At 41.3% G+C, this 60,948-nt stretch overlaps 1 protein-coding gene across 4 annotated transcripts; it reads right to left on the bottom strand.

Moving 5' to 3' along the window:
• Positions 1 to 611: 611 nt before the first annotated feature.
• On the bottom strand, positions 612 to 56,297 carry LOC121279245 (frizzled-6-like). Of its 4 annotated transcripts, none has more exons than XR_005943343.1 (8): positions 56,082 to 56,297; positions 54,561 to 54,960; positions 30,872 to 31,068; positions 26,433 to 27,447; positions 23,604 to 23,752; positions 22,602 to 23,030; positions 11,133 to 11,402; positions 612 to 726 (listed from the first exon to the last, which is right to left on the bottom strand). XR_005943343.1 is itself a non-coding variant. In XM_041190310.1 (7 exons), the coding sequence occupies exons 2-7, from the start codon at positions 54,747 to 54,749 to the stop codon at positions 11,231 to 11,233; spliced, it is 2,151 nt and encodes a 716-aa protein (XP_041046244.1). In that variant the 5' UTR covers positions 54,750 to 54,960; positions 56,082 to 56,297; the 3' UTR covers positions 10,996 to 11,230. The 4 variants fall into 4 exon arrangements, 2 of the variants coding, with proteins under 2 accessions (XP_041046244.1, XP_041046245.1); XR_005943344.1 differs by lacking the exon at positions 612 to 726 and adding an exon at positions 3,263 to 4,439; XM_041190310.1 differs by lacking the exon at positions 612 to 726 and having other exon boundaries at positions 10,996 to 11,402.
• Positions 56,298 to 60,948: the final 4,651 nt, after the last annotated feature.

Raw genomic sequence — 60,948 nt, 5'->3', positions numbered from 1 at the left:
GAGTCGTGGACACTCCCTGGAAATCGTGCACAGAACTGCAGGATTTGTTTCTGGTAGTCGCATACCAGCAGTACATTCAGCAAATAGAAGCCTTTGCAGTTGACATAGTTGACTGTTTGTTGCCACGGAGATCTGAGCATCATGTGAATGCAATCAATTGTACCCTGCACCTGTGGGAAACCGGAGATCTGGGCAAATCTAATTGCTTTTGCATGCTGGCTGTCCTGGTGAAATGCACAAAGTTGTGTGTCTTCATGAAGATGTCATCTGTGACCTCATGGATGCATTTGTGGGTGGAGGCTTGTGATATCCCACAGAGGTCACCTGTGGAGCCCTGAAAAGGAGCATGGGCATAAAGATTGAGCACCGCAGTCACTTTCACAGCTCCTGGCAGTGGATGCCTCTATGTCACATGGCACCAAATCCTGCAGCAGCTGGCAGTTGTGACAGACCAGTTGCCTAGACATGCGCAGTCTTTGGCGACACTGGTTCTCGGGTCATCTGCAAAAATGAAAGGCGGCATCCAGAGACCCTGGGCCTAGCTAGGCGCCAATCAGTGACAGCTCGCTGTGGCTCTTCAGCCGTGTGCGGAGCCCCAGCCGCCCCTTCTTCCTCCCTCTGCACAGCCAGGTGCCTCCGTCGTTCTCTTCTCTGTTGTCTTCTCTCTCTGTATGCCATGAAGCGTACAGCTAGTTCAGCAGACTCCATGCTCCTGATGTACTCTGCCTGCAGGATGAATGAGACATACAAGTGGGTTAGCATGGGTGTTCTAAGAACCTCTCTTGGTAAGTCTGAAGGCCCCTTAAAGCATCCTGGAGAGTGCTGGCCACCATTTAGATGGCCAGAGTTTAGTGTACTGCATGGCTGCCCAAAACCCCACCCACCTCCATCCTCTCCACCTGACCGATTGGCAACAGATTTGCCCATTGGACTGAGTGCTTTGCTCTCAGCTCACATGCAGACATTCTCCTAACCTGCACTGCTAGCTTGAACCATGGGGGAAATTGGTCCAGAACGGGATGATGACATTGCAAGGAACTCTGAGCGCCTCCACCAGTGAGTGCTCCACAGCCAGCTTTAGCAAGGAGATTGTACAACATGCCCAGTTGTCCAACTGTTCTGCAGTCCACTAAAACGCTCATTAGTTTGCAGTCTGTGCCTGAGGGATGAAAAACTCTGATGGCATTTTCATGCCGTTGTGTTGCTTGAGTGGGCGGATAAGCTAGGGATCCAAATCCATGCAAGTCAATGTGGCTGCATCTGAACTGTCTCAGCTGCAGAGGAATAGTCACTTTATACAAGGTTTCCCTAATGTGTGGCCACTTCCCTACACCCCAGCTGTCATGAAACTATTAATGTATATGACGTTATTTAAAAAAAAATAATTTCCAATAGAGGGTTAGTCTGTGTGTATCTTATTAAGCCAGTTTAATTAAAGGATTAAAGCCAGCTAGTCTGGGTGCTTTAATGCATACTAGTTCTGAGATGTAAGAGAGGTAGAGTGCATTTGCAATTTTTTGAATAGAGTATTCAAGAAGTGGGGTGAAGTCTGGCCCCTAGCTAGCAGAGACCAAGCATGTTTATATTACTAAAAATTGGTACAATGAAAGAGGTTTTGTTAGAAGAGGTAGAGTTCAAAGGGGCTGGTGATACAATGAGCATTTACATTCAACGAGCTGTGCGAGTACAACAGACAACAATTTTGTGTTTGCAGGGCAGAGGCAATGTAAGATCAAAGCAGTTGTAAACCTACAACTGTCCCCACAGGAACCAAAGTGAAAGGAACCTCATTTTGAATTTGTAAGGTGAAAATGCTTTGCCTGGTGTCTGCTGAAAGTCTATAGATTGCTGTTGCCTTAGTGGAGATTAGTCTGGGAATTTGTTAAAAGTTACAATAGTAGTAATTTGTAGCCATGTGTATGTGTTTAATGTATTGTAACTTAATAAAATGTTTCATTTTAGTTTAATATAAAACCTCGACAACTAGTGGTCTGATTCCTGACTTTAGAACTGCATCTCAAACATACCACTTAAAATATAGGTTATGACAGTTGCTTAAAATTTCCCCTCTGGGATTTTAAATCAGCTTTGCCAACAGCTGGGTTATAACACCCCCCTACATGCTTGTACACTACCTTCAACCGCAGGGCAGCCCTTGCCAACTTGCCCCATGTGCCTCAACCGCAGGGCAGCCTTGATCCCCACCCCAACACATCTCAACCTTGAACGCCATGCAATGTTAGTGTGCACTCACCACAGAGTTCCACTCAAAGTGCACGCCTTTTATATGCTGTGAACCACGTTGGGCTAATTGGGCGGCTGATCCAGCAGGGGGGGATGATTCTGGCAAACTGGCCTTATAATGATATGCAGATATGTTACAATGAGATTCCTGACATCCAATGGCAGGAAATATGGCCTGCCATCGACAAGCTGAGCGGACGATCGCAAACTGGTTCCGACTTATGGCCTTCTCGCCTGCTCACGCTGCTGAGCACGCCTGACATCAGCGGCACAGAAAATTCCACCCAATGTGCTTGATGATTTTAGTTGAGGATGAATATTCAAAATTCAAGCAAGGTTGCTAAAAACAAGCCCCTCTACTCAGCACACCAATCCTTAAAATCGACTTGAATGTCAAGCTCTTGATCGCAGGAATATAGTTGATGTGGAATGAGGTGGGACAGAAAAAGTGATAGGCTTAGTATTTTGGGTGGTGAACTTTTGTAAAATCATGTGCTGCCAGAAGAGTCTGTGCCCTTGATACAGAGCCTATTTTTCTACCTCACAGGCTTTCGTGCCCCATCTTGCTTTGGCAACTTCTCCTATTTCAATTTTAGACTTATTTACTAGCTTAGTTAGTCACATGTTCTTTGTTCTACTCATTATTTTATGCTTCTTTCAATCATCTGTGGTAAAGATCATTTCAGCTATTCACCCATTTCCTGTTTTTTCTTTAAAGATGATCAGAACTATTTTTTGTGTGTTTCTTCCCCTTCCATTTAATTCCAGTTTTACTTAAATATTTGCCTAATTCTCTTTTTCCAGTTCCAATGAAGGGTTACACCAGAAATGATAACCTGTTTGATCTCTGCACAGATGCTGATTGACCTGTTGTTTTCACTCTAATAAAAAGTCAGCAAAGTTTAGGGGTCAGATATGCCCACTGTGGTTTGCAAGTTTTCCAGTGTTTTCATAACAGAGGTACGAGTACAGGTTAGCCTTACACAAAACAACTGACTGGTGCACACTTAAACATACATTACTGCAACTACGTTTATTAGATAGATGCATAATTTTTTGCTTTTTTTCAATTTGCAGCAACTTTTATAAAATAATTTGACACATTAAGTACATTATTATAATGAAAAAGCACATCAATAGTAGCCAGATTACTGTGGTGAACAGAAATGCAAACTTGTGCAAAAGCAGATGAAGCACAGGCCACCACCATCAAGAAAACATGTTTTAAATGGTACACACAAAATAGCAGCAAAATTCAAATACACTTGAAGAAAACTATAAATAAGAAATTAGGAACATCCCATTGTCCAGTCACTTTTTGTATTATTTAGCTACACCTTTCAGAGGTAAATTTGAAAGGAAGAATCTTGGTGTTTACTGTTCTCTAGTCTATCCACTTAATTATGCACATTCAGTAATTAAATTCTAAATACATATGACTATCCATTCCAGTAACTTTCCACTATTTAAGCAGACTTGCAGTTATACTGAGAGTAAATAACTGAACAATGATTGCACATTGAAATTGTCCCAAGAGGTGGTTTTGGTCATCTCACACTAATAAATATTAGAGTAAAACTCATTTCAGGACATACTTAACGTGCTTATTTAAAAATGTAAAGACCAAATTTCATACAAATTACTAAATGTGAAATTTGTTGTAAGCTATTTCAAAGAAATATGCTGAACTTGAAGAATAGGTTGTTTAGCTCACTCAGTACACACTGTTGCCAGCACTTGCGGTGATCTGCATTTAACACTGTAATCAATACTGCTGACTTATAAACATTCCCCTAAAACTGTAGCCAGTGTCTAGTTAATCAATACCCACTCTACATTACAGATACTCAATTATGTTTCTGTCTTGTTCCCATTCTGTACAAGGAGTGCAATCTGATTGCAGTCATACTGTACGTTTTGCTTATCTCACACTCTTAACATGTAACACCTTATTACCTTGTAGGTAAAAACCAGTGGAAAATGACATTGGTTTAATTTGGTTCAAAGCAGCACAGAACTCCAAGAAATCTACATTTTTGGTTATTTTAAAATGCTCCACAGATGCATGTGGTAAAAAATTAGGACCACGTTCCTACTTTGGCCACCCAGTGGCAACAATGAGGACTTGCGGCTCAGGGAATATTTCAGGTAGATCTCCGGTAACAAAAGCCCAAAATGCTGCGAATGCTGGAAATCTGGAATAAAAACAGAAAATTCTGGAAACACTCAGCAAATCTGGCAGTATCCATGGAGAGAGAAACAGTTAAAATTTCAGATCAAGGAAATTTCTTCAGAACTGAAGGAAAATGGAAACACAAGAACATAAGAAATAGGAACAGTAGACCATTCGGCCACTCAAGCCTGCTCCACCATTCAATAAGATCATGTTCAATAAGAACAAGATCATGATCTTGTGTTTCAATTTCCACATTGCAATCTACCCCCGATAACCTTTGATTCTCTTGCCTAACAAGAATCTACCTCTACCTTAAAATTAGTCAATGACCCCGCCCCCACCGCCTTCTGAGGCGGAGAGTTCCAAAGTCGCACAACCCTCAGAAAAAAATTTCTCCTCATCTCTCCTAAAAGGGCGACCCCTAATTTTCCCATGGGTGAGTTGTTAAGTGCAGCATCTTGCTGCTTTGAGGGTTTCTTTGGATTTTGACCTCCCTTGGTTGGGGGCCCTCGCAATGTACTTTCATGATCTGGTTTAATTGTAGATTTGCTCTTGTTTTAACTTGCTCTGCTCTTTGGATTTTAGAATGTCGCATTTTTTTTTCTTTTAATTTCCACCATCTCTTTGTGAAATGGAGGGACTGGGAGATCAAAAGTAATTTTGCAGAAGCACTTTAGCAAGAAATTCAAGTAGAACTGCTGCAGGATGATATACTACTACCTAATTATCACCTACAAGAGGAAACATCCTTTTGACATCCACCTTGTCAAGGCCATTCAGGATCTTGTATACTTCGATCAAATTACCCCTCAATCTTCTAAACTCCAGTGGTAACAAGCCCAGTCTGTCCAACCTTTCCTTGTAAGACAACCCATTCATTCCAGGTATCAATCTAGTAAATCTCCTCTGAACCACCTCCAGTGCAACTTAATAGGTTTGGAGCAAGAGGAAGGGAAGGAAGAACAAAAGGGAAGGTCTGAGATAAGGTGAGGGGTGGAAGAACTTAACTGAAAATATTTCACGGTAAAAAGGCACAAGTAGTGGTAATGGTTGTAGTAAATAAGCAAAAGATTTGTTCAGAGTGGGTGTGAATCAATCCCCAGTAAAACTCACACTGGTTCCAATCTCAGAATATCTGCTAGTGTACCAGAAGCTTTTTTTCCCACCCCAACTTTTTCCTCATCAGATATCCTTAAGGCTTCACAACTACCTCCCCTCCAATACCACCATTTTAAAGCAGCAAACAGGAACTGAAGTGGTCATAAAAGTGGTATGAGTTGAAAGAAAAACTGCGTTTTCAGAAATTCAGTGTTTCATAGGTTGGCAATGCCAGGCATGGTTTCAGATTTTGATTTTCTGATACCCCAATAAACAGCAGAAGTAAAAAATAAATCAGCATCAACCAAGTAGCATAGCTACGCCATCCTGCATTAGTTCTACTTGCATTTCTTGATAAAGCACTTATGCAAAATTACTTTTGATCTCCCAGTCCCTCCGTTCCACAAAGAGATGGCACGAAATCAAAAGAAAACAACAAGGCATTCTAAAATCCGAGCAAAGGAAATTAAAATATGAGTCATTCAAAAAAAATGTGGCTCATTTCTAGAGGGGTACAATTAAAGTTCAGAGATGTTATGTTAAACATTTTTGTGGTCTAAGATTTCCAAATTTTAAAAATGATTTAAAGGTACAAGGGGAGGTGTTGGTATAGTGGTATTGTCGCTGGACTAGCAATCCAGAGACCCAGGGTAATGTTCGAATCTCGCCATGGCAGATAGGTAGAATTCAATAAAAATCTGGAATTAAAAGACTAATAATGACCATGAAACCATTGTCAATTGCTGTAAAAACCCATCTGGTTCCCTAATGCCCTTTCGGGAAGGAAATCTGCTGTCCTTACCTGGCTCTTAAATGCCTCTGGATACTGCAAAGGCTATGAGCCCTGACAACATTCCAGCAATAGTACTGATGACTGGTGCCAGAACTAGCCGCACCTTTAGCCAAGCTGTTCCAGTAGAACTACAACACCGGCAGGAGTGTGGCAAACTGCCCAGGTATGTCCTGTCCACAAAAGGCAGGACAAATCCAACCCAGCCAATTACAGCCCCATCAGTCTACTCTCGTTCATCAGTATAGTGATGGAAAGTGTCATCTATAGTGCTATCAAATGGCACTTTCTGTCACTTAACTTTTCACAATAACCTGCTCACTGACGCTCAATTTGGGTTCTGCCAGGGCCACTCAGCTCCTGACCTCATTCCAGCCTTAGTCCAAAAATGGACAAAAGAGCTGAACTCCAGAGGTGAGGTGAGAGTAACTGCCCTTGACATTAATGCAGCATTTGACCGATTGTGCCATCAAGGGGTCCCAGCAAAACTGGAGTCAATGGGAATCAGGGAGAAAATTCTCCACTGGTTGGAGTCACACCTAGCACAAAGGAAGGTGGTTATGATTGTTAGAAGTCAATCATCTCAGTTCCAGGACATTGCTGCAGGAGTTCCTTCTTCAACTGCTTCATCAATGACCTTCCTTCCATCATGAGGTCTGTAAGTGGGGACGTTTCCTGATGATTGCACAATGTTCAGCCCCATTCACGATTGCTCAGATATTGAAGCAGTCCATGTCCAAATGCAGCAAGACCTGGACAATATCCAGGCTTGGGGTGACAAGTAACATACAAGCCACAAGTGCCAGGCATGTGCCATCTCCAACAAGAGAATCTAACCATCCCCCCTTGACATTCAATGGTGTTATCGTCACTGAATCCCTAACAACAATGGGTGTTACCATTGACCAGAAACTGAACAGGACCAGCCATATAAATACTGTGATTACAAGAGCAGGTCAGAGGCTGGGAATTCTATGTAGGGTAACTCACCTCCTGAATTTCCAAAGCCTGTTTGCCATCTACAAGACACAAGTCAGGGGTGCAGTGGAATACTCTCTACTTGCCTGGATGAGTGCAGCTCCAACAACACTCAAGAAACCCAACACCATCTAGGACAAAGAAGCCCACTTGATTGGCACTCCAGGCACTGCTTTCAACATGCACTCATGACGCAGTGGCAGCAGTGCGTACCATCTAAAAGGTGCAGTACAGCAACTCATCAAGGCTTCTTTATCAGCATTTTTCAAACCCCCAACCTCTACCACCTATGAGGACAAGGGCAGCAAATACATGGGAACACCTGCTGCAAGTTCCCCTCCAAGCCACACACCACCCTGACTTGGAACTATATCACCGTTCCCTCACTGTCGCTGGATCAAAATCTTGGAACACCCTCCCGAACAGCACTGTGGGTGTAGCTACACCACATGGGCTGCAGAAGTCCAAGGAGGTAGCTCACTATCACCTTCTCAAGGGCAATTAGGGATGGGCAATAAATGCTGGCCTAACCAGTGACACCCACATCCTGTCAATGAATAAAAAAATTGAACAGGCTGGGCTCTCATTAAAACAAAAGAATGAGGGGTTACCCGATAGACATCTTTAAGATCATGAAAAGGTTCGATAAGGTAGGCAAAGAGATAATGACCAGGATCTTTAGGTTGGCGGGGGGGGGGCGCTTGCCGACAGGGGATGATGTCAGGCGGAACTCCCGCGTCATTTCAATTTTCAGGTTGATGGGGGTGCAGTCGAATCAGCTGTGCACCCGACGACCTGTCAATGGCCTATTGAGGCCATTTAAAAAGTAATTGAGATAATTAATGGACCTGCCCATTCAACCTTAAGGTTGGCGGGCAGGCCGGGAGCCTTGGTGGGCTTCAGAAAAAGCATGAAACCTCATCCACGGGCAGGATGAGGTTTCATGAGGGTTTTTAAAATTTTAATAAATGTATGCTTTAAATTGATGGACATGTCCCAACTCATGTGACAGTCACATGAGGGGACATATCTAGGAAATTTTATTTTTACACCGTCACCATTTTAAAATTTGGCACCGATCTCCCTGAGGCAGCACTTAGCCTCAGGGAGATGAGTGCGCTCTTTCGCGCACATGTGCGAAAGAGCACACTCCTGGCTCAGGGAATCTCCCCACCTCCTCTGCCCACATAGGGAGCGCATAGCGCTTCCTGGTGGATGTTGTGCTGGGTGGGCCTTAACTGGCCCACCCACTTAAAATGACAGCGCGCCTCCAATTGGGGGCGCTGATCAGAGGTGCGTCTGCCTGCGCCAGCTCCTGCACTTCCCCCACCCCCCCACCCCAAACGGGGGGAAAAGTTCCTCCCAATGTTTCCACTTGCGGGTGAGATCACAACTACAAGCCATAAATATAAGATAGTCACTAATAAATCCAGCAGGGAATTCAGGAGAATCTTTTTAACCAGAGAGTGGTTAAAATGTGCAATTTGCTACCACAAGGAACAGCTGAGATAACTAACATTGGAGGGGAAACCATATAAACACGAGGGAGAAATTTACAGAAGGAAATGTTGATGGGGTCAGATGAAGGAGAGTGGGAGAAGGCTCGTATTAAATGATCCAAGCCAGATGGTGAAGCATGAAACAAGACAGGAGGTTTATTCACAGGAAGCAGCACTAGAAATCTCTGCCTCCTAACCACTAACCCAGTGTTCCAGCCATTTTTCTTTATACGTGTTTGTTCCTGGAGTGGGATTTGAACCCACAACCTTCTGACTCAGAAGGCAAGTGTGCTAATTGTCTGAGCCACAGCTTATACATCATTCTTAGCCCTTAATCAAAGAATGCACATCATCTCTATATCTTTAACAACATAATGACCTAACCATTAACAGTCTGTCTGGAGCATAAGCACAGGTATGGACTTGTTGGGCTAAATGTCCTATTTCAATCCTGTAAATACTATGTAACCATGGGAGAACTCTGGATAGGAATGGCAACCAATTTGAGTTTTTGGGGAAATCTTGGAACCCACTAAATGCTGACCAACCTCCTTCAGTTCCAACAAGTAAGTCTTCTGTAGAACAGTGGTATTGGATAAAGGCCAGAGTTTTATGACATCTGATAGGACTGTGATGCATAGGGGATGTCATTACACGTCAGAAAAAACAATGCTAGCAAAAAAAAAAATGGCATCAGTTAGTGAATCAGGATATAAAAGGAACTAGTTAAGGAATACAAAACTAAACAAAACCAATAAGTTTCTGGGATAACAGAGCCCAAGATGAAACCCAAAAACTGCCTTGCTCACCGTGCTCTGGTCCAAAAATCTCAAAGTAGGTGCAATAAATATCTTGGAACTTAAACAATATGAAAGAACACAAATGATTAAAAGTTTTGCTTATAAACAGAGAGAGGGGGGAGGCAGAAAGGAAGGAGGAAACTCTGAGCCACAAAATCCTTTTAGCTGCCCTGCAAATTGAAAAGGCAGCGGGGCAGCAGGGCAATTGATGCCTAGGCATACAGAGCAAAGCAGACTCTGAAAATCTTTTTCCCGGGTGAACATGCTTATTGGAGTCAAATACTTACTGTGATTCAGGAGATCAGGAGTTAAAACTCTGCAAGTTGCACAGATATTCTGCCAGTGCAATTAAGACATATGAATTCCTGATAAAATCTTTCTTAATGCGAAAATATACAAAATAAATCCCAATCTCCCTGCTCTTATCCCATAGCCCCATATGTTTTCTGCATCAAGCATTTATCCATTTCCCTTTAGAAAGTTATTATCGAGTCTGCTTCCACCACCTTTCTGACAGTGCATTCTAGATCTACAATTTTTCTTCCTCATGTCACCTTTGGTTCTTTTGTCAATTACCTTAAACTTATGCCCTCCGGTTACCAAACCTTTTGTCAATGGAAACAGATGGCATTTTTTACTTTACCTTATTTCCTCTCTTAAAAACAATTTTATCAAATCTTCCCTTAACCCTTTCTGCTTTGAGAACAATTTCTAGTTTCTTTAGTGTTTACACGTAACTGAAGTTCCTCATTCCTGGTACCATTCTAGTACATCCCCCTTGCATCTGCTCTAAGGCCTTTACATCCTTCCTAAAATGTGGAGCCCACAATTGAACATAATACTCTAGCTGTGGCTTAATTAGTGTTTAATGCATGTTTAGCATAATTTCCTTGCTTTTTACTCTGCCTCTATTTATAAAGCTGAGAATCCAGCATGTCATTATAACAATCTTCTAAATTGTCATGGTCCACATTCAAAGACTAATGGTTGTATACTACAGGTCTCTGCTCCTGTCCTGTACAAAGTATACACATTTAATCCTATTGAATCAACCACTGTAATTGTTGTGTATGCAAGAATCACTGGAGCAGAGTACATGATGGCTGCAACAGAAGCTGTATATGGAGTGTTACACCTCACTTATCGATATTTCAAGGCACACTAGAGATTCCATAATTACATAACCACTACTCAAGGTAAAATAACATTATAAACTACCATTTGAATGAACAGAAAAATATACCACATGAGAACACCTCTGCCAGTGCCTACTTTACAAAGCACAAAAATAAGACAAAATAAACTCAATTTCTTCCCTCCCCCATAAACACAAAGTTACCTACAAAATGGAGGACTACCACATAAGACTGTACAGTATCAAAAAAAACTTTGTCTGGAAGAGTAAAAAAATGGTTCCACACCTTATTTTATAGTGATTATCCAATGATATTACAACTTTAGCTTACTTAAGTTCGAACTATTCAAGATGCGTATTTGTAGTGCATTTAAATTTTTTCTCTAAAAATAAAAACAAGTAACAAACTCACAAAATTTAAGTGTCATGAATACCAAGTTCACAAAGCATGTGTTGTGGTCAAAATACGAAAGACACACAAAGCCACCAAACGCATCAATCCAACATTGGTCAGGCATTTGAGTCATCGCCCTCAGGCTCTTCAACTTTGCTGAAATCCGGCAATGCGTGCACAAGAAGAGAAGCAGGACTCTTGCTACTGCTGGGCCGTGAATAGTGGGGCACAAGGACACAGCTACTTTGTGGCATATGTTCCTCAGCATAGTCACCTCTTGGTGTTAATCTGCATTCAAGAATAAATAGCAATTAAAAACACAGTAATCAATCTCTTATGGAATTACACACACAAACAGGATCAGGATAAAATGTAGGGTTTAGATGAAGTAAGACAAGTGAGCAGAGTATAATTGCAAGGCCATTATAAAATCACACATGCTGTCATTTTTAAATAAGTAAGATTTTATATTACTTGGAAAAAAGTACTGCAAGTTGTGAAGCAGAGAAGTAGAGTTGTTGGGACCAATGTTTTCCTCTAAACTGTGTGGATTTGTGGCAATCTAGGATACCACAAAATGCAATGACAGGCTATGCACAGAAAAAAAAAAATTACAGGGAATAAGACCAGAAAATGTTGGAAATAGTCGGCAGGTCAGGCAGCATCTGTGGATGGAGAAACAGTAACTTTTCAGGTTGATGACCTGTCATCAGGAAGTTAGAAATGTAAGACATTTTACACAAGTGAAAGGGAGTTGGGTGGAAGAACAACAAACGTAAAGATCTGTGACAGTGTGGAAGACAGGAGAGAATAAATGACAAAAGAATTGGAGAAGGGCCAAAGGGAATACTGATGGGACAAGAAAAAGTGTCCAGAGGAGGTGTAAATGGCAGACTGATGAACAGCTGCTGTTCGAAAGCAAAAAAGAGAAAAACAAGAGTAAAACCAAGATTTGCAAAGAAAAAGGAAACAAAATGGGGGCACAGATTATGGCCTGAAATTGCTGATCTCAATACTGAGTCAAGAAAATGGTAGAGCGCCTAACTGAAAGATGACATGCTGTTCCTTGACCTCTCTTGTGCCACAGTGCAACCAGTGACAAGGTGGCGCAATTACAGTTTCTATAGGCAGTTTCCATTATAAAAGTGGGCAGAGGAATTGATACCGTAGAACGTTAACAAAAAAGTTTGACAAAAACAAAATTGTTGGCCGATAAGAAATGTGCACAGAGCAAGATTTTCATTACATTCTAGATGTAACATATATACCAGACAACAGTAATCATCATTATAATGCGCAAAGGGCACATAAACTCCCTGGGAAATATGCTCCTTGCTGTTTCTGGTATTCCATTCATAGCATTCTTGGTATGTTGCTGGATTTAAACTTAAAATTGCTCCCTCTCCTTTTCATGCTCTCCAGTAAGAGAGAGCTAGAGAACACTAGTCCAGTCACGACTGTGATGGACAATTAACAACTAACAAGAGAAGGAGGCACCACAAATAACCTCATCCTCAATAATTGGGGAATCCTGCATATCAACGCAAAAGACAAAGCTGAGGCATTTGCAACCATCTTCTGCCAGAAGCACCAAGTGGATGATACATCTCGACGATCTCCTGAGGTCCCCAGCATCACGAACAGAGTGTAGCTGACAGAGTGAAGAATTAGAGTTTGGTGAGAGGGGAGTTTTAAGTGATAATTTTGATTTTAAATTTTGCTCTTAAAATCTAATCTGTAATTAGTAGTAACTGGTAGTAACTGGAAAGTACTGTGTAAGCAGGCTAAGTTCTCTCTTTCTTGCAGTTTAGAACCCACTCTCAGCTGTAGGAGCTGGGTAGTTAATTAGCTAACTGGTTGAATCTGGTTACTGTAGCCCCAGTTCAGTTTACTATAAATTCAGGGTTCTTTAAGGCTAACTGAGTGAAGACTTGGAGTTTGGCGAGAGGGGAGTTGGGCGAAGGAGTTGTTTGTTACCCCTTTCTATCTTTCTTGCCCCATAGAAATTGGTTCTTGCTCTATTGTTTAGTGAGTATCTGATAAGTGGGCAAATTCTATTCTTTCCCCCAGGGTCTAAAATAGTACACAATTTGGTGGTAAAGTTAATATATAAGAAAGCAACATAAATAAATTATTAATATAATGATTAAGTAATTATTTAAAACACATTAAGGATGGCAGAACAGGTGATGGATCAAGGCCGCTGCATGTGGGAGCTCCCAGTTAACATTGTAATCCAGGGCAAACACATCTGCAGTAAGTGTTTGCAGCTTGAGGTACTTCGACTCAAGAGTCATTGAGTTACAGACTCTGTGACACATTAGGGAGGGGGAAAGTTACCTGGATGCTTTATACCATGAGGCAGTCACACCACTTAAGAGTCTTTTGATTTGGTCAGTGGCCAGGTATAGGAGGGTGTGACTGCGAGTGAGGCAGGTAAGGGGACCCAGAGGGCACGACTGAGAGCCTCTGCAATCGTCCAATAGGTTTGAGATTCTCTCAGCTTGTTTGGATGAGAGCAGGGGCTGCTGAGTGTATGAACAAACTGATCATGGCACCATGGTACAGGAAGCCATCCAAGTGGGAGGAGGAATGTAGTAGGGCACAGTATAGTAAGGGGGATTGACACTGTTCTCTGTAGCAAAGAGCGAAATGTCAGGCAGCTTTGTTGCCTGCCCTGTGCCAGGGTTTGGGACATCTGCTCAGGGCTGGAGAGGAACTTGCAGTAGGAGGGAGAGGATCCATGGTTGTGGTCCATGTAGGTACCAACGACTTGGGAAAATGAGGAAGGAGGTTCTGCATAGTCAATATGAGGAGCTAGGCCCCAAATTAAGAAGCAGATCCTCAAAGGTAACAATTTCCGGATTATTACCCGAGCAACGTGCAAATTGGCATATGACAAATAAGATTAGAGAAATGAAGACATGGCTCATCGACAGGTGTGGAAGAAGTGGGTTCCGGTTTGTGGGGCACTGGCACCAGTACCGTTGGGATGGTCTACACTTGAACCATGCTGGAGCTGGTGTCCTTGCGAGCCTTACAGGGAAGGGGGTTTTAAACTGAATAGCGGAGGCAAGGGATCAAATTTGGGAAGATGTGGTAAACCAAAGAGTAGAGATAAGGCAAGAGAGACAGGTATTAATATGGGAAATGATAACTAGACTGTGACAAGAAGGGACAGAGGGTACAAATCTAAGAGTCAATCAGCAGATAAGGCTAGACACCAGAAGAATAATAAAAAGACAAAACTAAAGGCTCTGTATCTAAACACGCACAGCATTTGAAACAAAACAGATGAACTGACAGCACGAATAGAAGTAAATAAGTATGATCTGATAAACCATTACAGAGGCATGGCTACAGGATGACATAGGTGGGACCTGAATATTCAAGGTATGTGACATTTAGAAAGGACTGAGAGCTAGGAAAAGGTGGAAGGGTGGCTCTGTTAATTAATGATGGTATTAGCACAGTAGAGAGAGATGGCCTAAGTTCAGGAAACCAGGATGTAGAAGTGGTTTGGGTTCAGAGGAGGAATTATAAAGGCAAGAAGTCACTTGTGGGAGTGGTGTACAGACCCCCTAATTGTAACTACACAGTAGGGCAGAGTATAAGAGAAGAGATAATGGGAGCTTGCCAGAAAGGTACAGCAGTAATCATGGGGGATTTTAAGATTAAAATATAGACTGGAAAAATCAGATGAGCAAAGGTAGCATAGATGGGGAGTTCATAGAATGTTTCTGGGATAGTTTCTTAGAACAGCAAGTTCTGCAGCCAACCAGAGAGGAGGCAAAACTAGGCCTGGTATTGAGCAACGAGATAGGATTAATCCAACTGAAGACACCCCAAGGTAGCAGCAATCATAATACGGTTGAATTTTACATTGATTTTGAGGAAGAAATAAGTGTGCCCAAGACTAGTATTTTAAATAAGGACAATTATGAGGGCATGAAAGCAGAGCTAGCTAAAGTGAACTAGCAAAGGAAGTCATGGGATATGTCAATAGAAGTTCAGTGGCAGACATTTAAAGAATTATTTCAGAATTCCAATGAGAAAGAAAAATCCCAAAGAGAGGGCCCACCACCCATGGTTAACTAAAAAGTTAAAGTCAGTGTCAAACTTAAGGAAAAAGCATCTAATTAGGCAAAGACAGGTGGCAGGTCAGAAGATTGGACAGAATATTAAGAACAGCAAAGAGTGACAAAGAGATAAGGAAGGAAAAATTAGAGAATGAGAGAAAGCTAGCTAGTAATTTTAGTAAGAGTTTCTATATATATTTAAATAAGAAGAATGTTAAAGTGAGCTTTGGTCCTATAGAGTGTGTGCCCCTAGGGAATCGATAATGGAAAGTCGGGCAATGGCGGATGAATTAAAACGGGTATTTTGCTTCGGTTTTCACTATAGAGGACACAAGTAACATCCTGAAAATAGCTGTAAATCAGGAAATGGAAGGAAGGGAAGAACTAGGGAAAATTACAATCATCAGGAAAATGGTATTGAGAAAATTGTTGGGGCTGCGGGCTGACAAATCTCCAGGTCCAGATGGACTTCATCCTAAGGTCTTGAAAGAAGTGGCTAGTGAGACAGTTGATGCACTGGTTTTAATTTTCCAAAATTCCCTAGATTCGGGGAAGGTTCCGTTAGATTGGAAAATAGCAAATATAACCCCTTTATTCAAAAGGGAAGAAGACAGAAAGCAGAAAACAATAGGCCAGTTAGCCTAATGCTTGCCATAGGGAAAATGTTAAAAGCTATTATTTAAGTTGTTATAGCAGGGCATTTAGAAAAATACAAGGCATTTGGGCAGAGACAACATAGTTTTGTAAAAGAGAAACCATGTTTAATCAATTTTTGGAGTTCTTTGAAGGAGTCAAGTGCTGTGGATAAAAGGTGGATGTACTGTATTTAGATTTTCAGAGGCATTTGATAAGCTGCCACATCAAAGGTTATTGCAGAAAATAAGGGCCCATGATGTAGGTGAAACATGCTGGCATGGATAGAAGATTGGCTAGCTAACAGGAATCGCAGAGAATTGGCATAAATGGGTCTTTTTCTGGTTGACAGGATGTGATGAGTGGTGTGCCACAGGGATCAAAGAGGGCCTCAACTTTTTACAAAACTATATAAATGGCTTGGATAAAAGGACTGAAGGAATGGTTGCTAAATTTGCTGATGACAAAGATAGGTAGGAAAATAAATTTTGAAGAGGACTTAAAGAGGCTACAAAATGACATAGATAGCTTAAGTGAGTGGGTAAGGATCTGGCAAATGGAGTATAATGTGGGAAAACGTGAAATTGTTCATTTTGGCAGGAAGAATAAAAAATCTTATTATCTAAATGGAGAGAGATTGAGGAGCTCTGAGATTCAGAGGAACCTGGGTATCCTAGTGCATGAATCACAAAAGGTTAGTATGCAGGTAAAGCAGGTAATTAGGAAAGCTAATATGTTATCATTTATTGTGGAGGGGAATTGATTACAAAAGTAGGAAGGTTATACTTCAGTTGTACAGGACATTGGTGAGACCATATCTGGAATATTGTGAACAGTACTGGTCGCCTTATTTCAAGAAAGATGTAAATGCATTAGAAGCAGTTCAGAGAATGTTTACTAGGCTAGTACCAAGAATGGGAGGGTTGTCCTATGAAGAAAGGTTGACAAGTTAGGCTTGTTTCCACTGGAATTTAGAAAAGTGAGTGGTGACTTAATTGAAACCTTCACATCCACTCTGTCAAGACCCCTCAGGATTGTAGAGAGGTCGTTTCCTATCGTGGGAGAATCTAGAACTAGGGGTCATGGTTTAAAAATAAGGAATTGCTCATTTAAGATAGAGATGAGGAGAAATTTTTTTCTCAGATTGTTGAGTCTTTGGAACTCTTCCTCAAAAGGCAGCAGAAGCAGAGTCTCTAAACATTAAGGCAGAGCTAGATTCTTGATTAACAAGGGGGTGAAAGTTTATCAGGGGTAGACAGGAATGTGGGGTTGAGGCTACATTCAGATCAGCCATGATCTTATTGAATGGCGGAGCAGGCTCGAGGGGCCGAGTGGCCTTCTCCTGCTCCTGATTCCTATGTTCATATGTTGCACAATACCAGGTCTAGTATAGCCCGCTCTCTGGTCGGCTCCAGAACATGCTGTTCTAAGAAACTATCCCAGAAATAATCTATGAACTCTCATCCAGGCTACCTTTGCCCATCTGACTTTTCCAGTCTACATGTAGATTAAAATCTCCCGTGATTATCGTCGTGCCTTTCTGACAAGCTCCCTTTATTTCTTCCTTTATGCTCCATTCCACCATGTGGTTACTATTAGGGGGCCTGTACATGACTCCCACAAGTGACTTCTTGCCGTTACCATTTCTCATCTCTCCCCAAACCGTTTCCACATTCTGGTTTCCTGAACTTAGGTCATCCTCTATTGTGCTAATACCACCATTAACTAATAGAGTCACCCCTTCACCTTCTCCTCGCTTCCTGTCCTTCTTAAATGTCCTATACCCTTTAATATTCAGGACCTCCTGCAGCCATGTCTTTGTAATGGCTATCAAACTGTACTTACTTATTTATTTCTACGTGTGCTCTCAGCTCATCTGTTTCGTTTCGAATGCTTCGTGCGTTTAGTTATAGAGCCTTTAGTTTTATCCTTTTTTTTATAACTTCTAGTCTCATTGTTGGATTTGTACATTCTATCCCTTCCTGTCACGATCTGTTTTTCATTTCCTTTCTCTTTTGTCTTGTCTTCGTTCTTTGATTTACCACATCTTCCTAAATTTGTACCCTTGCCCCCACTACTTCCCTAGTTATGCGGATCGCAAGAACACCGGTCCCAGCATAGTTCAGGTGTAGACTGTCCCAATGGTACAGATCCCACTTTCACCAGTATTGATGCCAGTGCCCCGCGAAACAGAACCCACTTCTCCCACACCAGTCTTTGAGTCATGCATTCATCTCCCTAATCCGATTTGTCCTATGCCAGTTTGCACGTGGCTCAGGTAATAATCCAGAGATTATGACCTTTGAGGTTCTGCTTTTTAATTTGGTGCCACACTCCTTATACGGACTATGCAGAACCTGCTTCTTTGTCATGCCTATGTTATTGGTACCAACATGGACCACAACGGCTGAGTTGTCCCCCTCCCACTTTAAGTTCCTCTCCAGCCCCAAACAGATGTCCCAAACCCTGGCACTGGTTAGGCAACACAGCTGTCTGGACGCATGCTCTTTGCTGCGGAGAATGGTGTCAATCCCTCTGAATATATTGTCCCCTACTACCACTACATTCCTCCTATCTCCTCCTGCTTGAATGGCTTCCTGTGTCGCGGTGCCATGGCCAGGTAGCTCATCCACCCTGCAGCCCCCACTCTCATCCAAACAAGCTGAAGAAACCTCAAACCTGTTGGACAATTGCAAGGACTGAGGCTCCCGCACTCCTGCCCTCTGGGTCCCCTTACCTGCCTCACTTGCAGTCATACCCTCCTGTCCCTGACCAAATCAGAAGACTCCATCCTAAGTTGTGTCACTGCCTCCTGGAATAAAGTGTCCAGGTAACTTTTCCCCTTCCTGATATGCCACAGTGTCTGCAATTCGGCCTCCAGTTCAATAACTTGGAGCCGAAGTCCCTGCAGCTGCAAACACTTACTGTAGATGTGTTTGCCCTGGATCACACTGGTATCCAGAAGCTCCCACATCCTGTAAACAGAGCACATCATCTGCGCTGCGATGTCCAATATGTGTTAATTAATTAATTGCAAACACGGACACACTCAGTCATCTCCTGTTGCTAAATAGCATTGTACATGCTCCAGTGCCACAAGAAGTTGTGCTTATACTGAATTTCTTGGATTCTTCACCTGTGTGTACGAAGAAAATTAGAAATTGAATGAACAGAGATCCAATTTTGTTAGAAGTCAGACCTTGTATTGCAAAGGTGGTCAAATTCACCAGTGTCTGAACAGATGAGAATATTCCAGGCCCGAAAAACAGGGTTAAGTTGTCAAGATGGAATCTTCTTGTGGGGAATCAAGAGTTGTCATCCTTTTGCAAGGAAGAGAACCACTCTTGACAGAGCTTCACAGTGCGCATCCAGGGATATCAAGATGAAAATGCTTGCGTGAATTTTGTCTGGTGGCCAGGCATAGGCAGTGACATGGTCAAGCACTGTCTCTATTGTCAGCAACGACAGAAGTTGCCTGTTTCAGCTCCCCTGCATCCTTGGGAGTGGCCTGGTTGATCCTGCGTTGGACTGTATATTGATTGTGTAGGACCATTCTTAGGTACCATGTTTTTATTGATTGCAATTGTGCATTCTAAATGAATGCATGTGTATGAAGTCAGATCGCCAACAGAGTGCAACTATCTAAAAGCTGCATCACAGTTTTAGTATACATGGCCTACCAGAAGTCATCGTTTCTGATAACGGTACAGTCTTTACCAGTAGAGAGTTTCAGAGATTCATGAGTTTAAATGGAATCAGACATATTAAAACAGCACCATATCATCCCTCATCAAATGGGTTAGCTGAAAGAGCTGTGCAAACTTTCAAATCAGGAATTAAGAGGTAATCAGAAGGTACTTTAAAAACTCTACTTTCCCTCTTTCTTCTCAATTATCGTATGACGCCTTATTCAACTATGGGTTCAACACCGTCTGAATTATTGACGAAATGCCACCTACATACAAGTTTAAGTCTGGTGTTTTCAAACTTAGAGGGGAAGATAAAGAAGGATCAGATTCAAAAATTGAATCACGATATTTATAGCAAAGCTCACACATTCACTGTAGGAGAGACAGTTTTCGTGTGGAATTTTGGAAGTGGACCTTGTTGGCTTCCAGGTACAATTGTCTCAGAAACTGGTTCCTTGTCCTTCTAGGTAGAAGTGGAAGACCGAATTGTTCAAAAACACGTGGACCATCCTTAGATTAGAGAGATATTCCAACAACCAGCTATTCTGCGTGTAATTAATTGTCACACCATTAATCCCTGAGGTGACAGATCAACCTAGAATAGACATGCCTGATGTCTCTGTAGAGTTGCCAAACCCTGAAGTGCCACGTTCTAATGATGTATCTGGTGCTGCAGCTCCTGATGATATCGATCCTAGGGAAGAATCTCAAGTGGTAGAGCTATGCCACTCTAACCGAATAAGGAAAGCACTTGAGACCTAATCTTTAATCACCAGAGTTGTACATATATGTGTATGTTATTGGATGTTCAAATGTTCTCTGTAAATAGAAACTGTAAAAAAAACTAAAGGGGGAGGAAATGCAGAACTGAAGGTATAGCCCCTCTGGCTATCAGGGGTTACACAACTGTTCTTGGAGGCTCCGACCAATGAGCCCAAAGCGCAGGTAATCTGGGAGGCTGGGCTTTGAGGGCCTGGTTCAAGAATGTAGCATCTGAAAAGCCCGCTGTATTAAAGTTAACTGTTTCTTGTTGAAACCTGTCAAGTCATTAGAGTTTTGGGGCTAGTGCATAAAGTGAAAGAATAAAGGAGATGCTAAGGAGAGGTTTAGGTCTTGTGGTGCAGTGGGTAGTGTCCCTGCCTCTAAGCCAGAAGCTCTGGGTTCAAGTCCCACCAGAGGACTTGATGGCCAAGGGAGGTGCTTTCATAATGTGGCCAAGCAGGTTGAGTATCAATCTGCAAATCCTTACTGTCTGCCATTGGCATGCATTGGAAGAGCAGGAGCCTTGTCAGCCATATGATGGAAAGCACACTGGAGCCCCTACCATCACTATCAATTGCTCCAGACTGCAACATGTGTATAAAAATAGCAACATGGACTTCCTAAGTGAGTTGTAACACACCACCACAAAGGAGAGCTTTGAGATCTCTGAGTGACATATGTCACTCAAAATTGGAACATTACCTCTGATCATACTTTAAAAAGTGGTGATAAAACTGAATCCTAAGTTACTGGAGCTAATCATAGATAAAACGTGCTAATAACTGAGAATAGAAACATGCAAGAAAGTGGGAAGGAAGAAGTCAGGTATATAAAGAGTATAGTTGGAGGGACACGCAAGTTGGTTAAGGTGAATACAGGTGAGAAGAGCAGGAAGTTAGTGAGACTAGAAGTGGAAGGAGTAGAAGAAGCAGGATACAGAACCATTGAATACAGAATGACAAAAGAAACTGGAACACTGCAAGTAGAGGAGAATGGTCAGGTTGATAGGAGTGTAGATGATGATGGATGGAGGAAATCACAGATGCCTTGGAAGGCAGTATTTCACTCTTTTGTGGCGAACTGAAGAAAGGAATGCGACTATAATGGGAGAGCTAGAGGTGGCAGCGGATAACTTGAAGTCTCCTGACCAAACTTGCCAATAATTGGATACAGTTGGGGCAGGTAATGTTCAGTGGAAAAGAAGGGCTGGGGGCATGAATAAAAGAAAGAAGCTCAAATGCATAAGATTCAGCTTAATAAGGCCATTGCAAAAGACGACAAACACTGGATTTATTTCAAGGATGGAGTGGAAAAGTAGGGAAGCTGTGCCAAACTTGTAATGAACCTTGGTTAAACCACACTTGGAGTACTGTGTGCAGTATGGTCGGCAGATTATCTAAAGGTTAGAGGGGTACTGGAGAGGGTGCAAAAAATATTAAGAATGATACAAGGACTGTGATATTATACCTATCAGAAAAGAATAAACAATAATAGAATAGAAAATACTGGAAATACTCATCAGGTCTGACAGCACCTGTAGAGAGAGAAACAGAGGGCTGGATTTGTCCTATTGGTGCAGCACATGCCAGCAGGCCCAGAAGACATTGTAGACAACATTGGCATCAATAAATGCTGGCCTAGCCAGTGACACCCATATCTCATGAATGAATTAAAAAGAAACTACTTTGCTCTGTGGTTTAATTCAAATTACTGGCCAATTTAAATTCACTCAAAGCAAAAAGATTACTTCAAACTGTCTACCGACAGTATGATGATTGATGTTGGCCAACACCTCAAATTGGCTAGTACATCCAAATTCCCGTGTTTCCATACACTGCTTTAATATGTCTGAGGAGTGGACCTGATCTCATCAATTTTATTTGCTGAGAAACAGCAGGCCACATAAGAAGCTGAGGCAGATCAATCCAGTTTGAAGTATCTTTAATAGGAAGTCCCAGAAGCTGTAAGACTCCTTCCTAGGTAAAGCAAATTATTTCAAAATTGATTCTTACAGCTGAATGCCTATTGATTGTTTCTTGTTTTTTATTCATTCATGGGATGCGGGTTTTGCTGGCTAGGCCAGCATTTATTGCCCATCCTTAATTGCCCTCGGGAAGGTGATGGTGAGCTGCCTTCTTGAACCGCTGCAGTCCATTTCAATTGAGTGTAAACATACGAGTATAAATGAAACGTAATTTTGGAATGTAAGATTTTATCCACAAGCTTGAATACCCACCATGGTGATATTTAAAGGCAAATTTCACTGCGCTTTATATACCTTTATTGTCATTACTAAACTATGCAGCAAACCATTATTTTCTTACCGTCCATCTGGGACACGTTGCAAGCCTTCAGATTGGTTGCTTATTCTTCCAGATACACTTCCCCCTTTACTCCTTTTCTCTGGCAGGTCAGCAGATACCACTTGTCCAGATAAACTGAGAGAAGCTTGCTCCCCGGTGGAGGTGTTCAATGCAGAAGGGATAGCGGGGAGAAAAGAATCATGCTCATTGATTTCAAGAAAAGGTTTAGCTTCTGAAAATGTCCCTTGACTGAAGGATTCATGATTGGTTGCAGGCAAGGTTGATGTCCCATGATTTGCCATGCCTGTAGTGGATGTCCCCATGGATTTAGAGATTACCCTGAGTTTATGGGAACTTGACTTGTGTTTCTTTTTGTGTTGAACTTTAGAATTATGCTTTAGAAAAAATTCACAGGACTCTTGCAGCACTCTCCGACTTTCAGTAATAGGGCTAAGATGGGAAGAAAAAATATTAAAAAAAAAATACATGTAAGTTGTTGAAATTGACAGTGCTTAAATTTTTATTTTCAATATTTGAGATGGACATGATAATTATGCTGCTGGACTAGCAACCCTGAAATCAAGGCCCAAATGCCAATATATCATGTTGTGAAATTGAATTCAATAAATTTGGTTATTTGTGGGCTAGCCACAGAAATAATGAACATGAAATGTGCTGGATTGTTGTTCCTTAACTCTAACAGTTACCAAATTATCACCAAGTTCAACCGCTGTACATAAACTAAAATATTACAAACATTACAAAAGGACAACATGTCAATGCTGCTTTAAAGCTGATTTGTGCTCAAAAGCAGCCTCCCTCACATGGGGAAACACCTGGCTTTTCCCAAGTATATCCCATGGCTCAGCTCAGCCTGTGTCCAATCCATTCCTAAATATCCTCCACCACAATGTAACACAGTAGTTAAAATCTCATTCCCTTCCTTCATCCACCCACATACCCCTATTCCTTTCCTTGCCCAACGTGAGCATTCTTAGTGAAGAGATTAAAAGCTGGTCTTACTCTCGCTTGCGGGCGCTGTGAAAAAAATTGGCCCATTCAGAGCACGTCTTTCTACTGCCAACCCAGAAAACTGCCGGTATACCGACAACTAGAGTCATCAGGTACTTCATCATAAAGAGAGACAAGTCAGGCCTGGTCAGAGTTTTTACCTGAAATACAAAAAAAAATTACTGCATCAAAATATTCCAAACGAAGACCAGTGAGCATCGTCAACCTCATTAAAACTACTGTTCCACAACATCAACAGTTTACCAAATAGCACATATTTTAATTAAGATTACAGATTGCAATTTATAATTTATCAGTAGGAAGAATGCTCTGAGCAATACTGTTAATGACACAGTGCAGTTGCACAATAATGCACTGCAAATATCAGAAACTGGAGATTCTGTGGGAGTTATTCCAATTTCCTGCTGTAAATTTGGAAGGAAAAATGGCAAAAAAAAACTGTTTATACCATTTCTCCAGGACTTTGCTGGGACAATTTACTACATTAAACGTGAAAGTGGTTGTTGTTTCCAAAGTAATAGCAAGTGCATGGCTCTGGGAAATTCTAGCCCTAGGTCTCTCAGCAGCACCAAACAAAACTGTTGATAAATTATTACAGATTTGAACGAACACAGATTAAGGCCTGTTAAAAAAGCCAAAATATGTCTCAGTTGCAGTAATTGAACTCTCATTCCTAAAGAGAGAGCCTAATCACTCAATTGTTTCCCTCCACCGCTCTTCTTGCTGACAAATGGTTACGGCAAGTAATTTGGCAAGTTTTTATACTTGGTAAAATTTGCTGCCCAAACACCACCATTTTTAACAGCAAAAAATGGAGACAGTGCCCTAGTGCAGTCTAATGGGAACAGCAGCATTCTGGCGCCAAGGGTTAAGTGGCCATTTTTCATGGGTGACAGAGCTGGACAGCGAGTTGCCAACAGGCTATTTGGTTGTGGATAGCATCACAGATGACCCCCATAACGATGTCACCTGAACACTTTTCACCATGAGATTGTCACCAAGTGCTGATCATATCTCCTCCTAGCTCCAGGGATGGTGAGACCAATCGTATCGCCATAGCCTAGGTCAGTTAACTCAGGCCAACTATGAGTCAAACCAAGGACCTTCTGGTGTTACTAGATTAGTGCCACATCTCAAGCTGCCTCTGCCTGCAAAGCTGTCTGAATGTTTGCATCTTCTTATTTCAAATAAACAAAGCTTAAACGAGACCAAACATTTCAAAATAATTTCCAAGTATATGAAATAATTATAACAGCATTAGCATTATTAAAAGCTCTAACTGCAAAACCAGCTTTCAACTATCTGAATGGTCTCAGAAATATGGGAAAGGAAAGCAGAATTCTGTGTAATTAAAAATGCCAAAATTTGGTTATCAAAATATTATAAACACTAAATAATGCAAAAGTGAAATGTATGTTATTAAATAGATGTTCGATTTAAGTTATTGCTTAAATGTAGCACAGCATTTACCAAGGAAAATTGATGTACAAATACACATTAATTTTTTAAAAATGGATTTAGCCAATTATATTGAATATAACTAACTACCATTTGATCACAAAATTTGATCACAAATGCAAATTATGTTTCTTAATTATGGTTTGGTGTACATTGCCCTAGGACGTAAAATTGTGCCAAAATGTAAATTTGTGCTGCCCCTGCAAAAGTTTCTAAACAACTGAAAAAACATTAAAAAGGAAAATACTTCCATACCCAGTATGCTATGTATTAGAGTTGGTGAAATTGAGATCAAGTTGCATTTGAAGATCAGAATGTAATTAAAGATCACAAACGGCAATTGCAGCACAGGAGCAAAAAAAAAAATCAGAGCGCTCTGAAATATTAAGCAAACTAATATCTTGCAGCTGACTGTAGAGAACACTAGAATAACCCTACCTCTCTATTGCATGTGTGCTGATTAATGTTAGACACCTGTTCTTTTGCACAATAGTCAAAGAATAAACATTTTTGATCCATAAACTATCAAGGCAAGTATTTCAAAATCGTCACCAACTTCAGCTGCCAACAAACTATAAATAGAATATTGCAACACAATGGTGCTGAGACTGATGTAGCCTGCATTCCTTAATGTCTCCCTCTGTATGTTCACTTTAAAAAGACCTGCATTTATACAGTGCCTTTTGCGACAACCAGATGTCCGAAAGTGCTTTACAGTCAATAAAGTACTTATGAAGTGTAGTCACTGTTGTAATGGAGGAAACGGGGTAGCCAATTTGTGCACAGCAAACTCCCAAAAACAGCAAAGTAAGAATGACCAGATAATCTGTTTTTGTGATGTTGATTGAGGGATAAATATTGGCTGGACACTGGAGATAACTCTCCTGATCTTCAAAACAGTCCAATCGAAAGGGCAGAAATAGCCTTGGTTTAATGTTTCATCCAAATTATGGCAATACTGACAATGTGGTACTCCCTCAATGCTGTACTGAGTATCAGCCTAGCTTGTTACACTCAAGTCCTGGAGTAGGATTTGAACTTGCAACCTTCAGAGGCAGAGGTGAGGGTGCTACCAACTGAGCCATGGCTGACATATAACAGGTTCCAAAGAAAACTGAGCATAAAGACGTTGAAGGGTTCATTTGAACTATTGACCAGGAGGAGGACCTGTGACTATCTCATTGGTTACTGGCCACCTAGTTACCATCTTAAAACACATCCACCTCAGAAATGGAAATCCCAATGGCTGCCAGTTCACTGTGAACACTAAGATATAATTACTGAAAACAATAATGAACACTGAATTACAATGAGCATTTAAAATATAGAAAACATTCCAAATCATGCACTTTCTAAATGTACCTGATTGGGGCATGGTATGGGATAATCCTGACAGTAATCATGAACCCACGTAGTTTCCCAAGTTGTCCGAAAGGCTTGCTCATAAATATAGCATCCCAGAAGCCCAACCAGAGGTACCAAGTATAGGCCGCTAAAAACTCCAATTCGAATCATAAATTTCTTCAGTTTCTCCTGATTTCTTCCATCATGTTGGATCACCTGTCGCACGTGATTCAAGGAAATAATTCCTGCCAACAGAAGGGACAATCCCACCACCACACAGAGGCACAAGGGCGTCAAGATAAAATAACGCAAAGCATTCAAGTCATACAGCCCAACAAAGCAAACACCACTGATATTGTCGCCTTCAACTTTGTTTAAGGCAAGCAGCATTATTGTGAATATCCCAGGTATTCCCCAGGCAACAGAATGGTACCACAATGCTTTCTGTTCAATGGCTTCACAACTCCACTTAAGTCCGGCTGCCAGGAACCAGGTTATGGTCAGGATCACCCACCAAACAGTTCCTGCCATGGTAAAGAAGTACAACAACATGAAAAGGATGCTGCACCCCTTGTTCTGTGCTCCTATGACAACCGTTTCCATAGTTCCCAGTTTTTCATCCGCCTTGTTGCACACTATGCTATTACCAGCAACAAAACCCACTAAGTACATTAGAGAAACTATGCTATAGCATACCGCATAGAAAATGATTGGCCGTTCAGGGTACCGAAATCTTCTAACATCGATGAGGAAAGTCAGGAATGTAAAGAGAGTTGCACACAGACAAAAGATAGAAACAACTCCAATGAAACATTTGGCAAAGTTTAGTTCATCTTCTTTGAAGTACATGTTGGGACATGGAGGCAAACAGTCATCTACACCAAGAAACGAACTGCCGTGCCCAGTAGGGGTTTTCAAGGGCCGCGGACACCAAAATCCATAATCCTTCACTACTGTTTGTGAAGTCTTCTCTGTAATCGATCTAGAAGTTGGAGCTACTGAAGGCTGCTGGCCATCAACACATTCTTCTAACCTTAAAATAAAAATTCACATCAAACTCATCTTAAAAACCAGGATAAGACTCACATAATGCCCATTTTATCACAGTCAGGGGGAGGTTTTATACACGCTACCATTTTGCATTTATTTTTAGTCAATCCTTAAATTCATTTATCCTGCTGAGATGAGAAATCACTTTGCTATCCAGCATTTTTAGTGCTTTATACTAATTGAATGCCCCAAACTGACAAATCTTAACTTTTGTTCTACAATTAATCCTTCTTTATTTGAAGTTTCCCCTGGTCAGAAAGGCTGACAACAAAAACTGACCAAAACGATGCCAGGTCTTACTGTTCCTTGATAGAGAAACTCTTAACCACCACGAGTCCAGCACTTTAAAAACAGTTGTTTCAAATCTGTAATGAATACAACAGTAAAAGCTATACTGCTGCAACGTATTCCAAATTAGACATTATGTGGAACCTTTAAAGTAGTGAAGTATCCTGAGGCACTTTTAAAAAAATAGAAATAAAACAGTACTTGACTTGAAATAAAAACTTCTAAAGGTAATGAAAGATGTAGCAAACTAAAGATATGGTGGAATGTGGAAGGGAATACCAGAGTGCAGGGCCATGAGTTTTTTTTTAAAAGTCTTTCATGGGATGAGAGTGTTGCTGGCTAGGCCAGTGTTTGTTGCCCATCCCAAATTGCCCTTGAGGTGGTGGTGGTGAGTCACTTTCTTGAACCACTGCATCTGGTATTAGGTATACCCACAGCACTGTTAGGAAGTTCCAGGTTTGACTTAGCAACAGTGAAGGAAATGCAATATAGCTTCAAGGCAGGAAGGTTTGTAGCTTGGAGAGTAACTTGCAAATGATGGTGTTCCCACGCATATGTGCCCTTGTCCTTGAAGGTGGCAGAGGTCACGGGTTTGGAAGGTGCTGTCGAAGGAGGTTTGGCATATTGCTGCAGCACATCTTGTATATAGTGCATACTGCTGCTATTGTGCGCTGGTGGTAGAGGAAATGAATGTTTAAGCTGGTGGATGGGATGCCAATTAAGTGGATTTCTTTGTCCTGAATTATTTGAGTGTTGTTGGAGCTTCACTAATCCAGACAAGTGGACAGTATTCCATCATGCTCCCAACTTGTGCCTTTTACTTGGTGCACAGGCTCGGGGAGTCAGGTGGTGAGGTACGTGACACAGTATTCCAGGCCTTTGGCTTACTCTTATAGTCACAGTATTTATATGCTGTAAGGAACGTATCTTTTTTATTTCTATTGGACTGTGGATTAGAATTACAATGGCTGCAGTTTAAAGGACATGTCCAGTGGAACAAGATGAGGGATATATACAATGTTGCAGTCCTGGAACAGAGTGTGCCATGAAAGACAGGATGGTGCTAGAAAGGAGTTCTGAATCAAAGGAGCTGCCTGACAGCAGCATTTTAACTGGCTCCTGACCAGGTGACCAGGGTTGTGTGCGAAGAGCAGGGCAGCTGAAAGCTCCTGGCCTGCAAAGAGAAAACATCTAAAATCTCTCCTCCTCATCTGTATAACCTGCTCTCCCTCACCCTCTCTGAGGAAACCCCTGTAAAAAGGAAAAGGGGAAAATCACTGTTAGAGACAATGAAAAGCAAGTGCTCAACTAGTGAACTAAATACTGAAAGTGCTGGAAGACCACCTTGTGACATCAACAAGAACTGAAAGGAATTTGGAAGATATCGATCAAAATCAACCCATCGAATCCTGTACTCTGGATTGGCACTATTGAACTGTTTTATCCCACCCTTAAAATCCATGTGTTTGTGTGTGTGTGCGTGTGTGTGTGTGTGGAGGGATTTAAGAAGCAGGCAGAGTTAGAAGTTAACAGTTCATATTTCTCTCTTTTGCCGCTAGTTAAAGACAATTTGTTCAATAAATAGTTGTTTACTTATTAAGTTTACAAACCTGGTACTCGTATTCTGTTAACCTAAATTAAACAGTTAGGTAGAATTGAGGCAATCTGGTGGTTTGGTCAAACTTTTCACAGTTGTCATGGCTCGGGGAATAATGGGACTTAATATTACAGCGCACTATTCCCAGGGAGTCATGACAATGCCTGGTTCAGTTAAGACTCTGATCACTAGTAATCCCCAGGATATTGATGGCGAGGTATTCAGCAATGGTAATGCCACTGAATGTTAAGGGGAGATAGTTAGGTTCTCTCTTGTTGGAAATAGCTATTGCCTGGCACTTAAGTGGTCACTACTATTTGTGCCCCACATCAGGCCAAACCCAAATGTTGTCCAGGTCTTGCTGCATATGGACATGGGCAATTTCAGGAACTGAGTAATTACCAGTGGTATTAAACATTGTGCAATCATCAGCAAATATCCCCACTGTTGATCTTGTGATGGAGGGAAGTTCATCGATAAAGCAAATGAAGATGGTTGGGTCAAGGACACTACCTAAGGAACTCATGCAGGCATGTACTGCAGCCAAGATGATTGCTCTCCAACAACCACAACCATCTTTGTGTTAGATATGGCTCCAACCAATGGAGAGTTTTTTCCTCTGATTCTCAGTGGCTTCAGTTTGGCTGGGATTCCTTGGTGCTGCACTCGGTCAAATGATACCTCAATGTCAAGGGCAGTCACTCTTTCCTCACCTTGATTTCAGTTCTTTAGTTTGTGTTTGGACCAAAGTTGTAATGAGGTCATGAGCTGAGTGGCCCTGGCAGAATCCAAACTAATCGTGTGAGTATTAAGTGCCGCTTGATAGCACAGTCGACGACACCCTCCATCACTTTGCAGATGATCAAGAGTAGCCTGATGGGACAGTAATTTCCCAATCCTGGTTTACTATTAGCTGGTAAATAAGCAATAAGAGAGTCTGGCAAGGAAAAAGGGTGATATGCAAGTGGAACTGAGCATTATTTGGGGTTTGGCAGGCAAAGCTTTGGTGGGGATATGGTGCAGGAGGCCCACCCAAGGGCACTGAAAAGGATGTACCTGGAAGTGACAGAGTTCAGATGATGGCTTCTGCTGCAGTATGATGGTGGTGCTGCTGATGCAGGCAGGTGATATTTCAGAGCTGCAAATAAGCAGTTTGGCGATGAACTGGAGGTTTGAAAGCTCGGTTGAGTATGAAGCAGAATATCAGGTTTGTGCACTTTAATTAAAACAAGCAAACATGTAAATTTAGATGCAAAAAGCAGAAAATGCACACCTGGTCAAACAGTATCCAAAAGCAGATGATCAACATGTCTCTTGTGGTTTTCCATCAGGGTTTTCATATTTAGTTTGGTTTGTATTTCGAGCAATCACTTTTTATTCAATCTCATAAATTTTACATTTTATTTGTTCATACTTTATGGTGAGACAACTTCCATTGGAAAGGTTTACTTTTATTCCCTCTGCAACGTTGAGACATGTCTAGCATGCAATCTAGGTTAGGCACTAGTGTTAATCCTCTTACCGATCACACTGCAGCTCCTCTGGCCATGCAATCCCGAATGTCTCAATGAGTTTTTCACAGTCCTGGAGAACTTCTTCACAAAGCTTTCTGCAAGGTGGGACAATCTGAAGTTTTTCCGTACAGGCCGGCACAAATGCACTGCACAGGAACATTTTCACATTCGGTGAACAAAGCAGATTCATAAGTGGAAGAAAAGGCTGCAGGAGGGGAAAACAAAATTACTATGATTATGGCCTACAATTGTGACACAATTTCAGCTCGTTTTCTATTAGGCAAATATGCAATATCATACAATTATTAAATAGGAATGGACATAGTATAGAATGATTTCTGCTCGATGGTACTGGACTATTGAGACACAGGTTAATTGTTAACTTTAGTTTCTCCTTTCAGGCCCTTGCACACTATACACCATTCATCTGGCTCATATTTGGAGAGGAATGGGGAGAAAACAGGAGTTGAACCTGTGGATGTAGAAGTCTCATTCCCTTTATAAGAAAGTATTTTAGTACTAAATATAGTCATGGCCTTATACAAAGCCACGAGACAACAGGCTTACAAAGAAAAAAAATCTCTTCATAAAGGCAATACAAGACATTCCAACACTTAGCACCATGACCTCCTTTGAAATCAAGTGCACATCACCGGCAGAGAGAAAATGCAAGGAGAGGAAATCCCAAGCCAATAACTCATCCAAAACTCAATTGTCTGCGATATTTGGTCCTACTTGCAGAACCTCCTGGTCATAGGTCAGTCTTAGCAGTCACCTACGTGCCCACCAGAAACCTATCAAACATCCCAGACAATGAACATGGTTATCTTCACCTCAAAGGGTGAATAAGGCTGTCTCCCAGTTCCGCAGAATAAATGAGGAAATTAACAGATTATGCCAATTAGAAGGTGACACACAATTACACATAATTGTTGCTCTGTCAGTGGTAGGAACAGAGCAAATTGGATGCAAGGACACAATCTTCTCCCCACCTCATAGAACATTTTTCTTGAATTTGTAACCTGCCAACCCATGGCAATGTATGTCAGTACTCCGAAAGTAACAAACATTTATGGCTCCAGATGCAGATTTGCAAATTGGAAGTCATATGAAACAGTCAACTTTTCTATGAGTGAATTCAGAATGGCAGTAAAATAGATGTGTTGATCTGTAAAAATGATAAAGACAAAAACCTGCAGATGCTGGAAATCCAAAACAAAAACAGAATTACCTGGAAAAACTCAGCAGGTCTAGCAGCATCGGCAGAGAAGAAAAGAGTTGATGTTTCGAGTCCTCATGACCCTTCAACAGAACTTGAAGGGTCATGAGGACTCGAAACGTCAACTCTTTTCTTCTCCGCCAATGCTGCTAGACCTGAGTTTTTCCAGGTAATTCTGTTTTTGTTTTGGATTTCCAGCATCCGCAGTTTTTTGTCTTTATCTCTGTAAAAATGAATCATGTTTGCAAATGAATCATTCTGCAAAGTAGTTAAATAAACTGTTTACGTCTATAATGCCCACACTTACATGGATGGAATTTTGTCTTCTAGGGTCATGTACTCAAACTGTCTAATGCAAGTTGTACTTGGCAAAACTTTCCTCCTAACTATAGTTTTAAGCCCTGGAATTAACCCTCTAATGTTTTTTCCCCTTCAAATTGCTTGTCCCAATTTACTTCTGACAATGATTGCTCCTTACCCCAATTACAATTCACTGCAGGTTACTCAAAGAGCTTTGGAGCAGTCACATCACTTGAGATGGAGGTTAGTGACAGTTGCTAAATACTATTTTGTTGCCTTTTATACTTTTCACTCAATTTCTTAGCTCACCTCCACCTCTGCTGGTATTTGATCACTTTATCAATAATATAACTCCAATGGCACTCTGTGGCGTTGAGAGTCAACTTAATTTTTGGATCGTTACAACCGTGGGAGTTAAAATCGGCCCTATACTGTTTCATGGTGCATTTAATGAAAAAGCTGAGGGCTCAGAACAGAGCCAAGAACACAAATTTTCCAGCCACTGCATGAAGGACATGAATCAATGCAGTCTTCAGGTGAAGTAGAGTTAGAGGGTGGGATAATTAAACAGGCTGCACTGGCACAATTAAGTTCCAATTTAAAAGGCATAAATTTTGTCTTTTAAAATATTACTTGTAATTTATTAGGAAATCTTATGGCAATTTGGGAAACAGTAACATAATGGGCCTGATTTTAACTCACTCAAAACCCATTCACAGAATTAAAAATCAGGCCCTTCAGATGGCTGGGGCATAGAAACTTCTCTGTAGTATAAGCTGAAGAGCCAGAAGACCAGTGGCAGGAAGGTGCAATTACAGCATGACAAGCATGCTCCATTATAAGGGAGACAAAGGAGTTTCTAATCAAAAAAGCTACCATAAAATTGTGACAGAAACATAACAGGAAGTAAGGTTTTGTTTAGCAGGAACAACTTGCATTTCTATAGGAAAATGCTTTAAGTAATGCATACAAATGCAATGTATATAGGTGAGCAAATCTAAGGAACATTATTCTCTGATGAGAGCCATTGGCTTGTGAGGCCAAGTCAAGGCAAATTCTGATGTAAACAACGTGGAATTTTTACTTGTGTTTAAAGAGTCTAGCCGTTACTGTGTGAAAAGTGAAAACAGGTAGCCTTACTCATGAACTATTCTCATAAGTTGTAAATGAACCAGCTTTTCAATATCTGTACTATATTCATAAATTGAAAAAGCAACACAAACCACCATCATGCCCTGAACTTCATTGACTTATGCTAAAAATTAAATTCAGTTTAAAATGTATCCAAGAATCTCAGCAGTAATCATCAGGTGGTTCACAATTCCTATTGTTAGTAGTTACTTTAAAGAATGCCAATTGATATCAGTTACAGCTTAACTTGTCATGGAGGACACAAAATGGAAACTCCAAAAGTTTGAACTGCTGTTATTCACCCAAATGAACATTTGCACTGAAACCACTCCTCTGTGGAACATTGGGCTATGTTGTCACTCTGTGAAAAGTGGAACATTAACTACTGCATTATGTGTTGAGAGGTTTGATAACCATTACTTTGCCACCAGGGCAGAGCTGGCATTCCATACATCCTTCCTGCACAGCTAGGAGGAAAAGAAGTATTGTTCACAACCAGCAGCCTGCCACTCCCAGTTTACTAATCGCACAGTACAGCACAATTTTAAAAATAAAACACATTCAATTCTCAACCTCAAAAAATTTACTTATATTGTACCTCTGGTGAAAAACTGCACATCCTAATTAAAAACTGTACATACCAAAGAAAGAGTTTCTTTTTATAACATATACTCCAACCAACATCTTATAACTTGTGATGTGGTGTCTTATTACAAACACACGTCCTTGCAAAATGCAGTATGCCTACCGTGGCATGTGAAATGTGTCTGAAATTATACTTTCACCCCAGTGGAAGGAACATTTGAATATACGAACACAGCTGACAGTTTCAAAAATCCATATATTTTCTTTCAAAAAAGGAACATTTCTGGAAATTAAGTGGATTTATATCTCTGCATTAAGAAAACCAATGAAATCTTTAAAAAAAAGTCAGTAGGATCGTATCCAATGATAACTGCCACGACCCCACAACTATGGCTTGAAAAGAGGCAATCATAATTTAAAAGCCTATGATTAAACTTGATTTTCTCTTGTATTCTTCAATAGACTGTAATTCTACACAATGCTAACAGTTCAAAAGCTATTTCTTTCCAACTTGCTCCTCACTATGAAGGTTCAAACACTACATCAAGTGCTGATTGAAAACAAATGAGCATTTGAAACAAGTGATGTGGCTGAGCTTTTACATAAAATTGTAAAAAAAATGGTGTGGTGTACTGCTGTGATCAAGAAAACTAAAAACTGCACTGACAGCAAAACAACTGCTTCATCCTGAGCGTGCAGAGCACAGCGTGGGTACCTTTGAAGAAACCTAGTTTTGAAAAAAAAAATGTTTTTACATCTGCATGTTATAACAAACTGCTTCTCCCAAGAAAGACAATTTTTGGTACATCACCATATCCCTCATAAAGCAATACTTTTTCTTAAATTCACACATGACATGAAAGGATTGGCCTCAACACGCAAAAATAGTTTCATGCCTGAAGTAGTTCAATTTGGCCAGGTGTGTCTGAAACCTAGAACAAGGCAGGTGCTGTTGTAAAATAAAAATTATTTTAAAAGATCATTTCCGGACACATTATTCTATGACTCGTAAAGTCTAATACTAGGTAATATTATTTTAGATCTAGGATCACACAATTAGATAGGGTTAATTAGCAGTGTTACAATAAAGGATCCACTGGGAAAGAGTGATCATAATATGATAAATTTCATTTTAAGTTTGAAAGTGATATAGTTAATTTCAAAATCAGGGTCTTAAATGTAAACAAAGTCAATTATGGAAGGATGAGGGGAGAGTTTATATTTTATTGTGCATGGAATGTGGATGTTGATGGCAAGGCCAGCATTAATTGCCATCCATGACTGCCTTTGAAAAATTGGTGCTGAGCTACCTTCTTGAGCCACTGCAGTCCATGAGGTGTGAGTACTCCCACTAATAGGGAGTTCCAGAATTTTGACTTAGCAACGATGAAGGAACAACTATCTATTTCCAAGTCAGAATGTCTGCAGTAGATTGGAAACTTAATTAAAAGATATGACTGTAGATAAACAATGGTAAACATTTGAAGAGATAACTCATAATTCTCAACCAATTCCATGAGGAATAAAAACTCCAGTGGAAAAATGGTACAGTGATGGACAACTACGGAAGTTAAAGGCAGTTTAAATTAAGAATCTGATAACGTTGCCAAAAAGGATAGCAAACTTGAGGTTTCGAAGGTTTTTTTAAAAATCAGCAAAGAATTGTCAAGAAATTGACAAATGGGGAGTAAGAAGAGTAAACTAGCAAGAAGTATAAAACAGATTGCATGAGCTTTTAAAAGTATGCAAAAAAGGAAAAGATTAACAAAAGTATTCTTTAGGAGGCAGGGACAGAAGAACTTATAATGGGGAATAAGGAAATGGAAGAAATTAAAGAAAATATTTTGTCTGTCTTCATAGTAGAAAACAAAAAACATACTAGGAATTGTGAGGAATCAAGTAATTATCAGTAAAGAAAAAGTACTGGAGAAATTATTGGGGCTAAAAGCCGACAAATCCTCTGGACCTGTTAGCCTACAGGGTAGTGTTTTCAAAGAAATGTCTGCTGAGATTGTGAATGAATTGATTATGAATATTCACGATCCCTTAGATTCCAGAATGGCCCGTGTGGATTGGAAGTTAGCAATAGTGACCCCACTATTCAAGAAAGGAGGGAGAGAGAAAACAGAGTACAGGCCAGTTAGCTTAACATCAGTAGTATGGAAAATGTCAAAATCTATTTTATGGGGAGTATCAAAGGATTAGGAAGAACCAGGATGGTGAAGAGAGTCAAGATGTTCCTCATCCACAGTAGCCTCTCCTAATCAAACTTCTACTACCCAGCTTCATGTGCTGATCCCTGTTTAGAACTGTGGGCAAAGGTGTAAAGGCAAATGCCTCAAAAACACATGGCTCTGGGCTTCTAAGGCTCATCCATCTTGGTTGACAGCCTACCTAGGAGAATGAGAACTCTGATTGTAAACACTCTGCTACGGGCCAATTAGTAAAGGCTGACTATGAAGAACAGAGACAATGGACTGGACGATGATGTAGAGAGGGCAGGTGATGCTCTCCTGCTAGAGAAGGGCAACTCCAAAATCAAACCTGCATTTTAGCTGCTGTGCTTGTGGCACTCATTGCACCAGTGCAGCCTTAGCCGCCTTGGACAAGAGAATGAGAGAGGCTCTGCTCAAATATCACCCACTTAAATATACTCAGGTCGCTCAGCAAACATTAACCAACCAGCAAACGCTCTGGCGAAGAGGAAATAGTGACATGGTAGAGGATGAAACACACAATCTTCAATCATAACCCTGCACAAGGATGGGCTTAGGGTGATATTAGGAAAGAGAGATAGTTTAAGTAAGTTGTATTTGTTGGCGTTAGGAATGAGTTTTAGCTTTAATACTTAAGTTTAATTTGTATTTCTGTATTTGTGTTAAGAATGGTCAAATTGAGTTTTAGTTTCACTTTAAAAGGTGCATGCATTTCTAATGAGTTTTATAATTTAAGTTAAGCAAACAAGAATAGAAAAAAAAGGGGTGCTGTTGCCTAGCAAAAAGGGTCCAGAGAGGCAGGTCCCTCCCACAGACATAGACACAAAAGCTAGAAACAGCAATTTGATTTGGAAGCTGTTGGAGTTCAGTTAGTTTTGAAAGTAGCTGCCAAGAGAGACTGGAGCAAAGGAGACAGATAGCCAGTCCCTAGCTAAAGAGAAAAGATCCCAAAATCCACGGGGAGTGAAACAGGAGAAAGTCCCAAGCAGACCTCCTAGTCAAAGGGAAACAGGACCTTTTCCAGGTTCCTGTTCAAGTGAAGTTAAGAGTGAGGGACAGAAAGAAAGGCTCCAAGCTTCAAATTTAAGGAGACAAAAACTACAGAAAGCAGGTTTAAAGCAAGAACAGCTTGCAAGGGGAAAGAAGGTCCAAAAAGTTAGCTGAAGCTCTAACTCTTTGCCACGGGCATGTGAAGCAGTGGTACTGTTGACAGCCGAGTCGGAGAGGGAGAGAGAGAGAGAGAGAGAGAGAGAGAGAGAGAGAGAGAGAGAGAGAATGCGTGGAAGACAGTTTGAATGCATGTGGTGACCCAGGGAAGAGGAACATTTGAAGGAGAGTTTGAAACGCTGGAGGTAATCCCTTGCGGAAGTGGTCTGAGAGAAAGCATTGGTTTGGGAGAAGATTCCAAGGCAAGCTCTTGGAGAGTGGAGATTGGAAACCCACGTGTGAAAGACGGAGTTCAGCATGACCAGTTGGCTCATGGTGAAACAAGCAATTGGGAGAACAGTTGAGGAGAGATCCATAGCATCTGTCACTTGGTTTCAGAATGTGGTGTGTCTGACCACAGGTTGCCACAGTAACTACACAGTCCATGTAAACCTGTGAACATTAGAATATAAGATAGCTTTTGTAACTTGTGTTATCCTTTACAAATCTGTCTCTTTCTGTAAGGGTATAGTTGTGGGTGAAGGAGTATTGTAATATAGTCCATCTTTTCTTGTGTAATAAATGTTTTACTCATGTTAAAAGTTCATTAGCTGACTCTGGTGACTCTGTTCAGTGGTCACTCTCCATCTATCTATTAGGATCTATCAAACTGGGTTCCCCTCTGGGATCAGGCTTGTCCAGGGGTAACATCAGCTGGGGATCACAACATTCTCCACAGGTCAGGACAAATGTGGAGTTTGTATCCTCCTAAGGCAGCAGAACAGACCTTTTTAGGTAGAGAGCTGCACTCTCCAATCTAGGAAAGAGGAAGGAAAGGAACCCTAAGCATAGCCTTCCCTCGCTGCACCTGCCAGGTTACTGCTCCTGGCTGGTCACCAATCAATGTAGTTGAAACATAAAGAAAACAAACTCAAAAGACAACTAACTGCCAGATGGCACTTGGCTCATAGAATATCAGAACACATCTGGACAATAATACAAGATCAGAGCATGCAAAAACCCTCATAGCTAGAACCCTGGGCAAGTACAATGTTGACACAGCAGCTCTAAATAAAACACGGTTTGCAGAGGTGTCTCTTGAGGAAGTTGATGCTAGCTACACATTCCACTCATTGGCAAATCCAAGGACCTGCCTCAACAATCAGCTGCAGGCTTTGTCATTCAATCTGAATTGGCATGTACGCTCAACTCACTTCCCAAGGGTATCAATGACCAACTCATGATACTTTGAATAAGTCTTACTAAAAACCAGTATGAAACACTCATTGTCATTGCACCAATGACACAAAGACAAAGTCAAAGAAGCATTCTATGATGATCTCAGCAGGATCAGAGGAGTACCACACCAGGATAAAGCCTTCACCTTCGTGATTTCAATGCCCAGTTTTAGGACAGATATGGAGGGAAGTACCAGGACGACACCAGGCATTGATAAGAGTAAACTCCAAAGGCCAATTTCTTCTAAATGCAGTGAGTTTGACCTTACTATCAACAAAATCTTCCAACAAGCTTATACACTGAAAATAATATGGATACTCCACAGATCTAAATATTGGCACCACATTGTTGCATGATAGAGAAGCCTCAAGGATGTGCACTCTGCCTGCTGCCTTAGAGGTGCTGAATGCTAGCCAGACATTTGGCTTGTCCGGAGCATCACTTCCTTGCAGATAATACCTAAAGCACTAGGACAGAGTCAAACCACCAAGGAAGCTTGACACAGCCAAGAGGCAGGAAGTGGAACAAAAATTAGCTATAGAGCTTGTTGGTATCCTAGAAGATAACACAAACGTAGAAAATGGGAGTAGATCATTTGGCCCTTTCAGCCTGCTCCAACATTCAATAGTATCATGGCTGACTCTCTTAAACCAATGCCGTATTTCCAATCTCTCCCTTACCCCTTGACGCCTTTAGAGTCTAGAAATGTATTTCCTTCTTAAATATATTCAGTGGCTTGACCTCCAAAGACTTCTCTGGTAGAGATTGCCACAGGTTCACACCCTCAGTGAAGAAATTTCTCCTCCTCTCAGTCCTAAAGTGGCCTACCCCATATCCTGAGCGTGTGACCCCTTGTTCTAGACTGCTGATCACCACCCCCAAGCCAGAGGAAACATCCAGTCTGTCCTGCCCTGTCAGAATTTTTTTAAAGTTTCAATGATATCCCTCTCATCCTTTTAAACTCCAGTGAATAGGCCTAGCCGACCCAATCTCTCCTCATACGACAATCCTGCCATCCCAGGAATCTGTCTGGTGAACCTTCACTGCATTCCCCCTGTGGCAAGTATAGCCTTTGTTAGGTATGGAGACCAAAACCACACACAATACTCCAGGTGTGGTCTCACCAAGACACTGTAACAGCTGCAGTAAGACATCCTTGCACATATACTCAAATACTTTTGCAATGAAGGCCAACATACCATTTGCCTTCCTAATGCTTGCTTTCAGTGATTGGTATACAAGGATATCAAGGTCCCTTTGTGCATCAACATTTCCCAATGTCACCATTTAAACAATACACTGCCATTCTGTTTTCCCCTACCCACAGTGGATAAATTCACACTTATCTACGTTATATGCATCTGCCATGTATATGCCCACTCACTCAACTTGTCTAAATTGTCTTGAAGCTTCTTATCCTCCTCATCACTCACATTCCCACCTAGTTGTGTCATTAGCAAACTTGGAAATATTATATTAGGTTCCCTCATCCAAATCATTGATATACGTTGTGAATAGCTGGGGTCCTACCACTGATCCCTGCAGTACCCCATTAGTCACCCCCCTGCCATTCCAAAAAAGACCCATTTATTCCTACTCTGTTTCTGGTCTGCTAACTAATTCTCAATCCATGCCAATATATTACCCCCAATCCCATGTGCTCTAATTTTACACATTAACCTCTTATGTGGGACATTATCAAAAGCTTTCTGAAAATCCAAATGCACCACATCCACTGGTTCTCCCTCATCTATTCTACTAGTTACATCCTCAAAAAACTCCAGTAAGTTTTTCAAACATGATTTCCCTTTCAGAAGTCCAAGTTGACTTTGTCTAATGCTGTTGATATTTTCTAAGTATCCTATTATCACATCCTTTATAATAGACTCTAGTATTTTCCCTACCGCTGATGATAGGCTAACTGGTCTGTAATTCCCTGTTTCTCCCCTGCCTCCTTTTTCCACCCTCCAATGTTCCAGGGCTGTTCCAGAATCCACTATTTCCATGGTCACCTCCTTTGGTACTCTGGGATGTATTTATCAGGCCCTGGGATTTATTGACTTTCAGTCCCATTAATTTCTCCAGCACTGTTTTCTTTTAGTAATACTAATTTCCTTCAATTCCTCCTGCTCACTAGGCCCTAGATTCCCTAGTATTTTGGGAAGTTATTTGTGTCTTCCTCCGTGAAGACAGAACTAAAGTAGTTCTTTAATTCCTCTGCCATTTCTTGGTTCTCTATTATAAAGTTTCCTGTTTTGGACTGTAAGGGACGTACATTTGTCTTCACTAATCTTTTTTCTTTTAGAAGCTTTTAGTCCTCTTTATGCTCCTTGCATGTTTAATCTCATACTCTATTTTTCCCCTCTTAACCAATCTCTTGGTCCTCCTTTGCCGAATTCTAAACTGCTCCTAATCTTCAGGCTTGCTACTTTTTCTCGCAATTTTATAGGACTTCTCTTTGGACCTAATACTGAGGATTGGGAGCAATTTAGAATTAGACCCCTCTTTGGATCTAATACAATTACTTTCTTAATTTCTTTTGTTAGCCATGGTTGGGCCGCTTTTCCTGTTGTATTTTTGTGCCAGATTGGAATGTATAACTGTTGCAATTCATGCATTCATTCCTTAAATATTAGCCATTGCCTATTCACCATCACGTCTTTTAATGAAGTTCCCCAATCTATCATAGCCAACTCAACCCTCATACCTTTTAGTTTCCTTTGTTTAGATTTAGGACCTTAGTTTCAGATTGGAGTGCTTCACTTTTCATCCTAATGGAGAATCCCATCATGTTATGGTCACTGTTCCCTAAAGGATCCCGCAAGACATTACTAATTAACCCCTTCTCATTGCACAATGCCAAATCTAGGATGACGTGTTCCCAAGTTGATTTCTCAACGTACTGGTCTAAAATAACCATCTTGTACACACTCCAGGAACTAATCTGCCACAGTATTATTGCTAATTTGGTTTGCCAGTCTGTATGTAGACTAAAGTCAGCCATGATTACTGCACCCTTGTTACGTGCATCTCTAACTTCCCGTTTAATGCCATCCCCTACATTATCACTACTGTTTGGAGACCTACAGGCAACTCCCACTAATATTTTCTACCCCTTGTTGCTTCTTAGCTCCACCCAGACTGATTCTACATTTAGATTTTGAGCCAATATCCTCTCACTATCGCACTGTCATCCTTAACTAAGAACCCCACGCCATCTCCTTTTTGTCTGTTTTAGTCTTAAATATTGAGTACCCTTGGATATTCAGTTCCCAGACTTGGTCACCCTAAAGCCATATCTCCATAATTGCAATCATACCGTACTCGTTAACATCTATCTGCCCTGTTAATTCATCTACTCTTACTGTAAATGTTTCATGCATTCAGATGGTGCCTTTAGGCTTGTCTTTTTAACATTTTTTTTTGTGCTCTGGCCCTATTTGCTGCTAACATTTGTTTCCTCTGCTTTCCACTTTTGTTTTCTACTTTTGTCTTTCCATTTCTAATCTTTGTTTCTCTCTTTCGTGTCTTCCCACTCAGGTTCCCATCTGCCTGCCACTCTAGTTTAAAACCTCAACAGTACCAGTGAACACCCCTGCAAGGATATTGGTCCTGGTCTTGTTGGGGTGGAACCCATCCAGCTTGTACAGGTTCCATCTTCCTCAGAATCCATCCCGATGCCTCAGGAATCAAATCCCTCACTCCCACACCATCTCTCCAGCCACACATTCATGTGGTCTATTCTTCTATTCCTGATTTTGCTAGCATGTGGCACTGGGAGTAATCCTGAGATTACCACCTTTGGGGCCCTGTTTTTTTAATTTACTTCCTAGCTTCCGATATTCCACTTTCAGTACCTCATCCCTCTTTTTACCAAAGTTGTTGGTACTGATATGGACCACAGCCTCTGGCTGTTCACCCTCCCCCTGCAGTTGAGCCACTTGTGCTGCCACAGACTTGGCTCTTGCTGCATTCTTCTAAGAAACTATCGCCCCAGCAGTACCCAAAACAGAAACTCTGTGAGAGGGGGAGATGGACCCAGGGGACTACTCCTGCACTATTTGCCTAGTGCTTTTACTCTGTTGTCGGTCACCCATTCCCTTTATGCCTGTATACTATTTACCTGCGGTGTGACAATCTCATTGTACATGCTATCCACGAAGATCTCAGCCTTGCAGATGCTCCGCACTGACTCCAGCCACAGCTCCAGCTCTGAAATACGGATTTAGAGTAGCTGAAGCTGGAGACACTTCCTGAACACAGTTGCCCTGGACACTGGAAGTGTCTCCGAATTCCCACATCGCACAGGAAGAACATTTCACGTGGCTGAGCTACCATGACTCACCCTTGAATTACCCCCTTTACTTATACTTCCTCTTGTTTAAGGAATATTAAATATATACTAGGTACCTTACTTCTTATACTTTAAACACGACTTAATCTAAACTAAAGATCAAGTTTTACTTTAAAGACTGGACAGTGGAAATACTTACCAAGGCCGCCACTTGTCTCGCAATGGCTCCCAGTCCCGCTCTGGTCTCGGGCCTGGTTCCCCTCATTTTGAAGGTTGCCACTCCTCTTGCGTTATCAAATGCCAAAGTGAAAGCAAAGGAGCACCTCTTTCCCTTCCTACTCTAACTTCCTTAATCACCCAACTTCCAGCATGCTACTCTAAGTTGCACTCAAGTGTTAAGCTGCACCAAGTTGGCTGGCTTTATATGCTCTTAAGGCAAAGGCTAGCTCACCCAGGCACAGAGGAACCAGTTTTAGTTGCTCTTTAATTAACTAAACCTAAATGCTCATCCTTTCTAAAATCCTGCTTAAGGCTGGGAACTTCATAGATTTCACTTAAAAGCTAACTACAAACAAAATTTATTAAAACTTTTTGTAAAAAATCTAAGATTCTTCACTCACCATCTAGAAGATTTTTGGAAGGTAGTTAAGCGATGTCACTAATAGCACATTATCTGGGGTCCTTGGATTCATCAAAAGGAAGCACCAACATTGATTCCACAAGAACGACCAAGGTATAGTCAAGCTACTAGATGACGTACACAATACTCAGATCCTACATTCCTAACAAAAAAAAATCATCAGGAATAAAAAACCAAGGGAAAATGCAGGATGACCCGAGAGATGTAGAACCAATAGTGGGCGAACAAGAGGGAGGAGTGTAAGGAAACTGCTGATAAACATGGCTGAAGGCTCTCCACGAAGGCCTGCAATCTGCCTATGCTCCCAAAGCCAACAGTAGGACACCCATCCTCTCAGCAGGCAGCAATCAGCTCCTAACAGGCATGAGATTCTCTCTAAGTGCTTTTCCCTATCCCCGAACCAAGAATCCACAATGTGTGATGATGCCACTGAAGTACTTCTACTATAGTGAGTTCTGACGAGTTACCCTTGATCCATCTGAAGCTGAAGTCACCAAGGCCATAAAGCAACTGTGGGTAAATCTCTGGGAGCTGATGGCATTCCACCTGAAGTGCTCAAATGTGGAGGAGCTCAGATGGTTAGGAAACTCGCTTCCCCCTTCTGCTTAATCTGTGCCCCGAGATTACAAGGGTGCTTCCATAACTCACAAAACTGAAGTGAAGCAAGTCAATCTGTGACAATCATGGAAGTTCACTTTTCACCATAGCAGGAAAAATTCTTGCAAGGGTTAGTCTCAACAGGATTGTCACTCACCTTAGGACTCTTACAGTGTATCTGGAATCACAGTAGCTTTCATGCTGGATAAGGAATGCTCAACATGATTCTTGTGGTATGTAAAATTCAAGAAAAGGCCCACAAACAGAACAAGGACCTCTACATGGTGTTCGTTGACCTGACCACCATAAATTGTGAAGGTCTGTGGAAGGAGCTACATAAATATGCCTGCTCTGAAAGATGACCCAGAGTCATCCACTCATTTCATGATGACTGGTATGATGCAGAATAGAACCTCAGATACCTTTCCTGTCACCAGTAGGACCAAGCAAGGCTGCATAATGGTTACAGTTCTCTTCTACAGATTTATTTTTCGGCCATGCTCTTGTACGCACTCAAAAGGCCTTGACATAGGAATACACATTCAGTTCAGGATAAACGGTAACTTCTTCAATCTGCAAAGGTTCAAGGCTCACACAAAGTTCATAGAACAGCTACAAAGTGAATTTTAATTTAACAATGACTGTACATTCATAGCCCACACTTCGGAGATCATCTAGCTGCTTGCTGATTGCTTTGCTGAAGCCTCAAAGCTTTGGGCTTAAAATAAGTCTGAAAGAGACAAACATGCTCCTTTGATGACGAGTCATACGGACTCGAAACGTTAACTCTGTCTTCTTCTCCACGGATGCTGTCAGACCTGTTGAGTTTTTCTAGCTATTTTTGTTTTTGTTTCAGGTTTCCAACATCCACAGTATTTTGCTTTTATGCTCCAACGTGCTCCTGGCCACAAACTCCAAGACCCTATGGTCACAATCAACAAAACACCCCTCACCTATTCAGGAGTTCAGTTACCTTAGGAGTATCCTCTGCAATAACACCATGTTGGATGATGAAATTGTCGATCGCTTGGTAATGCAAGCTCAGCTTTTGGCAGGCTCACCCACAGGCTTTGGAGAGAGCCTTGAGTTTGTCTCAAATCAGGCTGGAATAAGGCTATTGGAGAGCATTACAGTAGAATATTCCTTTTAAAGTAAAAACTACTTAAAACGTCAACATAATAAATAGAGGCAACTAAAAGGTGGAGTTGATTGCAGTTCTTTGTGCCAACATTCTTTCTAAAAACAGTGCAGTGATTAGTATCCTTGATCACCTGGAAGGAGAAACAGTTTGAACACCCACGCATCATTCTCATTGCAACGATTTTTGTGGCAGAACGACACACTTCAAAAAGAACTGCATCATTGCATTTACCAGCTTTACCACTTTTTAAAGAAGAGACTGTCTTCTTTAAACATTAAATATAATTGTCTGGATGATTCATTGGAAAGCGTATAATCACTGCCATCATGAGTACTGAAAAGAGGAACAGAGAGTGCAACCTGCTTCTGGTATAATCTCCCCCTCTCTTCCCCAAAATATTATTCCTCAGCCATGAATATGGCGAGGTAACCTGCTCTTGCTAAATGCACCATTAATGTGTGTGTATATCAGAGATTTTTTGCCTTTAGAATTATAAAGCAGATGCTGCTGCTGCTCAACAGTCAGAAATAACTTGAGGTCTAGCTGAAATAAATGCCTGGTTTCATTTTAACAAGGTTGACAAACAGGCCGGCTGATTGTATTGGTAGCAGCCGTTGTCCACCTATCTAGAACAAGCAATTTTCAGCCAGTGAATGCATCACTTATAAAGAGGTCACATGCACTCAATATTATTATTGCTTTGAGCTTGTTTTATTGTTATCCAGTGGTTGGGAGATGAATGGAAGGATGACCCCAGGTTTTCAGATGCCTCCCTGGAGCTGTTGTTGGCAGCAGTGATAACCAGAAGGGAAGTGGTGAGATGTCCGACAGTCTGACCAACAAAGCTTGGCTGGAGGAACTGCTGACCAATCAATGCATTTGTACTTGGAAGGCACTGCACTGCTTCTGCCTCACCTTGGCACACCTGCTCATCAGAGGAGTCTATTCTGTCAGTCTGCCTCTTGTAATTCCAGTCGTCCCTAAATGACAATGTTGCGCAGTGTAAGAAGCCTGGGAAATAGCTACATTCTTAATTAATGAAGACTAATTTAAATATTATGATTGACTCTACACTTCTGTAATTTCATTGTTGTACTGCAGGAGTAATAAATAATGGCAACACCCAGGCCTCTGGGAACAGTCGGGCATGCAATTTATAAAGGCTTACCATGACTTGCTTTTGTCCTCTATGCTATTTTACATATTTATAATGTGAAGATTTCCAATGCTTTTTGACTGCTTTATCAACTTGGCATGCCAATCTTCAAAGGTCTGTGTATTCACATCCTCAGGCCACTGTGAGTCTCCATTAAAATTAGACATTTCTAATTTATATTGCCTCATTTTTCCTTTTACATCATTGAACTCTCAACATGAAGGTCATGAAATGCTTAATCCAAAGTTGTGTTCACTGGAATGTTGTAGGAGGCAGAGGGCCGAGAGGTTAGAGAAGGAGTAGGATCGAGATTTAAAGTGACAAGTTCCCCTGTGATCAAACAGATGCTGCTTTATTGATAGCTTTATCAAAAAGGCTAAAAGTAAAATGAGACCAAGATAACTTGCATTCCCAACTTGAATCATGATTCAAGTTTACTCAGATCCAAATAATGTCAGTTTTCACTACCTCCTCCCCTTCAATTAACAGTTCAAGGGGAATTAGTGAAGTGTCAATATTTTAATTTGCAATTTAGGCAACATTTGAAATCACAGATGTGTTTTCAGAATTTGAGGAAAGAGGAAAAAGATGCTACAACACTGAAATGGAAAGTGTCTGAAAGATTGCTTTACATAAGCTGCTTCACTAAACTTCATTTTTTTTACATTTAGAAAGATTCTCTTCGTTCTGTTAGGCAGTATATAAAACCAAGAGTAATTTTTGTTGCCAGGTCACTTTGTGGGAAGGCATCACCTTGCACTATCTTCCAAAATATACCTCTGCCAATATAATTAAAATTAATCTGCAATTCGCTATAATTCAGGAAATGTTTTTTACTGTGCAAGCAGGATCCTCCAATAGAAAATATCTTTCAACAGCACAACCTACAGTCTAGTCATATCTTTCTACTTATAGGTTTTGTGACCTTACAAATTTGAATTAATCTTTATATCGCAGGCTTCCTCGTTTGTTATCCTTCATGTAAGCCCCCACCCCAGGAGTTATTCTGTTGATGATTTCAAAGCACTAATTCACAGATGGTTGGTACCTCAAGGCTGTCATGACGTTAGGAGCGGGAGAAGAGGTTCTCAAGGGAAAGATTTAAAAGTGGTAAAGCTGTCACTTGAACAGTCCTATATGCAATAAATTTGCTGTCAGATTAAACTGGAACACAAAGATTACTGGTTCCCTGTCTATCAATGAGATGCTGTGAAATGCATGCAGAAGCGCACTCATGAAGCGAGCTTCAATATCTTACTCGTGTCTCCTAGAAAAAGGCGGATTTCATTTCATTGCAAAGCTGATGATTTATACCTTTCTGCACATGGGAATCACAATGAATAATTCCAAAGCATCAAAATAAGTTAAAAAAAGCCAAACTGGAGCTTCATTTCACTCATTAGATTTTGTGGAAAACATGTACCACACATTGCCTCCTCCCCCCAACACTGACTTTAGTAAAATGAAGTTTGGTACTCATTCAAATAGGTGAGGTTCCTACAAAGCAACTTGAGAAAACAAAGTTATTTTTTGAATTTTTCACATTTTCATATTGAAAAAGGTATACCTAACAAAGTACATGAAACATTAATACACTAATCTAACAAAAGATCCCACTTAGAATCTGTTCCAAAAGGCAAAATCATAAAGTGTTCACTTGCAATAAATAGACCATATCTCTCAATACAGATGTTCAGAACACTAAACTGCAGAAGAGAAAGGAAATGAAATTTCCTGAAAGCAAGCAGATAGCCTTTGCAACTGGGCTAAACCAGTGATCAGCAGATGTAAAGGAAGGAAAAATAAAGATTGCACCAAATATTAATTCTCAACAAACTTGTTGCCCCACAGCCGCCTGGACCTCAACCACATCACATACCGAGAATGCTGAAACCACAAGTACAGCCGCCTTCTAACTCCAGTGGCCCATAACCCAATACTGTCAGGCTTTTTAGTTTTCTCCTCCTCACCAGGACTACATCTACTATAATCCAAATACCACTGCACCAGATCAGGAGTCAGTAAAAAAAGCAGCTAAATTAAGCTGATCTAGAACCATCAACTCGCTGCTTCTCTGAACTAATTCTACATCTCACTAATACAACCAACATTTCAACGTCCCATGGGTGAACACATCCAATTACAAAGAACATAAATCAACAAGCTGTAAGATGCATTCAATACGAATACAGTGTTGGGCATGGGAGCAGACTGCCAGAAAAAACAGCAGATTTTGGCTAACAGATGGAATTAAAGGTTTTCAGAACGCCAGATACCTACCCAACAAAAATTCAAGGTTTTAGGGATGCCAAATAACTATCAGGATAGTAATTTCGGAAATATTTAGATGATAAAATATTCTATGAGAACACAATAGCTCCTGTCCTGTGGTGACCAAAGGATTGTGCAAGTCTGACTTCAGTAGCAAACTATTAAACTGAGGGAGAATTTGCGGTGACCAGCCAAGATGGGGCTGCAGTTATAACATTCTCACTTTATACAATTGTGCGCCTTCCTCCACGTCTACATGTTGGATATTAAAAAATCACTGCAAACGTGCACCATAGCAGACAACAGGCTCAACTCAACAATCTTGCTGAAATCTCTGTCACAGTAGACAGTGTTTTGGCAACCTTACTTTGGTTGCTATGGTGATGCTTGCACTTCATTTTCACAAACCAGTTTTCTATTCATCAAATGGAGAATCAGGATCCTCAATTTTGTGTGATTTGACAGTTGGATACAAATGAAAGGATTGTGATTAATGTTGAGAACAGTCCAAGCCCTATTTGTTTCAACATGTTTTGTTCACTTCTTCTTCAACACTCAAATAAGAAGACATGATAGGAGTTTGTTTTACCCAATGCAGCTTCTAACATTCCAGGTTGTGTGTTTCTGTGTGGGTGTATGGCACAAATATCTGTAAATCTAACCGACTGAGTGTAATAGAAGGCAGTCAATGATCTATGACGATACTCAGACAAGTGTTTTTAAATATACGTGCATGAGGGGATTGTCCATAACATTGTTCACAGGTGGTTGCCAAGAGCAGATTTGAAGCCAAGGTCCAGGAAACAAACTGAGTATTTTTAATAATATGGGCTGAAACAACCAGCAGGAGGTCTGGCACTTGCTGGTTACTGAGGTCACAAAAGTCTAAAGAGTTGAAACAAAGTTTATTTGCCGCAGGGAAGAAAGGGCAGTTCAGATTCCCTCTGACAAAAGCTTAGCCTTCCACAACTGTGTTGCATTGCCTTTGGCTTCAGTGCACAAAGACATCTTGCTGAGGCAAGGTAATCAGCTGCATAAGTAAAATTATAGCTTTCTTTTGAAAGTTTTCATGATTAGTGCATGAAATAAATATTTTCAATATTACAAATGATTTTCCCTTCAAACGTTTTCTAAAGATGATTAACCTCAGCAGCTCCTTACCAGAATATTAAAGACAGATTGTCACAGAAAAGAGTGGCTTTTTAAAATTGGGAGGACTAATAATTATAAAACTGAAAAAAATGAAACAAATTTGCATAATTCTTGACCAAATATCGCTGAAACAAGGCACAGACTTAATAAACGTTTTGTCTAAATAAGAAATTTACTTGAACTTGAATAATGGTACAGTCCTCCTCTATTAATCTTTCTTTTCTATTGTTTGAGTTCTCTGCCAAATATGAAAGGAATCAGCTGCTCTGATCATTTACAATAGATTACAGACATGTAAATATTAAAAGCAGCTAAATTTCACTTGCCATATGTGCACAGAAACAAAACACTGGAAGGAAGGCAGACGGAACAAAGCAAATACCAGGAAGGAACAAAGCTCAACTCCCAGGCTGAGAGAAGGTAGGCCATCGAATTGCAAAACCTATTTGATAGACTACTAAAAGGATAATTTTAAGAATTGTTTAAGTTTTGTGTTACAAACTATATTTTCATACCAAATCCTTGGGTTACTGACTGCATGACAGTCAAAAACATTTTCAAAAATACCTGCAGTGAACTTGTTGGGTTCTCTTTCACCTCCCTGCTTCTTAATTGATAATGTACATTCTACCTTGTTTTGTTTATTGGTAGGTATATTCAGCAATTTGTTTTTCTTCGAACATATTTGAATTCTAATCAGGAGCAGATATCATATAATCAGAGAATGATACAACACAGATGGAGGCCATTCAGCCCTTCGTGTTTGAGCCTGCTTTTTGAAAGAGCTATCCAAGTAGGAGAATGTTATAACTGCATTCACAATCTGGTTTGTCACCAAAATTTCCCCTGCAATTTTTTCCTCCATCAATTATTTATGCAATCTACTTTTGTAAGTTATCAAATCTGCCTCCACCAATCTTGCAGATATGATCTCTCTAGATCACCATTACTCGCTGCATAGAAAAAAATTCTCTTTACTTCCCCTCTGATTCTTTGACCAATTACCTTAAATCTGAATCATCTGATTATCAGCCTTATTCCTAGTGGAAACAGTTTCCACCCCCCCCCACCCCCCCCCATCTACTCTATCAAAACCCTCCATGATTTTGAACGCCTCAATAAAATGCCCATTCTCTATCCTGTTGGAGAACCTCAACTTCTCTAGTCTCTCCATTACTGAAGTCCAGCATTCCAGATACCATTCCAATACATGTCCTCTGCACCCTCGTGCACACCTTGACATTCCTCCTAAAATGCAGCACCTAGAAGTGAATGCAATGCTTCCAACTGGGGTCTAACCAGTGATGGATTAAAATATATTATAACTTCCTTGCTATTGCATTCTTTGTCAAGGACTATGTATGCTTTTTCAACAGCTGTCTCAACTTGTTTAGCTATTTTCAATGATCTGTGCACATACATTGCCAGGTCTCTTTGTTCCTGCAGCACACTTAAAATATACCATCCAGTCTAGACTATTTGTCCACGTTCTTCCCGTCAAAATGCATTTGCCACTTTTCTGTCTATTTCACCAATCGATGTTCTCCCAAAGCCTGCTATCTTCCTCACCATTTATGATTCTTCCTGAGGTGTCATCTGCAAACCTTTAAATTATACCCTGTATACCAAGTCCAGCTCATTAATATATATCAAAAAGAGCAACAGTCTGAATTTCGACTCCTGGGACACCACTGTATACTTACTTGCAATATGACAAACTGTTCACAATTGCTTTCTGTTTCTTAGCCAATTTAGTACCCATGTTGTCACTGCTCATTTAATCTCGTGCATTTTTTCTAACAATTGTATTATGCAGTGCTTTATCAAATGTTCCTATTTTTATGTTATGTTCTTAGTGATAAATAGCATTATTGTAGAAATTCTTACTTAAAAGAGACAATATGAATACATTTTCAAATACTTCATCTAGCAAGTGCCACCATAATCTTAAAAGGCACTTTTGGCAATGGACAACAAACAAAATGTAAGTACTCATGAATATGCAAATTTGCAAACTCTTCTCACAATCATTCCTACGCTGCTAACTTGTTTAAGTTTAGCACAGCTGACATGATGTCATGGTGTTATGGGGTTTGAACAAACTGTCACTATTTTAATATTCATAACAGAATTATTCAATATGAAAACAGACAAGCAATCTTCTAAATTGACGACAGTATCATAGGTATTTAAGATGAGGCATTGAAATGAAAATGTTTTAAACCTTTAGGTTAATTTCACGAGTGAAAGAATGATGGATTCAAAATTAAGTACTTAGAGGGACTTCCCTGTGTGGTGACACAGCTTTTATATAGGGCTGAGGCAATGGGTTTTGTGCACGGTGGCCTGACAAGCTGAGTTTATTATCTTAGCATGCCTCCATAATTAAGTCACTGAATGAAACACAACAGAGGAGGAAAGAATATTTCAAGAGTCACCCAGAGAGCCCCTGCAGATATCCTGATGGAGAGTACCTAGAGCATGGAGGACCAACAGCAAGTTGGTGTCTCTCAGCTGCAGATAGTTTGGGGGAAGGAGAACAGAAAACTATAAATCCCTTAAAAGAGGGGATCCTCACACCCAGACACTCATTGATCAATCACTTATCGAATAGTAAATCAACACACCAAGCATTCCACAACTTGTAATGGAAATTTCTGATCCATATTTAATACCAAGCCACAACGCTGAAAAGAAAGTTGACATAGTCCCTGAGAACCATAGGCTGCTCTCTCATTAGAGAGACACAACCGGTGGTGAGTTGAACCCAAGGGTCACCACACCTCAGATGAGAAGGCAGGGCCTTTATGGACGACCTCAGCCGGTATGGGAATGGAACCCGTGCTGCTGACGTCACTCTGCATCACAAACCATCCGCCCAGCCAACTGAGCTAACCAACCCACTACTTGCTGATTTGACCTTTCTGCAATGAAAGCCAGTGTTCTGATCTGTAACTGATCATTTTAAGACTACACAGAAATTATACTTTGCAGCCTTAAAGGGACACTTGCAGTTTAAGCAGAATGGTACCATGTATTTTACAAGAATATTTAGTGAACACAGCATTACTAAGCGCTTTGTCACAGTTTTGTTATTGTTACCTAAGAGTTTACAACACAGAAAAGACCAATTGGTCCAACTGGTCTGTGCTCGTGTTTATGCTCCCAGGAGGACAGTGGAAACATTTAGGGATAGCCTCAAAGTATCCCTGAAGAGGTCAAACACACCCATCCACTCATGGGAGACCCTGGCTTGTGACCAAACAAAATGGAGAAGGTGCATTCAGGAAGGCAACGAGCACATCGACAGACTTTGTAGGGAATGTATAGAGGTGAAGTCAAGACGTCAGGGGGAGCACGCAACCTATCTGCTCCACATGTGGCATAGTTTGCGGATCACACGATGGATATCAGTCATCTCAGAACACAATGATCCGGAGTGGAAGCAAGTCATCCTTGATCCAGAAGGGCTGCCCAAGAGAGAAGAGGCTTCACAAAAGTCTCCCACCTCACTTCATCTAAGCTTGTCAGCATATTCCTTTCTTCTTCATGTATTTATCTTGCTGCCTCAAATGTATCCATGCTATTCACCACCATAACTTCAAATAGTAGCAGGTTTGACAATCTACTCTCTGGCTAAAGAAATTTCCCTTAGATTCTTTAATTGATTTCTTAGTGACCATATTTGATAGCATGCTTTTTTCTTTCTACCTGCCCATTCTTGGGAAGAAAGTGTTACGCATTCCTTGTCTAGCATATCTCACTTCCTGTGGCACACTAAAGGGCAATTTATTCCATTTCTCTCATTTAAAAGCAAAATTATTCTGCCTGGTTACCAGAAACTACCTTTGGCACTAATGCAAAACAACTTACAGTTATATAGCATCTTTAACAAAATAAAACATCCCAAAAGCCTCACAGGAGCATTATAAAACAAAATGACACTTAGCCATTTTAGGAGATATTAAGGCAGATAACCAAAAGCTTTGTCAAAGAGGTAGGTTTTAATAAATGCCTTAAAGTAGGAAAGCAAGGTGAAGAGGTTCAGGGAGGAAATTCCAGAGTTCACAGCTTAGGCATCTGAAGGCACAGCCGCCGATGGTGGAGTAATTAAAATCGGAGATGTTCAAGAGGCGAGAATTAGAGGAACACAGATATGAGGGGCTGGAGGAGGGGAATTACAGAGATAGAAAGTGGCAAGACCATGTAGGAATTTGAAAACAAGGATGAGAATTTTAAAATCAAGACTCTGGTCAACTGGGAGCCAATGTAGGTCACTGAGCACAGGGGTAACAGGGAAATGGGATTTGGTATGAGTGAAGACACAAGCAACAAACATTAAAAAAGTGGGAGCAAAAGGCTTGAAGTTTCTAACCTACAGCATGGACCTCAGGTTTACAGTAAGAGATATAGCCTACTGGCTGCAAATGTGGGAAGAAGAGTGCACATGGATTTTAGGTAAAGGTTCAAACAATAATCTGTGCCAGTGCCAAATAAGCACAGAACCCTTATAATGAGTTCTATGCAATCATATGCTTTTTGGCCTATTGATAAATCTGTTCTGATACATACATGTAAAAATGCATATAAACAACATAAATAAAGCATACCTCCAGTGCAACTGCAGCAATGTCCTGGTCGTAGTGTTCCAATTTATTGGGGAAAAATGTCATGTTGTATGGCAGACCTTCACACCGGTGGATGGTTATAGGTTCACAGGTAAAAAGACTGTGACCCTGGGTCAAACGCACCACCAGCAAGACTAACCAACAAACGAAGGTGTGTGTTGAATCTTTCATTGTGGGACTGTAATCGAAGAACTGATTATAGAACTACTGACACTCTAACCAACTCCAAGTATCAAAAACAGCAGCAGTCTTTATCCACTCTTGATAGTGGATCGTATTCTTTATTCTGCTGGTAGGTTGCATTAAGAGGACTGATTAATGCATCACTGCGGTGCTTTTGAAGTAATGAAATTCCAAAAGTTCATCAGACTTAAACTGAATCCTGGAAACAAAACATTTGAAGTTAGGGTACTGAAAACCTTTTAATTCTGCATATCAATAGCACTGTTTATTATTTACTAATTAACATAGATGTCACTTCTAAATAAAGCATTCACACATGAAGCTGCTTCTGTGAAGGAAATGTTTTCCAACAAAACTACAATTATGTGGAATGAATACAGAATAGGATTTCAAACCAAACCAGGAAAGTAGCTTCAGAATATAAAACAAAGTTAATAAAGTGTATATTTTAAAAAGTCCAAATAATTTCTTTATTCAAAGAATGAGAAATGCTTGGAATCAATTGGCAGATAGGAGCAAAAAGCATTCCGCTACTAAAATGCAACTGGATGCTCATGTGTGGGAGTTTAAAAAACTAAGAGGATGAGCTTCAGTGAACGAGGTCGCTTTTTTCACACTTTAACATATATTCTCAAAATAGCAGTGATTCGACCTTTACTTTTAAGGAACGCGTTTGATGTTGACTTTTTTCTACTTTAAAGAGTGATGAGTGTGTACCATCAGCATTTCTCCACACTTCAAAGCTCACCCACAATTTCTCCGAACACATGAAAGAAATGATTGGCATTAGCTGCAAGTAGAAGAGAACAAACTTTTCAATTTTTTTTGTCCTCCATTTACCGAGGAGAGGGGAGTTGCAATTTCGAAGGATTCTTGAACTTTTCTGGTGGAATGAACAGGGGAGGAAGACTCGCTCCCCAACCCCTCCCTCCACACCGTCCTTGTGAAGAAAGTTGTGACCAGGGGAGAAGGGGGTGGGAATCTAATCACCATACCCCGTGTTGTGAACACTATGAAGCTCCACTTCAACCGAACCCTTTAGGAACCCTAGAAACAGCCACACGCTTGGCGGTTTTCACGCCGCGGATTATTTACTCTCTTCGGCTTCGAGGTAAGGCCCGCTTATTCATCTTCAAACTACAGCCCCCCGAGTATTAGCCACCCACCCCCCTCGCTCACCTCGGAACCCCCTTGGGTGGAAATCCTCCGCAAAGAGAGCCGCGGTTCCGCCTGCGCCGCCGCGGCCTGGGAGCGCGATTGTATGCAGATTCTTCAGAGGACAAAGTGAGGTGCCAGTGCACCTTTCACCCTACTGCTCACCTGTCTGCTGCTGCCCCTCGCCGCCGCTCCAGCCCCTCTCCCGAACCTGTTGCTTCCGGCGTGTGGCGGCCGCCCGCTGTTTGTGTGAATGGAAATGGAACGTAGCCCAGATCGGAGCTCCGCCCCCTCCTCCTCTTCTTCCAAGAAGAGTCAGAACAAATCTGGAGTGCTGCACCCCAGCAGTGGCACAATGTAGAGAAACTGGAGCGCCAGCAGTTCTAATATACCCTGCGTACATTGCAATCTGTGCAAAACGGAGGCAAAAATAAACGCCGCCCCCCCCCCCCCCCATCCTCCTATCCCAAGCCCGTGAGCTGCTATGTTCTTCCTGGAAGAGGCCAATTTCAGCAAAGAAAAACTTTGGGGAAATTCTCCATAAAGTAATCATTGGCAAGTTCCAGCATATCACATAATGAATCACTTCGCAATCTTAGCTAACAACACTGTATTGTCCTCTTTCAGGAACTTTTTATCAAGTCTCTCCTTCAAATGGGCTAAACTGTATAAACGCTCGCATTGTATCAGTACTCTGAAGTTTGCCCAGCAGAGTGTAGTGACCTTACAGAGATGTAGCACTCAGGTCCTCCTCATCCATGTCCGTGTGGACAGCCTGTGCCGCTTAAGAAAAGTTTAAACGGCTTCCTTGCAAACTCTAGGCTCAAACCTGTGCTCTGCCTTGCAAAGATGAACGTCCACCATGGAGAGATTGATGCAAAACTTGCTGGAGGCTTTTGCGATGCTATTCATCTCTCTCTTGTCCTGCAGATGAATAGAAGCAACGAGCCCTAGCCCCATGAGAAGGGCAGTGGCATGAAATGGGAGCAGAACACATTAACAGTCTCTTTGTCCTTTAGCTTATGACATTTTTGTTAATCTCTCTTTTGGCCCTATTACGCTTATAGCATGTCAGAATATCGATTCCTTTCCTTCAACCAAACCCACCAGAGTACCAGAAAGAGAAACAGAAAATGCTGGAAAAACTCAGCAGCTCTGAGAGCATCTGTGGAGAGAGGAACAGAGTTGACGTTTTGAGTTCATATGACCTTTCTTTCGAGATACAGAGAAATGGAAATGTGATGAAACTTATACTGTTTAAGGTGGGTGGAGCAGGTGAAGCTGGATAGAGGGCCGGTGATAGGTGGGGACAAAGGAGAGATTGACAAAGATGTTATGAACTAAAGGACAAAGGGATTGTTAATGGTAGTGGTAAGGGCTAAAAAAGGTGCTGATAGTGGCACAAAGCTAAGAAAGCAGAATGTGATAATAGCAGAACAGGGGTAAGCACTCTGAAAAGAACAACATGAACAAGTAACAGATGGGGTGGGGTGGGGGTGGTGAGGGCGGTGGTGGGGAAAAAAAGATCGAAAATGGGATTAAAAGGGGATAAAACAATGAATAAATGAATAAAAACAAAAAAGAATAAAAATGAATATACGTGGATAAAAAAATGAATTTTGAAAAAAGGGGTTAAAAAAGGGGTGGAGGTGGAGGAGAGAGTTCATGGCCTGAAGTTGTTGAACTCAATGTTAAGTCTTTGCCTAATCAGAAGATGAGGTGCTGTTCCTCTGGTTTGCGTTGGGCTTCACTGGAATGTTGCAGCAGGCCAAGGATGGACATGTGGGCATGAGAGCAGGGTGGTGTGTTGAAATGGCAAGCGACAGGAAGGTCTGGGTCATGCTCGTGGACAGACTGAAGGTGTTCTGCAAAGCGGTTACCCAGTCTGCGTTTGGTCTCCAATGTAGGGGAGACTACATTGGGAGCGGCAAATGCAGTAGACCAAATTGAAGGAGGTGCGAGTGAAGTGCTGCTTCACCTGAGACGAGTGTTTGAGGTGGTGAGGGTGGAGGAGGTAAAGGGGCAGGTGTTGCACCTTCTGCGATTGCATAGGAAGGTGCCGTGGGAAGGGGATGAGGTGTAGGGGGTGATGGAGGAGTGGATCAGGGTGTCCTTGGGAGAACGGTCCCTATGGAATGCTGATGGGGGGATAGTGAAGGGAAGATGTGTTTGGTGGTGGCATCATGCTGGAGTTGGCAGAAATGGCAGAAGATGATTCTTTGAATGCAGAGCCTGGTGGGGTGAAAAGTGAGGCAAGGGGGACCCTATCATGGTCTGGGAGGGAGAGGAAGCTGTGAGAGCAGAGGCATGGGAGATGGGTTGGACACGGTTGAGGGCCCTGTCAACCACCGTGGGTGGGAAACCTCGGTTAAAGAACAAAGAAAACATGTCAGAAGCACCATTTTGGAAAGTGGCATCATCGGAACAGATGCGACAGATGCGAAGCAACTGAGAGAATGGGATGAAGTCCTTACAGGAAGCAGGGTGTGAGGAGCTGTAGTCGAGGTAGCTGTGGGAGTCGGTGGGCTTGTAATGAATATTGGTGGACAGTCTGTCACCAGAAATGGAAACAGAGAGGTCAAGGAAGGGGAGGGAAGTGTCGGAGGTAGACCATGTGAAGGTGATAGAGGGGTGGAAATTGGAAGCAAAATCGATAAACTTTTCCAGGTCCAGACGAGAGCATAAAGCGGCACTGAAAACAGTCATCGATGTACCGATAAAAAGAGTTGTGGGAGGGGGCCTGAGTAGGACTGGAACAAGGAATGTTCCACATATCCCATAAAGAGACAGGCATAACTGGGGTCCTTGTGGGTACCCACAGCCACACCTTCTATTTGGAAGAAGTGAGATAAGTTGAAGGAGAAATTGCTCAGTGATTGTTCAATTCAATTCAGTGATTGAATAATTGTTCAATTGTTCACCTGCTCCACTCGCCTTAAACAGTATAAATTTCATCACATTTCTACTTCTCTGCAGCTCTGAAGAAGGGTCATGTGGACTCGAAACCTCAATCCTGTTTTTCTCTACATAGATGCTGTCAGACCTGCTGAGGTTTTCCAACCTTTTCTGTTTTTCTTTCAGATTTCCAGCATCTGCAGTATTTCTGCTTTTATCACCATTGCACCAGGTGGTCAACTGGGCCAGAGTGCTCAGCATCAACTGACATGCAGCACTTTGCGGCTGAACTCTCACAAACCCAAGCATCCAGATTAAAAAGTGTAGTGGTAGATGAGCAATTACCGACATGAAAATAAATATTTCAAAATTCTCAATGAATATGAATTCCATTAACAAATAAAAATTCCATGGGAAAAGTGATCCATCCGTGGCTAACTACAGAGATTAAGGACAGAATTTTGTTGCTGGCGAGCAGGGGGTGGGGCCCGCTCGCTGATGCGTAAAATGACGTGGGATGACGTCGGGCGGAATCCTCGAAGTCACCCCACCCCATTTAAGACTTCAGGAAGGCGGGGGCGCAGCAAAATCAGCTGCAGACCTGCCGACCGGTCAATGGCCAATTGAGGCCATTGACAGGATCGTTTAAGCAATTATAGGACCTGCCCGTCCAACCTTACGGTTGGCGGACAGGCCAGGAGCCCCGGCAGCAAATAGAGAAAACATGAAACCTCATCCAGTGGCGGGATGAGGTTTCATGCAGGGTTGTAAAAATTTTAATAAAGTTATTATGTAAATTATGAACATGTCCCATCTTATGTGACATTGTCACATGAGGGGGACATGTTAGGGAATTTTCTTGTCTATTTTTAATATTTTTCGACGTGGAACCGATCTCCCTGAGGCTAAGTGCTGCACTCTTGCTTTTAGGGCATCCTCTCCGCCCACACAGGAAGGGAATAGTGCTTCCCGTTGGACGTCACGCTGGGTGGGCCTTCCCATGTAAAATGGCGGTTCGGCCCTCTTCTCTGGTGGGGATCGGCTCCCCGCCCACACGACAGGGAGAAAATTCTGCCCAAAGAATAGTATTAGATTAAAAGAGACTTAAGTAAATGACAAAAGTTATAAAGAGGGAGAAAATAGAAGGTTTTCATTTGTTCATGGGAAATGAGCTTTCTGCCAAGGCCAGTATTTGTTGCCTATCCCCAAATTGCCCTTTAGAAGGCCATGCTGAGCTGCCTTCTTGAAGAATTACTCTGGGTTCTCCCACATTGCTGTTAGGAAGGGAGTTCCAGGTTTTTGGCCCAATGACAGTGAAGGGAGGGGCAATATAGCTCCAAGTCAGAATATGAGAATAAACTAGCCAGAAATACAGTAACAAAATGTGAAATATTCTACAAGTGTGTAAGGAGGAAGAGAGTAACCAAAAAAATCATGAGTCATTACAAAAATATTTTCTGTCCGTCTTCACAATAGGAGACACAAAAAACATACCAGAAATAGTAGAGAACCGAGGGTCTAATGATACTGAGGAACTTAAAATAATTAAATTAGTAAAGAAAAAGTATAGGCTAAATTAATGGGACTAAAAGCTGATAAATCCCCTGCACCTGATGACATGCAACCTGGAGTTCTAAAAGAGGTGACTGCTGAGATAGTGAATCTTCCAAAGTTCTCTAGATTCAGGAATGGTCCCAGTGAATTGCAAGATATCAATTGTAACACAGTTATTCATGAAAGGAGGGAGAGGGAAAAGGGACTACAGGCCAATTAACCTGATATCAGTCATTGGGGAAATGAAAAGGAAATCATAAACAGAAAATGCTGGAAAAATTCAGCAGGTCTGACAGCACACAGACCCTTACCTCAAACATTACCTCTGTTTCTTTCCCCACAGATGCTGTCAGAACTGCTGAGTATTTCCAGCATTTTCTGTTTTTGTTTCAGATTTCCAGCATCCACAGTATTTTGCTTTTATGAAAGGGAAAGTATGTTTCACAAATCTATTAAGAGTTTTTTTGAGGGTGTAACTAGCAGGGTAGGTAAACAGGAACCAGAGTCGGTAGAACATTTGGATTTTCAAAAAGCATTTGATAAGGTGCCTTGTGAAAGGTTATTACACAAGGGCTCATGGAGT

This window comes from Carcharodon carcharias, chromosome 6 (assembly GCF_017639515.1).
Source record: "Carcharodon carcharias isolate sCarCar2 chromosome 6, sCarCar2.pri, whole genome shotgun sequence".
NCBI lineage: Eukaryota > Metazoa > Chordata > Chondrichthyes > Lamniformes > Lamnidae > Carcharodon > Carcharodon carcharias.
The sequence above is the reverse complement of the archived record's forward strand: the minus strand, read 5'-3'. Positions and strand labels throughout refer to the sequence as shown.

Excerpts from the sequence above, each read along its gene's own strand:
- LOC121279245 (XM_041190310.1), bottom strand. The coding sequence starts at position 54,749 with ATGAAAGATTCAACACACACCTTCGTTTGTTGGTTAGTCTTGCTGGTG. Across the intron at positions 27,448-30,871 it reads GAGGAGCTGCAGTGTGATCG|GTTAGAAGAATGTGTTGATG; the intron begins GTAAGAGGATTA and ends TTTTATTTTAAG. Across the intron at positions 11,403-22,601 it reads CAACGTGTCCCAGATGGACG|ATTAACACCAAGAGGTGACT; the intron begins GTAAGAAAATAA and ends TCTTGAATGCAG.